This window comes from Fundulus heteroclitus, chromosome 10, assembly GCF_011125445.2.
Source record: "Fundulus heteroclitus isolate FHET01 chromosome 10, MU-UCD_Fhet_4.1, whole genome shotgun sequence".
Taxonomy (NCBI): domain Eukaryota; kingdom Metazoa; phylum Chordata; class Actinopteri; order Cyprinodontiformes; family Fundulidae; genus Fundulus; species Fundulus heteroclitus.
In genome coordinates, this window is record NC_046370.1 from 15,828,323 (window position 1) to 15,900,411 (window position 72,089).

A 72,089-nucleotide genomic window follows, 5' to 3' on the forward strand; every position below is an offset into this window, starting at 1 on the left:
TGTCTAACTAACGGACATTTGAAAACATCCCATAGTATTCCTATTTACCACATATTGGAATTGGGCTCTCCACACTGCCATGAAAAAGACGTACAGGGTCCCATATGGGCAACAAGATTGGATTGAGGTCATGTTTGTCTGCTGTGTGAATGTAGCCTTAGTCTACAGCAAGTATTAAATCATCACCTGCCTTTCTGAGTGCTGTTTCTATGGAAAGATTTATCCAAAAGACAGACTGTAATATTTCAAGTCAGTAGTTTTCAGAGGATCTAAAATCTGGGCTAAGACAGACTTTTACACCCCAACAAAACCAAGACACAAAAAGATGAAGCACGTTAAAAGATCGGTCAAAAGGTTAAAGTGAAAGAGGTATAAGAATTTGTCACTGTAGACCAGATATGAGTAGGGGTTGTTGGTAGAGGAAATACTATAATATATCTAATTCCCCTTGTCAGCAAGGAAACACTGAAGAGCTTAATATGTAGCAGGATACAAATTCACACTACAGCTTAAGACTAAGAATAAAAAAATGTAAGCCAGCTCAGAGCACTTTCATTTCATTAGTAAATATTTAATTTAGCTTCAATAATAGGCAAGATTTTACAGCTATTGATTTATGATTGCTTGTAAAAACTTTATTCTGGTTCTGTTTCAATAGTTGTTGACATAAGAAGTGTTCTTGAGACATCTCGTGTTTCTTGTCTAATTAAAAAGTAATGAATCCATAATATTTTATTTCATAAGGCTGTTTAATAAGCTGCATCTGGAAGGAGTAATACTGAGTCTCCGTCTGAAGTAGAATTTTCTCTCGGAGTTGATTCTTAATTAAAGAGTTACACCTAAACGCAAAGAGGAAATGTGTAGTAGTTTGTAACTAAAGTGTCACCAGAATGAGTAGGGAAAATGACCTTGAAGGTGTCAGCCTCTTATTCTGTGCCAGTAAAAAAGAGAGAACTTTAACAGGATTGTGTTTTTGCAAGCTCCTCATTTCTGCCGCTGTATTTCAAGAAGGATCAAAACTCGGTTTGGTTTTTATATTATTCAAATGGGACATATCATGCAAAATCCAATTGTTTAGCCTTTAAATAGGAATGCAGAAAAAATTCAGTTTTCTATGTTCTCTATTACGTTTTTTGAGCAACTATGTCACACTGTTTGCTGCATAGCTGCTAAACAAGGTCATGGACGTCTGGCTAGCCAGTTTGTGATTCCTCTATTTTTATTTCTCAGAGGGATTTTGTAGTCTAAGCTCAAGGATGCCAAAGCCACAAGTGGACAAGTAAAAAAGTTCACTTGTTGGTTGCACAGTGAGTGAAATGCTCTGCGACCTGGAGGGGGGGGCCGGGTGTGAAGTGCCTCATTTTTATTTAAAGAGACAGCACCAAAACGAGTTGCTCTCAAACGCACCTCAGAGCTTGGGCATAAGAGGGGCTGTGGGGCAACAGTAATGAGGAATTCAGACCAAAGCATTGCAGTTCCACTTTGTATAGACCACAACTAAATGACCTAAATGTGAAAAAGAAGAACTTAAAAGCATGATATGTCCCCTTTAAATCACAAGCTATTGGGATATTTATTCATAATTGTGTTATTTTGTCTTTCAATACAACCGCCTGCTGTAACAGCAGCAGTGGAGGCATTCAGGTGGGATCTGGGCCTGGAGAAATGTAGACTTCCAGTAAATATCTTTGTAGCAAGCTTCTGTGTACCATTTGTAGTGTCTCAAATGTTTATATTGAAAGTTTCAGCTGCTTAGAAATTACTATGGCAATGATCCGAAAGACAAAAGCCCAAGTCTTTTGTCTTGGTTAATTATCATAAAGTAGATTCCTTAAAGCCTTTTATTTGGGGCTGAACTAATTCACATTTAATTTTGCTCTCACAAATTTGACACAGGGCTTTTAAGTTTTCCATTCAGATCAGGCTTAAATAAAGAATTTAAATACCCGTTGAAATGAGTCCTATTGGAGTTCATTTTCCAGATTGTTTCAAAACTAAAAGCCATAGAAAAAGATAAGGAGAGCTACAGACTGACCTAATACTTTCTAATGAAACCACCTCTAGTGTATAAGAGATCATTCCCAACCACAATACCTTTGAAAATTAGCTTTGGCATTAAAGCCAAGTTTAGGTGTCTTATCTTTTATAAGCTGCTGAGTCCCGAAAAACTGACTTGGCAGAATGAAAAAAATAGCAGAGCTTTTATCCAAAGCCAATCCCACTGAAGTGTCATTTCCACGAGCTCTGTCTCGAGCTGCTTGTAACTCCGAAGTGGGTCAGAGAAATATGAAAAAGTAATAGCAGTGCTTTCTGAGAAAAGCCTTAAAGACTCATGTGATGACAGTCCATGTAATACAGAGCTCCTTTAGGTTTATATGTAGCGCTGAACATTTATAGTAATTTAGTTTAATGTTACATTAATCCACATTTCTGGGTTTTCAGACCCTTCAGGCAATAATCATAATCAGCTCCCTTTTTTCAGGTAATTTATACTCAGGATTTCATATAGCTTCCAACTCAGATGCATCTCACAAGATCATCGAGGGCTACCTACATATTTTTTTTTTATTCCAGAATTATGAGAGAGATTATTGTTTTTGTATGCAGAAGTTCACATATATTTCCTTATTTGGTTGCATTGTCTTTTAAACCATATGTCTTGCATCAGACATGTTGAGTACTCTTCCACATGCTCCTCAGGATAGTTTGCTAGAATATTGACCCCTTCCTCCTGAGGAAACTAGTGTTTTAGATCGTTTTAAGTTGTTTTGCTTTGGAGCTGGTGTTCTCAGGCTTGTAAGCAGCCCTCTTTTCTCCAAACAAAACAGCGGTAAGTCATCTGTAGTCATTCCAGACGACAGGATAGGTCTTCAACAATTAAACAGTTAGTTCAAACAGTTATCTCTGTTAATAATTGCATTAACAGGAGTAGAACAATATATATCACCACAAGCTTGTTGAAAATGAAACCCAATCCTTAAATATTGAGTTGTGTTGGGAGGTTAACAAGCTAATCTCATGTACAGCAAGAATGTTGGCTGACTAGTAATTCAAAACAACTCATGCCACAAATGTTTGTGTTAGTGTGCGATACAAAGTCATGTTTCAGCATTTAGGTTCAGTGAATTCATAACAAGTAAATGTTTCTTTAACTGGGCTGAAAATATGGCATAGGTACCCGTTGCAACGTAAATATATCTTTGAAGTGGTGGAACGCTAAGATCCTACTTAGGGGCATATTATTATGTTCTCTACTGTTTGATCCCTGTTCCTATGTCAAATTACAAAATTTCACAAAAGTGAGTACACCCCTTAAATTTTTCTAAACATTTTGACACATTGTAAAGTAGTCAGTGTACAGCTTGTGCAAAAGTGTAAATTTGCTGTCCTCTTGAAATAACGCAACACACACCCATTAATGTTCACATTGCTGGGAACAAAAGGGAGTAAAATCTGAAGTGAGAATGTTCAAATTGTGCCAAGTATCATTTTTTTCTGTGGCCACCATTATTTTCCATCACTGCCTTAAGTCTCGGGGGCACGGCGTTCACTAGACCTTCACAGGTTTCCTCTCTTCTACACCTCCATGACGGCATCATGAAGCTGGTGGATGTTAGAGACCTTGTGCTCCGCCACCTTCCGTCTGCAGAGATTAGGTTTTTGAGACATGCTTGTCCAGTCCAGCGGCTTTTGCCGCAGCGTTTTAAGCAAGGCAGAGGATGTGTTGGAGGTGTGTTTGGAGTTGTTATCATGTTTGAGCTGCCGAGTTTCCAAAGAGAGGAGATCATGCTCTGCTGCAGTATGTCGCAGAGTATGTTACCACTCGTGTTTCCCTCAATGTCCTGTAGCTCCGCACAACTGCCGCCACACAGGTACCCATAAAATGATGGCACTCCCACCACTGTGCCTGTCGACAAGAAAAACTTGTCCTTGTGCTGGTGAAGATTCTCAGTCATCCAGGTCATGGTCATTCCAAAAAAACAAAGCAACTGGACTTTTCTACATTTTCCGTAGTTGAAGACGTTTCGCTTCCTCTCCAGGAAGCTTTCTCAAATAAAAAAGTCTGGAGTAATGTGCAGTACCAAGCTTTATACTACTTCCTAACAAAGGCCTTGTAATGGTTTAGACAACATGACGCATGGCTTAACACAGGAGAGCTACCTCCTCAGGACAAGACTCTGCTGTCCACCTACACCTTAAGGACAAAGGACACTCTTTTGAGGACCAAAATGTCCAGATTTTGGACAAAGAAGACAGATGGGTTGAAAGGGGTGTGAAGGAAGCCATCTACGTTAAGAGAGAAAATCCAACCTTAAACAGAGGAGGAGGCCTTAGGTTCAACTCTCAAAAACTTACAATACAGCTATAGGATTAATTCCGGCCAATCATCACCTTAGTTCTCACCCTCATATGGGTGATCAAAACATCGTTCCTTTAAGCCAAGCCAATAACGACCCTAACGACTCCTCGTTACAGAGGAGTGGACCAGTTTTGGTTCAATCTGCTGGCTTAATGGCTTTAACGACCGCCCATTACTAAGGGGTGGACCTGTTTCTGTTGAATTTGCATGTTATCTAAGCCATTACAAGGCCTTTGTTAGGCAGCAGTATTTTGATTTGAGAAAGCTTCCTGGAGAGGAAGCGAAACGTCTTCAACTACGGAAAACAAGTCCAGTTGCTTTGTTTTTTACTTTTTTTGGAAAAACTTGTCCTTGTGCTCCTCACCTGGTTGCCCCCCCCCCCCCCCCACCAACCTCTGCAGCAATGCTGGCATATTTCTATTTTCAAAAGAAAACGTCAACCACGTGCTCTCAACTGATTGGGTTGATCATAGCGAGGCCTGTTCTAAGTGAATCCTATCCTGTTAAAACTTTGTTTAGTCTTGGCCACCATTCTGGCTGTTGTCACTCTATTTCGAACCTCACCTTCCTGACATTTGACACTCGGCCTGGATCTGAAAGCCTAAAAAGAGGCTTCAAGCTGACTTGAACGCATCCCTCCAACCACTCTGCATCCCTCTGTCACTCTTCCACAGAGGCGGGTGAATAATTCAACACGTTGCCATAAAGATAAAGCTTCTTTCCCCCCCTTACACAATATACTTGGGGGGCACTTAGTTGCAAAGAAAAAGAAGACCGATTCTGTAAAAATACTGCTGACAAATTTATAAGAACACACGGCAAAGCTAACTATAAATGTTTTATGAAATCACGTGGTCGTTCCTCTACGGAAAGAAATAAAAGAAAAGCCTCAAAGGCCAATGGACGGACACATTTCCATCTTGCAAATGTGTTTTAATCGGCTTAATAGAATGATTTATCACTGTGCATGATAACATAGTATTACATCATCCAATGCCCAGTAATCACTTGACTTGAGGTATTTCTGTCTTCCAAGTCTTAATTTTTACGTTATTTAGATTTAAGTGAAATACTGAAAAACAAAATATAAACTTTCTAAATGGAGCCACACTCTTACTACGTTAAATGAAACTGGGACAGGATACTATATATGTATTTTTAGACCTGAGTGTGAAGGCTATTAAAAAAAAGTACAGCTAATTTTACATTACCAATTTTTTTTTTAAATCTTAGCTCAACAGAGGATGGAATATGTCAGCTTATTAATGCTTTCAAGCTTTTTCAAACCAGTCACCTCACCTTGTTATCGTTTTTTATTTTCCATTTTCAGCCAAATTTCCTGTTTTCCCCCCAATCAGAACGCCTACATGAAACCCATTCATATCTTTTTTGACTCATTTGAAACATAACAACTCATCAGTCTGACAGCACATTTCCTGTAGTTTGAAAGCTGCCATTTTTATTTACTGCTACAATCTTATCGCAAACAGTCCCCTGCGCTGATCTGGGTTGCCATTTCCTAGAGGAAAAGAGTCCACCATGTCCTCCTACTTAAACTCTTATCTGCAGAGTCAGAATTGTGTACCAACTCCCTACATTTCCCACAAGCCATGTTTTATTTCTGTTGGAGCCTAATGAATAATTTTCCACACCACACATTTTAGAATCATTGTGCTGTATAGTTTATAAAATTAAAACATCAGGCTGGGCGCCAGAGTTTTAATACTGAGTTTTAAGGCTTGAATGGGAGTGTTAAACTTGCCAATTTGATGAAATGGTGAAACTGTGAAATAAATATCAGTTGCGTAATTGAGGCTGTTATTTATATTAATTGCAGTTCCCTAAACAGATATTTTCTTTTTTTTTCTTTTTTTTTTTAAATGTCAGGAGTTAGAGTTTTGTGAAACTCCAACAACTGTTGTATTACCATTTATGAAGTCATGTCGGGTATAAATGCAGGCTTATAGCTGAACATATGGATCTTTTCTAATCATGCCAGCCTTTTAAAATGCTTTTACACTAGAGCCTCCTTCATCCAGTCTAAATTGCAATGCACATAAAGTTGTTATTTAGGGTTAGAGCCATTGTCCAAGGAAAATAGAACAGAGGTGAATTTTACCAGAAGTGTCCGACATACCAAAATCACTCCAAGTCTGCATCAACGACTCATTCAGGAGGTCACCAAAGAACCCAGAACACCATCTAAAGCACTGCAGACTTCACTTGCCTGTTCATGATTAACAATAAGAAACGACCTCCATAGGAGCGATTTAAGGAGATAATCACTCCTTACCAAAAAAAGAAAACAAGGGCCCTTCTCGCATTTTGCAAAGAACACCCCGGCATCAGTTTGTGACCTTAAGTTCAAGTGCGTTTGGGCGATGCAGTAGTAGGACATTAATCCAAAGCACGCCAGCATCTCGGCCTCTGATTAACTCATAAACAAGGTTTAGGAGTAGTCTAGTAAAAGTCGGGACTGATTGAGATGCCTTTCCGTGACTTGAAACAAGTCGTTCATGCTTGAAATCCTTCAATGTAGCTGAAATAAAACTAATTTCCGAAGCTAAGTTGGCCAACATTCTTCCACAGTGATGTAAAAGCCTCACTGCCAGTTACGCTAAACGGCAGTTGCGGCCTCTAAGGGTGACGCAACCAGATATCACATTTTAGGGGCAATTAGTTTTTTCACACAGAGCCAGGTTGGTTTTGGTTGCTTTTTACTCTTTCTAAATGAAATTGCTTGATACTAGATTTAGATGTTCTGAACCATCAAATGTCACTATAAAAAAACACGACAAAAAAAGAAACCGCAAAGGGGCAGACCGTTTTTCTTTTACGGCGTTGCCGATTTTCTTTTGAGCAGCTTTATGTGTGGCAGCGCGGTCGATGTTTACAGCTCGCGCGGCAGGTGAGGCGCAGCGTTTCCACGCAAGGCTGAGAAAGCGCCGGGGCTCCAAGCTGAAACGAGCGGGCTTCCCCCACCAACCGCACATCGCTCGTTACTCTAAATCATCCCCTGCATCCTCCTCCTCCTCCTTTCGCCCGTTGACCTCCGCTTGCATCCGTTGACCTGGAAAAATGTCTGGCGAGTCCGAGCCACCGAGAGCAGCGCCGCGCCTTCCATCTCCTGAAAGCAGCAGAAATATTGAGCCAATTACAAGATTATTATCTGGTGGCGATGGCAGGGCCACACCGTGGGAGTGTTTTTATGCCTGCCAGGCCTCCCCGCTGGAAGAAGAAAAATGAACCAAAGATTGGGGGGGGGGGGGGGTTGTAGCCAGCCCTCATGCCCACTTGCCTCTATGTTGTTACAACTCCTTTCACTTGACAGACGTTGGCTAAGATCCAAACTGCTCACTAAAAGGTCAAAGCCAACAAGAACGGGAGACCAGTTGGAGCTGATGCGGTTTTGCTCAGTGCTAATTCATTAAATGCCGCTGTTTTATGCATGCACATGGTTTTCAGTTTCAGAAAAAAAACAAAAAAAAAAAAACGTCATCCTGCAACGCTTTTGTTCATTCCGCGGCGAGACATGAGTCACAGGCTGTCCGTGGCTGCAGAGGGAGTTAGTTTGCAAGTAAAAGTCGTTGGTTCGGAAAAGCAACGATGCGTCAGAGCCTTTATTTCAAGGTGCTTACTTTATAGACAAGCTTACAAAGGATGCATTGAGTGATGTAGTGCCTGTTGCTTTTGGAATAGGGAATAAAGCTGCTGGGGAAGTGTCTTGGCATTCAAATAGCTGGTTATATAAAAAGGAGCGATGTATAATTAAAGCTTGTAATGTTCTTTCAGGTACACAAATTATTTACTCCATCTAAACATCTGAGGCACTCTTAATATTTGCCTTTTTTTTCACTTCAGCTTTTACACCTCTGCCAAAGCAATAAAAGTGATTTAAATCAAAGACTGCTACGTTTCAGTTCGGGGCCTCGAGTCTCGTGTCTCGAACAGATCCCGCCGCCTATGTTTCCTGCGTCAGCGGGCTTTGGGAGTTGTATTTTAGCAGCGCTGTAAAGACATCAAAAGCAGACTCTGGAGCTGCAGTAAATCTTGGGCGCTTGGACATGTTGTCATCTGTTACATCACCTACAGCACTAAAGCCGCTGAGGTTTTCTTCAGAATGGGCCGCTCGCTGCTGCTGCTGCTGCATAGTGGAAAGAAAGACTCAAGTTTAATTCACTTTCAGCAAAACAAAAACAGAAGTGTCCTTTGCTCCTCTTTTAAAGCGCAACACTGAAGCGTTGGACATGCATCAGAGATGTACCTACTGTTCAATTTTACGTGTACGGATTATTTTAGAAGACCTGATGCAGCATTACTAAAAAATTATATATCAACAATATTGATAGTTCTTAAGGCTTTCTGAATGTTGTCACTTTCCAACAACAAATTTAAGTGTATATTATTTGGAGTTTATGTGATAGACCCACACAAAGTAGTGCTTTTACAAGAAAATAAAGATAAAATGCCAACCGTGGTGGGCATCATTTGTGTTCTACCCCTGAGGCCAAATTGTGAACCACCTTTGGCTGCAATTATAGCTTCTAGGGTACGTCTGTGTCATCTTTGCGCATTACTCAGTCAGACTGCAAGGGGAGCATCTGTTAAGAGTTTTTTTTAAGTGATTTTTATTTGACTTTGGTCTGTACTTTGGTTGGACACTGCAACACTTTTTATCTATAGCATTCCAGTAGCTCTGGCTGCATTTCTAGGGTTGACCTGATGTATGTTTTCGTCCTGGGTCATCCCATTTTCAGGGTGTCCAACCCTCTTTGCCATCAACTGCGCTCAGCCTTCCTGTCCCTGCTGAAGAAAGATATCCCCACAGCATCATACTGCTACTACCGTGTCACTGTGGGGATCAATACAGGATGCTTTGGTTAAAAACCAAAAAGTTAGAAGACAAAAAAAGGAAATAAAAGTAAAATAAAATAAAATAAAATGTGTTTCCTCTCCCCCAATGAATCATCTGTCCCCTCTAAGATGTGTGGCAAACTGCTTCTAATAAATTTCTCTCCAGAATGGCTTTCTTCTCATCACTTTTCCATAAATATTAGGGTTTTTGGCAAAGTTAGTGGTTGGGACAAAAGGTTTTTTAGGGGTGTGAATATCTTTGAGTAACGCTGCATGCTCAGTCTTCAAGACAAACAAGTTGTGTTTCAGCCGATTTCTCCCATGACTGTAGCTACTCCAGAACTGCACGACTCTCCCCCCAAATCTATAAAACTTACATCAAGCGGAATACACGAGTAGTTTACGACTTCCACACTCGGACATCCAACAAGGCTGTCTTCGTGTTGTGTTGATCACAACATACCACATACTTTCTGATCCTAAGAATCCCTCCCGAGTCCCCCAGCTCCACTACACCAACCGATGGGAGAGCGTGAACCGCGGAGCCAGCTGGACGCACGCCATCAAATATGGATGCTTCCTTTTGGACAGGCTCATATCTTTTTTATAACACAATAATGTTCTTTTTTTCATTGCAGTTTTACTTTTTCTCAATGTTTTGGAACTCGAGTCGCTCCCAAATCAGCATGATTACAATATAAGCAGGAAGACATTCAGACATGTCGGCGTCTGCGAGTCCCAGTTTATCAATAATTAGTCTCCCCCGCTCTTTATCGTCGGCTTAGCAGCTTAGTAGCCATTGAAGTCCCAGGTGACGTTGGTTTTGTTTTAAAGCACCATCGTGCTGTGCTCTGCTAGTGCGATGAGGCAGAGCTAATGTGAGAGGGGAAGGAGCCGTGTCTCTCTGGCTTTTTTACACAGCTGTAAGAGACGTCCCAGATACCGAGAGGGCTCCCGAGGTCGGGAGACGGTCAGCGTTGCAGGCTGATGTCGAGACATCGGTGCGCCCTCGACGACGCTGTTGCTCTTATCGACCACTTCCTTCCTGTTCCCCTTCTGCTGATCTCGTGAGCGGCTCCTTAAAGAGAAGACCGACTCAGCACGCTGAGCCACAAGGACCGGCCGTGTTGTGATATCGACGCCTGGCTTTTAGATACGTTTTGCCTCAAAGGAAGCGTTCCTTTCATTTCAGCGCCTGTGAATGCGGAGCGCTTCTGGTTTAAGCAGCTGTGTTATATCTTTACTCCATGATACTTCCCTGTGCACGTCCAAAATATTTTGGACGCTTTCTATTGGTTTTATGCTTCTTCACAAGTCCTTGGTTGTAGTTGCCAGTTTTCATTGTGGAATTCAGTTAATTTCTGAAACAGACGATAAAAGGCCTTTGCTGACTTTTTTTTTCCTGCACGTTGCATCACTTTTGCATCATTTTGAGGAGGTAGAACAAGGTATATCACCTAAAATGGTCTCTATATCCTCAAAATACTAGGCAGTTCAACCTCCCTAATAAAATGTCTGCAAACATTACAATTCACTTATCAGCTCCCAGTGGAATTAGCCCTTGTCCACATAAAATACACTATGAACTTTTTCAGCTGTTTATCTGTCACACAGGTGTAAATGCACTTTATATTTAAAAATTGTGAAGAAACTTTAAAGCATTTTATGTATCATTTTGGCCACGGCACATGACAAGTTGAGGAAAACAACGCTGTGCTTAGCGCTTGGTGTATTGAGCAATAACTAACTACGTGATATCACTACGTGACATAGAACAGCTGCTGTGTTGTTACAGCTTCGTTTATCCAGATGTTGCTGCCAGGTTAATATGAATCGTATCATAGGAATAAGGCCCAATATCATTATTTTTCCAAATATATGTCCAGCATATTACACATGTCCGAATTATACTATTTAATATAATTAAATTATTCAAATACAAGAGATGCACTCAGAGAAGGTTTTTACTGGCTGATATGAACTGTCAATTGAAGTTTTCTCTGCAAAGACTAAACCTCATAAACTCATTCGGTTGAACCTATTGTCATGATAATGTAACAAAATGCACAGCAGTTGGAAATTGAATGGCCAAATTAGTCATTACAATATTATCCCCCCTACTATGCTTCGAAGCTGATGTCACTAACCAGAATTGTAAATTACAATTTTGCTCCCCAGCTCCAAAAACATTTCCACTATCACTTACAAGCACAATTTTGTGCAGTATTGTGTCATGGTATAAATATGTAAACACAAATTAAATATTCATCACATTTATTGAAAAAAAATCTTGTGTTTATTTATGTTTAATTCATTCTAAAAGAGCTGTACTGTAAATAAAAATGCAACAAACTATCATGCATCTGTAAATAAACATACAAAGAGTGCTCAATTAGCTTCATTATGAGGCCGTGCCCTCATTAGGAGAAGGTCTTTTGTTTTTCAAGCCATTATTGCTTTTGTTTTTCACGACTGAAGATATATTTAAGCAGTACACTTTGTATTTTTTAATAAGCAAAGGAAGCCAGCTGACTTGCAGTGCCCAGCAGTAACTATGGGAGTGAAGGACAATGTTACTCTATACTTAAAACAACTAGAAACTTACTCTTGACATCTCATAAAATGACTTTAAACCACATGACCAGAAAGAATGAGATTTATTTTGCGGCTTTTCAAAAGGCTTAATGTAACCTGATCCAGGTAATCAGCCAACGCCTACACAGTATGAAGCAAAACTACAGTCAAAGATAAAAACAAAACCGGGATGAGAAAGGCAGAAACAAGCTTGAATGTACTTAAATTAGTTGTTTTTTTTTTTATCTTAAGAGAACAGTACCACGTTAAATCAGCTTCAGAAAGTTATGTTTGGTACAACGCTGCCGTAGAGCATCTCAGATGAAGAGAAAGTGTGTATGCGTCAGCCCCGGGGGGGGGGGGGGGAGTAATTACAAACAGTATCCGAGCGGAGCCTTAAGCAGAACCAGGCGTCACATTCACCATGACAGTTAACGTCTTTGTTTGTGCAAAGCTCAGCCACAGCAAACATCTCATTGGCCTCCGCCTCATTTTCCTCCATGTATGTTAAACGGAGCATGATTGTAGCCGCCTCAGAACAACAGGAAAGAACTGCGCCTGTCATCCTGACTGGCAGGCACAAGCTGTCCTTTGATCATTGGCTGATCCTATAAACAACCCGCTGAAGTGTTGTGTAATCTGCCGAATTTCCACACGTCCTCCTCTGTCTTGTGATCTCTGCAGTTGTTTCACAGGTGTGCAAACTTTTTCATTTAACCCAGGAGCGGCCTGAGCCACTTAGCCGCTGCCCGTCCTCACTTCAAGCAACACCGGGCAAGCAGATGAATAATTGACGCTTGCATTCTGTACTTTGGTGAATTTTAAAGCTGTATTCTGCAGAGACTCTAAATGGTAGAGGGGGAGGCACGTTAATCATTCATGGGCTGCTTTTACTCGCTTTGCTTAAGGTCACTGTCCTTACGGCCGCCGCGCAGAGGGAATGTGGTGAAAGAAAAACAGTAGAGGAGAGTTGGGGCAAAAAGAAATGTGCTAAATTTCTCAAAATGTATGCATGCTCACATTTTGTTTTATCCAAAAGACTTTCTTTTACTGAATCATCTGTGTCCTGTAAATATAATGAGACATTCATCCTCTGTAATGACTCTTTTTGCAATGAACCTCATTTAGAACATTTTAGAGTAATTACTCTGTGAGTGTTTAAAAAAAGTATTAAATAAGGATGCAAGATATTGATTAATGAGTTAATCTAATGTTGATTGATCTTACTGATTGACTAGCGATTAATTAATAAGCAGCGTTTAACTTAAAACCTGAGTGTTCTCTTGTATCAAGAGGGTCTATCCATAACATGAAGGGCTAAAATTTAAAAAAGTTCAAATCATTAAATTTTAACAATTTATTGTGCCACTTGTGTTAAATACTGACTGAATAAACAACACATTTTGGTTTTCTCACATATTATTAAACTTAGACATTATAAAATCTAAAGAAACAGAAACCTATTAGGGCACCGTATAGAGAAAAAAAAAATATGTGAAACGCTTATAATCCTCTCCATAAAACGTGTTTATTGACATGTCTTTTTTTTATATCATATTCCAGTTTTTTTTCCACTTAATTCCCTTAACTTTTCTGTCATGACATCATCGCCTTCCAAGCACATCAACAAGTTTTGGTTGAGAAGTTGACTCTGCTCCGCCATGCAGCACAGCTGAATGGGTGCTATTTAGGTGATAATCCAAAGAGCTTGTTGAGTGTTTGCATTTAAAAACAGAACTGCGTGAAATGTATTTTTGGCATTCTTGTCGTCATTAAACAGTGTAAAATAATCCAATACCAGACTTTGCTTTAATTGTTTCACATTCCTGTGCTGGCATGCCTGCACCATGATAATTACTCTTACAACTATCACATTTTCTTTCTTGTTATATATTCTGGCATACTAAAATACATGTTATGGAAGTCTAAAAGGGAGACTATTAAGCAATATTCTGTGTCACATCAAATCCTGTCACGAGTATGTGTTTTCTTGGTGCATGCCCAATTTGAATAGTGGATATGAACGGGGGATCAAGGGTGTGGAATTAACAGAGTGGGATTGCATCAGGATAAGATACGTTACCTCTGCTGTGACGTCACCATCTCACTTTATTTTTTTCCAGAGTTAAATATCAAATCATCTAGGAATGAAACAGCAATGCCATATAAGTACCACCAAGTGGTCAGCCATAGGGCTGGGGCGATATAGAAAAAAAAGAATATCGATAAAATAGAAATCATATTGATCGATTTTATCAAAAAAATTCAAGATATACATTTTAAGTGCAGCCCTGACTATTTTATGCTGTTGCTTGATGACTTATTTTTAGATAAATGGATTCAAACACAACCCTTTATTCAAACAACTTTTTACAAAAACTGTAAAAACTGTAAAAATGAAAAAAAGAACACGTGCAGCCCTAGTCGGCCAAATTAATCAGAATGTAGATCATGCATTTGTTAATTATTTGTACTACACGTTATGTCACATGTGTGAGGAAAACAAGGTTTTGATAACATTTTGAAACATAGGCCAAAAATATTCCTGATTTGACATTTTAACCAGTTTGTAGCATGTTTTATTATTTATTAGCACAGGCAACATTTGTAGCATTCTCTGTGTTTATATTCAAGATAATGTAGATCATTCCTAACTCTAAAGTCTCTCAACATTTCCAAACGGAGGTTATCCCAGCAAACTTTAAAACTTTGTTTTGTAATTTCGGTATCAGAATTGGTCTATGCTACTCATGATACAGTGGTACACAGTTGATGGAAAAAGATGAATACATAAGGTGATCAAAGTGATTTTACCTCAGTTCTGTTTTGTTTTTTTATGACTAAGTATGATAGGACCATTTTGAGGCCGATGCCTTCTTTTTTAGTTGTACTTAATATCAACCACCCTCCTTGGCCAATATGCGTTTGACTGGCTCTGACTGCTAATTGAAAGGTCAAACAGTGAAAAATATGTGTTTTAGTTCATCAAATGCTTAGTTTTGTTGTGCTATAAACGTATCAACAGCAAGTTTGGATTCAAAACTATCACCTTTATACATTAATCTTCTGCAGCTCAAACTAATAACATATTCATTCTTTTGCCTTCTATTAGGGATCTGATGCCAAAAACCCTGGAGGGCCAGATCACCATGGAGAAAACACCCAGCTACTTCGTGACCAGAGAGGCTCCGGCGAGGATATCCGCCATGTCCAGGGACACCAAACTGATCGTGGTAGTGAGGGACCCTGTGACCAGAGCTATCTCAGACTACACGCAGACTCTGTCTAAGAAGCCTGACATCCCCTCCTTTGAGAGCCTCACCTTCAAAAACAGGACTACTGGGCTCATTGACACCTCATGGAGCGCGATCCAGATCGGCATCTACGCCAAGCACCTGGACAACTGGCTGCAGTACTTCCCCATGGACCAGATCCTCTTTGTTAGCGGCGAGCGACTGATCAGCGACCCGGCCGGAGAGCTGGGCCGCGTGCAGGACTTCTTGGGCCTCAAGAGGATCATCACGGACAAACACTTTTACTTCAACCAGACCAAGGGGTTTCCGTGCCTCAAGAAGGCGGAGGGCAGCAGCAAGCCCCACTGCCTGGGAAAAACCAAAGGGAGAACCCATCCGAACATCGACCCCGAGGTGGTGCAGAGGCTACGGGACTTCTACAGGCCCTTTAACATGAAGTTCTACCAGATGACGGGACGTTTTTTTGGCTGGGATAACTGAATGTCTTTTTGTGTTTTATAAGGTGGAGTGACAGAAATCCAGTTTGGGGTGTTAGACATAAACTTGATGGTATGAGAATTTGACACTTTGTGATTGAAGTTGGATCGCAGTGAGGGTAAACGTATAACTAAATTTAGTTTTGTCTCCTTATTAAAAAGTTGTTTTTAAAAATTGAAATTTACTTTGATATTAAAGTTTTTTTTATTCCCCCAAAATTTAAATATAGATACACTTGTGTTGTACATACAGTATACATAGCTGAATCCCAACGTTGAACTTTACATACAGTATAAAAAATACGTATTTTTTTCTTTCTCACTGTATGACGTTAAATCAGACTAAACTTTTCCTTTTGTGGGTGATTTAGAATAAAAAAAAGTGTTCCAATTTCTTCAGAACTAAAAGAAAAAATTATCTGAATTCAGAAATATACATACATTTCTTGAATACTTAGTGGAATTGCTCTTTAAACTTGGGTCAGAGAGTTTGGGTATTTTTCCATCTAGTTTCTCACAATAGCTTGCTAGAATTTTGACCCATTTTACCCGACAGATCTGACGTAACCGTGTCAGGTTTGCAGGTTGCCTTACTCTTCTCTGTCCACAAATGTTCTGTGGGACTGAGATCAGAGCTTTATGATGGCCACTCCAAAACATATAACTTGTTGCCCTTGAGTCACTTCGTAATTGATTTAGAGGTATGCTTCAGATCATTGTCCCTTTGGAGGAGACGTCTGCACCCGATCTTTAACTTTCAGGCTGATATCTTGAGATGTTCTTTCAGAATTTCCTCACTATGTTCTTTCCCTATGATGGTTTTTTTTTGAGAAGTGTGCCAGTCCCTCCTGCAGCAAAACATTCACAAAACCTGATGCTGCGAGCCCCATTCATATGTTACTGTTTACAGTCCTATTTTTTCCTCCATATATAAGGTTATCACACTATTTGACACATTACCATAATTAAAATGTTTTTCAATGAGTGAATTTGTTAAATATGGTTTTGATTTTGATTTTGTTGAAGCTTCGAGCTTGTTCGTACAGAAAAGACTGTTTAACCAGCCTCAACCAGCGCCATTCCTTTTCCTCAAGGGTTAAGATGCACATTTCTACACAAGGAAGCAGGGTGAGAATGAAGTGTTGCCTTTAGATAAATCTACAGGTGTGCCCCCAGTTAAATACTTTGTGAATTTACCATTACATCATCATCTTGGCTTTCATAGGTTATTCAACACAAATTTTTTTGTACGGAGACATGTGAAATTGGAAAAGTCACATACTATATACACACACATATATATATATATATATATATATATATATATATATATATATATATATATATATATATATAAACTGCATTCTCTAGGTGTCATTCTCCTACCATCAGGGCTCCTGTCACTCGTCAATCAGCACTAACATTAAGCAATATGCAACAGCTACGGATGAAAAAAAAAAACAATATGCAATGTTCCATCATCAGAAATTCTTCTGACCTATTCTTGCATGTTTTTGTTGTTGTTCAAAGATTCCAGTCCCGTCGCTCCATTTCATCTGCAGAAATGTTTGAAAGCCCAGTGGAAGTGAGGCAGAGATGATGAGTATTAGTATATGCAGTTCTTCTAAACGATTGAAATCAGGGGTGAAGTTATGAGTTCCTGTTGTTGTTGTTTTTTTCTTTAAATATTAAAGCTTTTACAGTTTGCTTTGTTCTTAGTGGGAATAATAAGAACAGATAAAGATATGTATTTGTATTTTTGAAATGTATTTATTCAGAAAGTGTATACGCGGTATCTATATGTTTTGATTAACTCAGCAACTGTTTTCTCTGATTATTAAGCCTCTCCATTGGAGTTTTGCTATATGTTTTTTTTTTTTTTTTGTATTTTCTTCAACACCTCACTTCCAGGTTATTCATTTTTGTATGTTTTTGAATGATATACGGAGATGAATGTGTTGCGGGAACACTTTGCTTCGTGCTCGGTTCCAGAGCGGCGACTTTGTTATTTCAAGGGCCGTTTCCCCGTCCTCAGTTAATGAAGCCACAGGCAAAGAGAGCATTCAGTGTTACTTAACCAACACCGACTCCAATGGGGGGGGGGGGGGGGGGAGAAGACCTCCGAAAAAGGCCTTTCAAAACTGTGACTCGGGTTTCTTCAACATGCCTCCTGGTGAAGTGAACGCGCTCGATGCCACCAGTTGTCTTTTACTTTGAACCGGGCTCGTGTGGAGGTCTGTTTTAATAAACCATTGAACAAGAGAACAAGGGGCTCAGTTGTGTTCCTGATTTCTAACTAGCCGCAATATGAGACCCCTGAAGTTGCGATATGCCTGAAAATACACACAATCAGTATGTTTTTGGGGTGAGTGTCAGAAAATAGTAAGGGAAAGGTTAAAAAGGGATGTACCCATCTAAAATGTGCTGCTTGGGTCTGTCGCGTTCTTTTAAACAACATTTGGGTTATTAAGGCACCGCTTGAATAAAAGACGTGATATGAAAATACTGGCGTGTGTCTACTCTGTTTTCTGTCCACCTCAGGAAGCGTGGGATTTATTAGGACACCAGGTCGGCAACATTAAAGACCAAACATTAAAGCTATTGCAGTGCTGCTCACGCATATAACCGGCTCGGCTGTCGGCAGAATCGTAACAGTGCCTGGCTGCTCCCCTCATATCTCCTCTCATACACCTTGACATATTGTCTCTGCTTATCTTTGTCCAGCCTCCAAGGCAGAGTGGCAAAGGAAGGAAGCAAGGATTTCTTTTTGTGATTATTGTTCTGGGTGTGCTGGAAGCTATTTTTGCATCATGGAAACCCAGGAACACACTTTTTAGGGAACCAGTATCAAGTAATTTGAAGTGGCAGTGGATTAAATGATGTATTTAGGATGGGTTGGTTGTTGCTGTAAACATTATATATATATATACATACATACATACATACATACATAAATATATATATATATATGTATGTGATATATATAATATAGTATGTATCTTATGATAGATATATGTATATGATATATATATATCTATATCTATATATATGTACTTAGTTGATATATGATCTATCTCTATGTATGTATGTATGTATCATACTATCTATTATCTAGTCTTCATATCCTAGTCTGTCTGTCTCTATCTATGATGTATATCTCCTCTATATGTCTCTCTCTATTTCTTCTGTCGCTATATCTCTGTCTATCTCCTCTCCTATCTTCTTTCTATCTCTTCTCTATCTCTCCCTTATCTCATCTCTCTCTTGTTTGTTTTTTTTACCTCGCCGCTTCCCTTCTGTGAATGCAAAATGCAATTTTGAAATGATGATTTAATTTGTTACTGGAGCAAAGCAACCTGAAAAAGTAACTGGTTTTGACACCCTTGATGGCAGCAACTCCCATGAAAGGTTTGCAATAACTGGCAATGGTTCTTATGCATCACTCTGGAGGTATTTTGGCCCACTCTTCATTGCAGAACTTTATTTCAGCCATACTGGAGGGTTTAAGGAGCATGAACAGGCCGTTTGAGGTCGTGCCGCTAGATTAAACGCGCAATACTATTTGCCAATTCTGCAGTTCATTACAAAATGCGCAGCAGACAACAAACTTCATCTGATCCACCCATCTGCCACAAGATAACCTTGATTAGTATTTGACAGCCAACTCCTAATGGTTTCTAAATTCTTTTGGGCTAAATTTTTAAGAAAAAAGTGCCTTAAGCAGAGCTGATTCACAGTGACTCAACAAGCTTCCAGACAGCTAAAGCCGTTGAAGTGCTGACAAACATGTAAATTATACACCATGTTGATGTGCAGCCTGACAAACAAGCAATTTGGTCTTTTGAAATAGTAAAAAAGGTGTGACGCTTGTGCTGACTGACAACGTGCTGAAACGATCTCGAGACACGCATGGAGCCGAGGGAGCAGGGGGGAAGCCGAGGTTGATGTCCATTTGTTGACTCGTTCAATTTGCTTGTTATTCCTTCCTGGAGTGGGTCAGGACAGCGTCGTCTTTGACGGTTCTTCAAAGTAATAAACACAGACAGTTTTCCTCCTTGCATTTAAACCTCTGAAGGGCAGCTCGGTGTAAAAGAGAAAATGGAATGGCAACATCTGCTGGGAGAGGATCCACAGACCACCCCTGTCAGAGTGAATTCAGCTCAGTATCAATGGCACAGTCCTGGGGAGAGTTTGGAGCTTGAAAGCACTGACCGCATAGTCATGTTTTTTTCAACCTCTTTTTTTTTTGAGAGAGAGGGAGAGACTGGTGCAGAAAGACAGGCATTTCTTTGAGAGTCGCAAAGCTCTTTCATCCAATATTCCTAAATCCCTCCCATTTCCTTTGTTTACTCTTTTTCTCATTTTACGCTTTTCTGTGTGGCGCAGCACCTGTGTGGGGTCACCTCTGCACAATTAAGCCTCTAAGGCCTCCTGGTGTTAAGGTTGCTTTAATTGTGACCTTCAGCTCTTCTCCATTCTTGGCTCCATCTCTCTTCTTCCTCTTGACAATACGCTGCAGATTCAACATGGCGTTTAGGTACAGAAAGTCTGCCGGCCAATCAAGCACATTGGAACCAGCAGGTATTGGTGCCTTTGGCAGTACTCTCACACTCACTATTTTATGGCTCAGTGAGAGTGTGTGGCACAGATGTCAAGCCAGTAGTATTTACCATCATTGTGTATTAAAGCTGTTTATAAAGACTTTTATAATCTTCTGAATCTAATGAATCTATAGGTCTATAATGTATGAATTTTACTGTTTGAACTTAATAGGACCAATGGCTTTTTCAGAATATTCTACTTACAGGAGATAACAACAAATTTAACTCCTCCCAGCCAGTAGGTGGCACACTCGCGCTTGCCCGGTCTTGTTCCAACCTTCAACTGTATGTTTTCTAGCAAGCCGCAAGGTCCGGAAGCATAAGAATAATGTTTTTTATTACCAAACATTTATCCTACCTGTCCAGAAGGAAAAACTTGAACCTCATAAATGGAACGTCGAGAAGAAGCCATTTCTCAGCGCTATCAGCTCTAGCGCACGTTACTTCAACCTGCTATTCCAACCGGTGCAGAATGTTTTTGTGTCAATGTTGTCATCGTAACCAGACATAAATATTTATATATTTTTGAACCCGTCAAAATTAGGAAAACAGTTATTTGTATAGCATACATTTCTTTTTCAGTCAAATGAATACTTTTATTCTGCACCACTGCAGACGTTGTGTGGATGTATTATTTTGTGAAAAATGCATCGTTTTGATGAAAACGTTGTAGCTGTGACCTTTAAAAGAAATGCACCTGTGCATGAATTGTATGACTGCAACCTCTCTGCGTAAATATGTGCGCGTGAGTTTACGTGTGTGTGTGTGTTTCTGTGCATGCGACATGCGCCTATTGCCTCATGCCCCGTGCAAAATGATGAAGTAATGGGATTAGACAGAGATTGCTTTGAAGAGGAGAGCGGTAGTGAAAAATTATATGCACACCCAGCATACATTGTGCGTTTATCCCAACACTGCCGCAAATGTGGCTTCACATTGTATCATAAGGAACAGACACACAGTGACCCTTTGGTTTGGTGTATGGTCACCAACCACTTCTGGCTTGTGGAGGGACATGTGAGGGATCAAACCTCTGTTTTCTGTGATTCCTCCGAGAGAAACTCTTAATCCTTGGCCTTGCCTGAGCAAAAAGCACCTCTAGTCACTTTCCAGACAGAGTCCTAATCAAAACCGCCTTAGTCAACCCTTTAGGTTCAAGTTGAGCTTCATCTATCACAGGCTTCGATCTTCAAATACAGATGATTTTTACATTCTCTGTTTAACCGTGTTATGCTCTCAGGTCACGATGATTCATTTTCCATATCTCAAATTGGCAAATATATATAAAAAAGACATGGCCGATGACAGCCGAGCATCAAACTGCTGGGAATGCAGCTGAAAGATGCTGAAGTGTGATGATGTTTGGAATGCCAAACTCAGGCCAAAGGAGTAATCACAATAGTAGCAAAGTCTGTAGCTTTAAATTTGAGTTGATGAAGTAAATATTTATACAAGGAGGAGAATAAGCTTGGAGACACAACAAACTGGCACCCTGTAGATGGATTTAAGAGTGCTGTGTTGCATACGGTGTGCCTGGAATTGCCCACAGTGGTGCTTGATCGTTGATTGTTGATCATTGATGACACAAACTGTAATTTGAAGCTCTAACAATCTGGCAGCATTTATGCAGACGTGATCATTTGTGCTCCAGTTCAGGTCAGCATTGCTTCTTCAATGCATAACTTCAAGCTCATTTCTGCAGAAAACTGTATAACCAGAATAGCCCACTTTGTATGATTGCAGGGATGTTACAAGTCCCACTTTTTTTTAACATAATCAGGCATGTATCAGCACTTAAACACTATCAGCCCATCGTTTGTTTTCTTACAAAATATCATTTAGCACTAAAAGGTTCCTTAAACCTATTGCTACACATTTGGTGGATGTCATTTAAAATACAGACAAACACTGAGGCAGCAGCTGCACTAAAAGCCTACATTCACACACACACACACACACACACATATATATATATATATATATATATATATATATATATATATATATATATATATGTGTGTATATATATAAAAAGGAAACCCATATCCGACTTTTTCATGGCGGTGTGAACGGCACATTTCCGATAATTTTACCAAAAACAAAATCTGTTTTTTGCAAATTCCATATATGGTGCTAAATCAGACCATTCACTAGTTTTCAAAGCAGCTGCCGTTTTAATGGTCATGTCGCATTTCATCCAACTTTTACGTCACTGTCCTGGATCTCATGTAGTGCACTACACAGTCACACAGACTTCTCTATAGCAGTAGCAGTCAAGGTTTCATGAAAGGCCATTGCAAATATCTTTGCTTTTGTATTTCTTACCTTTCTTTGCATTCTTATGATGTGATCTTAAAACTGTTGGCTCCCATTCATAATAACGCATGCCCCGGGATCCACTATATATTTTTTTTTCTTTTTGAACAAAACTGTATTGAATGCCTCTGGTAACAATTACAATTATTCCATAAACAGCACACTGCTGTGTGACGTCCAGTTTGTCCCTCTGCGCATGCGGGTCGCTTTGAGCTCGCGAACAAGACAGAAGTCTGACGACGGTCGCATTAAAATAGTAGTATGAGTGACCACGCCAAATAAAAACAAATAAAATCAGCTTTCAGCAAGAAATCGCAATTGAGCCCTTTTAAACTTTTTAAACTTAACGTTGACAACCAATAGTCAGGGCTGGGCTGTTGTGTCTAATTGAGCAATCTGTCTTTGCTGTGGCATGAACTTTGTTGTGTCGTCAACCTTCAGCTTTTGGGTCGTCCTGTTGCATAAATCCAAGATTCTAAGTGTCTCATAATCTTTGGGCTAAAAGGGTTTGCTGTGGAGCGACACAGAGCTCACCCACATTTCCTTCATAGATGATTGTTGAAGCAAAAGTGCTCACTACATGCTTTTAATGTGTTGCCAGAAAGCAACCACACATCTATTGAACAGATTCCCATTAAAAGTTTTCTTTTTGTCAAGAAAACAGTCCGTTTCCCGTTTACACCCAGGCGTCACGACAGTGACATTTCGGTCACCATGTCATTATCCAAATATGGAAGTATATTTCAGGTTTTGAGGGGGTGACTCCAAAGTCTCTTCTTGTGTCAAAAAAGTGTCTTTTAAAGTTATTTATCTACTTTGAAAAGCAACGAAAAGCCAGAGTTCGATTTTTTTTCTAGTGGGATTTCAGGTTTTCTCCTTCTAAATACAGTATTATCTTTGGCTGTTAAAGCAGAATAGTAACTCCAAAGCAGTATTTTTTTCCAAGACCTCGATGTTTTATTCTATAAATCATATATATTTTGACATGCAGAGCACTTTTCATCCTCTGAGACCTTTGGTTTGTGTACTTTCCTATGGACCATCTTCCATATTTTCTCTCTGTGACAGAATGAGGGATTGCGGTTTGCTGAAAACAGAGTGAAATGTTACAGGGAAATTGTTGGTTTTAACTTTGAAAACCTTGTCATGAAAAAGGCCGATCGTCCATGATGGAAAGGCCTTTGGTTAAAAGTTTTGTAGTAAATACAAAAGAGCAAAGCTGTTTCCCAGAAGTGCATTTTGACATAGAAGTTTTCATGTAGTCTTAAAAAAAGAGCTGCATCTCTTCAAAGGGCATTGATTAATCTTGACATATTATCAGAGATGTGTTCATTATGAGCTAAACTTTTTCAAGATTTAAGGGAAAAAGAGCAGTCTGACAGAACTGTAAACAAGATGGCCAATTTCCCTGCACAGAATACAGTCAGTTCTCATGGGAAGGGAAGTTTATCATTCTCATCATCATTATTATTATTATTGCAGGCTGTTAGCCCTGACTGTAAGTGCGGGAACATTAAGGTTAAGGTGTCACAGAGTATGTTTAAGGCCCAGATGTTTATTGACTATTATTCATACAAGAAAGTTCAGTTAAAATTATAAATTAGCAGGTGCAGTGTCTTGCGAAAGTGTTACGTTTATTTATTTATTTAGTTTCAATGTGGTCACACTACAACCACAAACATCATTTAATTATCTTAGGATTTCAAGTAACACATCCAACAGTGGTGCAAAATTGTGCGGTGAACGGAAAATAATACATGGTTTTTAAAATCTTCAGCAAATACAAATCTGCGTGGCATGCCTTTGTAATCAACCCACAAGCGTCAGTACTTTGTAAAACATCATTCTGCTGCGTTTGCAGTCACACATACAGAGAATGGAATGTGCAGGTAAATCAAAACAAACTTCAGTATCATATATTTTATTTTGTCACTCACTTCAAAAAGTGAAACTCATGTTACATACAGATTCTTTAGAATATTGATGATCATGGCTAACAGCAATGGAAAACCCAAAATCCGGTGTCTCAGAAAATTTGAATATTGCATAAAATTAAATAAATAAAAAGGGATATTTCAAACAGAAATGTCAGGCTTCTGAAAAGTATGTTCATTTCTATGCAATCCATCCTTGGTATATGGAGCTCAAACAGTGACAGCTTACAGCCACATTGAAAAGAGGTTTGGCATTGCAAAATCAAACATTGAAAAGTCAAACATTGTTAGAAAGTGAAAACTTATGATGATATTCTCATTTTATGCAGCAGCTTTTTTCAGTGAGAGATGTTTTCAGTGCCGCTGCAGAGTTCCTTTTAGCTACGATGTCACTACAAGCTGGCACTGTTTTCCTGTCGGGAGCGGCGCTATATTGAAAATTTTGGTCTGATCTCACCAGAGCACCTTCTTTCAGAGGTTTGCAGTGTGCCCTACGTGGGTTGTGGAGAAGTCTGTGTACATGTGTAGTAACAGCCCGGACAGAGACGTAAACGGTGGATGAACATGTTGTGATAATTGTTATCATACTTACAGGTATCAAAACCCAATAAAGTGGACGTCAACCGGTCCACAAACTGTTTCTAAACTTAGCAGGTGCAAATGTGCACTACTTTGTGTCGCCTCAACAAGAGAATTGAAGACTGTAGTCGTAACATGACAAAATGTCAAAGGTTTCAGCACTTTATCTATCGGGAATCCAACACAGACCCAACATAATTTGAGGTAATGAAAGAAAGAGACGCCGAAAGGAAAGCAAAATGTGAATAAATTCACTGACCTGAAGGCTCCACACTTAAATGTACGTCATTGTTTTTAAAGTAATTTGAATTTGGAAACAATTTTTAGGAGAACCAGTACAATTCAACTAATTTTCCACCGAATCCAGAGCCAAATAAACTATATCCTCCTGCTTTGTTATTCCCTTCCACATTTCTCCTTCGGCTGTGTTAACTGGCCTCTTGGGTTGCTTTGCAACCATATAAAATTAACTGCACATAATTGTTCACAAATTGTTCAGCTTGTTATTTTAGGACCGTTAAATAAAAAAACTGAATAATGTGGGATGGGATGGAAACAATCGGACAAGGAGACCCGGCTGAAGGGGAAAATTAGCCTTTGTGGCCCGAAACAAATAGCTTTAAATAAATCATCACGCGCTTATTCCCATTCAGCGCACAGTTTCTGTTTGCCTTATGAATAAATGAGAAGTCGACCCTGTTTACCTCCCACTCATTACAGATGATGGCCCTTCACACTTGGAGGTCGCCACGTACAAAACAACACACGCAGCCTGCATTTTTTGCTGCTAAAACACGTAGCTCCTAACAACTTTTCAAACCATATTTCCGTTTGTTTTTCAGAAATTACTCAGACGCTCAACTTTTCACACAGTGACCAAACGGAGAGACACTCAAACACAACGTCAGACCAGATTTATAGATGCTGCTTTAACTTTTTTCCTTTTTCTGAACAGTTGTGGACATGGAGCCAACAAAAAGAAAAGCTAAATAGGCAGAAGCAAAAGGAGCTTGTTAATTATTAAAACTTCCAGAGTGCCACGGTGCACAGAGAGGGGACAGCATGCAAACACTACAGGAGAGAAGTCAAGGTTCTGCTAAGTAATTATTTATCACCCAAGGCTAGAGCTCTGGAGACAAAGTGTGACTTGAGGGGGGCAACATGATGAACTAGCCTGGTTTAGAACCCTATGAGGTGTTACAGACAGATTCAGCATTAGCCCTCCGACTGTATATTTTGAACACGGCCTGCATTGGGGGTGATGCAGAGACGTAGCCCAGGCGATGGGAAACCCGAGCTGCAGCAAATGAGGCAAATTTGTCTTTTTGATCGCCTTAAACGGGTTAACAATTGTTCGTCAGCTAAAGCGTAAAGCAACACATAACACCAGCGCGTGTTTTTCTAGCATTTATCCTCCTTCTGTCACTCAACTCGGAGGGTTTCTCCACTCCCACAATTCGCCCTTTATTTAAGGTAGGGCTCATTCTGATGAATGAGCGTGCCACGATGGTCTTTGTGTAAGGTATAGGGGTCTAGTCCAAACACAGCTGCTTACACTCACAAATATGACAGCGGCAGCAGTTTGTCACTCCTTTCCAAAGACCTTTGTTGCCGCGGAGGTTTGGGCGGAGTCAGGTGATGGATCTGCTTCTGCCGATACCATAACAAGCAACGAGGTCGAATGGATGTTCATTTACACGTGCTGTCAACTATTTTGCCCCGCGCCGACTGATGCAATGTGTGACGCCAACACTCGGCACAATGCCACCCTGCCATTAAAAAGGAGTTAAATGAACAGTGGATCTCAAGAAATGTTTACGGCCTCGGACACAGGGTTGCACAAATGCACTCCTTAATGCGGCAAAGGTCCTGTAGAAAAGAAACAAATCCGTGGGGTGGTTTAAATGTATAACGTAAAAATCCCAGTGACCTGATTGGATAAGTGTGTTAAACTCATTCTTTGCAGAAGTGCCTTTTCAACATTGGGATAAAGTTTCCCTCGTTAGAAATCCGTCACTGTCCATCATCTTGACTCGGTTATTTTTACCTACCTCTCCGTGCAAAATCGTTCTAAATCTATTGCTCGTGAGGACATCTCTTGCCCACAGCCTAGTTTTCTGTCCTGCTTGGCCTTTCCACAAACTTTAATTTCTATCTGATAAACTCTCTCTCTTCTTTGGATTCAACGTTGTGCTGAAACATAAAATACTGCTCGGCGTGTCCAGGTCTGACAAAGATCAGGAGGTGTTGTATTAAAACCGATCTTTGAGAACCATTTATGATGTCACCCACCTTGACCAAAACTCAAAGTCCATTCAAAGAAAAGCCGCCAGCCACACCATGATGCTGCCACCACCATTCTGTCCTGTGAGGATGATGTTCTATCAGTGAAGTTTGGCGTTGTTCTTGTTCCAAAGTCAACGTTTTGTGGCCTGAAATTACGCCACGTCTGTCCTCTGTCCTCAATTCACTCCTCAGTCCAGAATTGCGGAGGATACAGGAGATTGTCATCGCATTATGAGCACAAGCGGTACCGTATGTCCCAGAAATTCCTGCAGCTCTGTCAGTGTTGCTGTGGGGCATCTCAGCCCACCTGACAAGTTTGGAGAAATCGTTTGTAATATTGCCGTTCTCCCATTTTTTTTTCCTGATGGTCATCATTGATTATGTGGGCTCTCCCCACTGAATAAATGTACTCAGATCACATTTTAGAATTGTTTTATCAGTGCGAGATTATGCTAGGACTATAAAAGATGGATTCACTTCAAGATTTGTTTTTCTTCCCCTGGGGTGCCATTGGATGTGGATTGCACCGTTTCTCTGGCCGTTCAGAACATCACAGGTCCCAAAAGTAAATATAGTGAAGCGGGTTAAAAGAATTCTTCACTCGGTGTGTGTGTTTCTTTCATTGTCTGATGCCATCTTGAAGACATTTGAGGTTTTCAACAGTCTCCAGTGAGAACTGCTTTGAGTTAATCTTGAATTCTCCATTTCAGGATAGACACTTTGATTGATTCCAGAACTTTTTTTTTTACTTAGCACAAAGGAATTGCTCCTAACTATACAGTTGCATGAGTGGCAAAGTGATACTGTACCATTGGCATTTGTACCTGTGTGTGTGTGTGTGTGTGTGTGTGTGTGTGTGTGTGTGTGTGTGTGTGTGTGTGTGTGTGTGTGTGTGTATGCGGTCAACACAAAGCAAGTGTTTGCCAGGTAAGCGATCCAGGTGGATGGCAGCAGAGGGGCTCCGGTGTCCCGTTTCAGGCAGCAGCTGGACAGCGAGACCCTGGCCGAGGTCACCGTCGGCCGGGACCGCGCTCCCTCTCGTCGCCTTCCCCGCATTCGGCCCTGTCATCGTCACCCGATCCCATCCAGTGCGTACGTGGGAACAGCGGCTTCTCCGCACCACAAAGGGAGCTCTTTTAATTATCAGGGACAGTGGCCTCGGTCGACTGATGACAGCTAAAATGTATTCGTCGTCAAGAGACAAGCAGCTCATGCATTCAGGCACGGAGCTTTACAGGCACGGTGATAATTGATCACATTGTGGAGCCGTGGCACGCTGCACAAAGGCCATGTATGAGGATGCAGAGAGCCGCAAGGTAACGTCCATGCTGACTGTGCTGCCTGCCTAAAATAATACAGCATGTAGAGTCTAGCCGCTTTAAAAAATATATATATTTTCATTTTGGTCACGTTACAACCAGGAACCTCAATGTGTTTTATTGGGATTTTTTGTGATAAAAAGTAGAGCAGATCCATCCATCTTCCCATTATCTCTGACCAGCTTCCTGGTCCTTCTCTCAAATGAATCCCCCACCTGAGTTGTGGCTCTCTGCAGCTCCTCCAGAGTCACCGTGGGCTTCTTGGCTGCTTGTCTAACCAGTTCTCTAAGGACCTTCTTTCAAACAATAGCTGTATCTACAGAGATTAACCCTTGAGTTCTAGGTTTTCAGCCAGTATTAGTTGTTTTTTAATTTAATACAATTAGACAATTTTCCATTAAAACTGTATGTTCACTTTATCTCCAAATGCTGAGTAGACCACATTCATTAATCAAAGACCTTGTTTTTTTTTTTTTAGGTAGTCTGCCATGCGGACTGGTCTTCTTCTGGGTCCTTCCAGAACATTCAATTTAACGATTTACAATGTTTTTATATCAATAATAGCTGTTATTTGACTTATGCTGGTTGAGCCTTTAGATCATCTCCGTGTCCAAACTGACTGATGGTCATCCTGATCCTATTCTTCAAACTCACCATATTACTCCATTTTTTTCCTTCATACACCTTGTCCGCAGCATCCTCATCAGAAGGTTTTCTCTTCTCCAAAGTCATTTCCGAGGCTCCCTTGGCACAGAATCTTTTGGCCATCCAGAAATGTTCTGATAAGTAATGCCACTGCCAAAGCTAGACTTATTTTGTCCAGCCCTGTATTTGCTGATAGGATAGAAAGTGAGGAAAAATAAGGACAGGTTCCTTGTGAGACGGCGGGTAAAACTACTCACATCAGCAAAACGTGATAACTGTTGGTGTCGCCGCTTTCATTTTGCACTGATATTGGAACTTTGAGCAGAAGTGGCACGAGAAGACCCCCCCAAAACTCAAACGTAGACTAACACACCAGTGCACACACTAAACACACGCCCAAATTGGAGGAAGACTGAGCCCCTACAACTCCTACACTAGGTCCAAGCAACCTGTACGTAACCTACAGATGACGGTTGTCATGAATTATTTTCCTAATTTTAATTATGTTCAAATTTCTTAGTTAGTTTTGGCCATTTGGGTTTGCTGTATTAGTTGATGTTCACTGTTGTCAGGTGTTTTTGTTGTTTTAGCTTCCTTGTTTTCTTGTGTGTTTCATAGTTTTGCCATTTGGATTTTATCATTGTTTTCTTATTTATTTATTTATTCTGTACTATTGAATAGCTTCCGTTAGTTTCTTCCCTGCATTCCTCCCTGTCTGTTTTTATTCTCCCTCTACCAGAGCTACCAGTTAATTAGCCAGTCATGTTCATCTACCTCTCCTCTTCACCTAGCTTGTGCTTCTATTCTCCATTATTCAAGCCTTCAGTTTGGCTTTGTTTGTCACCGGGTTCCCGTGTTTCCCTCCTGCCGCCATGTCTGGTTTCCACTTTGTAAATGTATCATTATTTCTTCATTAAATCTTTCAAATCACAATGCTGCTTCCAAGCGTCTTGGTCCGGAATACCACTCCATGACGTAGGGAGTGTGTATACCCTGTAATGGGTTTTGAAGCGTGTTCTCCATGACAAAATTAGCCAAAGCTCATGAGTTTGGAATATCATTAGATTCTGTTATAAGGTATTATATATACATGTTAAATTACATACATGTAGAGCTTGCTTATGAGTAAGGTGACTAGTGCAGACCGTGGCTTGCGCTGGTTTTTATACAGGGCTATGAGATAATTTTAAAATACATTTTTGAAACCTTGCATATTTTTTCTTCCAGTTTACAGTTACGTGCCGCATTTAATCCAAATGAGATTCGTTGAAGTTGGTGACTGTAATGGGACAAACTCTTAAAGATGTTAACGGACGTGAACGCTTTTACGAGACCCTGTGAATAGAGAGCGCACTCACATTGTATAAGATACCAAGGGAACATTATTTAGTTGATGGAGCAAAAAAAAAAAAAAAAAAGAGAAAAAAAAGGTTAATTTGTTTGGCCTCGTTTCCTTTGGTGACAATTTGCTGCCGTAAAGATAACAGCATAAAGACAGGGCGAACACAGAAGCATGAAAGCAGACAGAAGTGGTATTATTATAGTTACATAAGGTCGAGCAGTTTTTAAACTCATGCTTCATCTCCGGGAAGAGGGGGAGGTTCGGGAGGATGCCGTATGTGGGACAAATTAAACAGGCTTTATGCTCTGGGTTTTTAAAGCGCAGCCTCTTCAGCTCACCAAGGAAATTGAGTTTGTGACCGAAAAAATGCACTTTCCTCTTAACCCCCCTGACCGGCCGTCACAGACACACAAACTTTCTCTTTGAAGGCTAAACGGGCAGAAACGAGGGAGGATTGGCTGTACGGCGGAGTTATGGAAGCCCTGATCCTATTACCCACCACCCCCTGAAAAATGTGTCTGCAGGCCCCAGGAGCTTTTAACCTTTCGCTGCTCCGCGCTTTGATTCATGGGGACCGGCGGCGCTCTCATGTCAGTGTTGGCCCGCTGAAAAATGTGGAGCCAGTGTTTTCTGGCCTCAAGGTAAGTCCAAGTCCTGCCACGCAGTAAACAGAGAGGGATTCCTTGTGTCCAGGAAAACCGAAATAAAAAGGAGATTTTCCGCTGGGAGAACGCATTAATTAAAAAAAAGGCAATCTCTCACAGCGGATGATAGAGATATTGTATGTTTTTGTATAACTGGCTTCAGGCAGCTGCAGAAGGTATCGTTGATCAATTTAAAGCCACACATGCAGGCTTTCTGCAAGATTTGAAGAGGAAGTATTATTTTTTTTAGAGTATAGACCCACTCACCGAGGTACCTTTGTTTTAGTTTGTTGGTATTTTTTACAATGAAAGGCTAGGCAAGGCAAATTTATTTATATAGCACAATTCAGTACAGAGACAATGCAAAGTGCTTTACATGATTAAAATATAGGAAAATAAAACAGAATAAAAGCAAGTAGGGATAGTGTAGAAACAAAAAAAGAACATTTGAAAACAGTAAAACATTTTAACTTGAACATTCAAAGGCAATTTTAAACAAATGTGTTTTTAATCTCTATTTAAAGGAACTCAGGCTTTCAGCACTTTTACAGTTTTCTGGAAGTTTGTTCCAGATAAGTGGAGCATAGGAACTAAATGCTGCTTCTCCGTGAAAGATCGAAACAAAGCTGCACATCATTTTGCTGTAGAAAAAAAATTGAAAAATTATCAATGTTGATCATCATCGCATTGCAGGAAAGTGAATCATCCACCTCAGACTGATGGCCGCTAAGAGTTTTTTAAATTTTTTTGGGGTTATGAACCACAACAACGCTGATAACTGGTGCTCACAACAAAGTATCCAGGTGAGCATAAGGGGCTCGGACACTGCAGGACTCATTTTAGAGACTCAAGGAAATCAGGATCAGAAAACGGCTCGCAAGAAACCTTAAAGTATAATTTTGTGTCATCCTTTTCTTTCACCTTCCCTGAACCGGTTCAGAGATGGCGTCATTGATATTTTACTGCTGAAAGAAGTGCAAACCTCATAAAACCTGTCACCGAAGTGACCTGATTGGAGGACCTACTTCCTTTTCTCTATTTGCCAACAGATCTTTTCCTCTTTCCTCTGAAATCTTTATCTTTTTGACTCTTTTATTTATTTTTTTGTGGACCATGTGTTTGTTGAGTGTTTTTTATACGTTGTCATCCATTGTACCTATTTGATGATGGCTTTTTTTAGTCTGTGATGGAACAAACTGTATTCATATTCATATCCACACGAGCCTCTAGCATTTTATCATTGCTACGATTCATTTTTGGATCTTAAATTTCAATTCTGACTGCATGTGCGCTGCGCTTTTTGCTGTAACTTTTAAATGTCTCTGCGTTTCCTTGCTCGCTTGGGACCGTTTCACAAGGATCGCACTGTACGTGTTTTATTCATGTGATCGATCGTGCTTCCGTACGGCACAACACGAGGCAGCGCTTGGTCCCGGCTGTTCAACTGCCTATCTTTTGTTAGAATCGCCCGGGTTTTTTAGCTCCATCTCCATCTTTCCATCAACTCTGACCAGTTTTTTTTTTTTCCTGTCCCTCCTAAAGAACGTCCCCTCTGCATAATGTGGCCACCGCCACCAATATTCACTGTAACGATGATGTGCAGTGCTAGTTTTCTGCAACATATTGCACTATGAAAGCATTTCATATCTGGTCTCATTGGACCAGAGCGCCTTCTTCCACATGTTTGCTGTGTCCCTCACGTCACTTATAGGAAACACCAGAAAGGGGCTACCACTAGCTTTCAATCGCCAGTGCCTGTTTTCTCGCTCCTCTTCTATGAAGCCAACATTTGTGGGGTGCATAGCTCTTAAATGTCCTTTTCATGGATTTGTTCCAAGCAGTGGATCTCTGCAGCTCCTCCCGAGTTACCAGGGGCCTCTTGGCTGCTTCTCTAATTCAATGCCGTCCGTATCCAGTGTCTTAGTGTGGGTCGGCCCGGTCTTGGTAGGTTTGGCCGTTGTCCCGCACCCTCTCCATTTTCAGATGAGGCATAAGACCCTGCTCTGTGAGATGTTCAATGCTTTGGGGCACTGTTTTCCAAACCAACCCTGCTGTATGTATATCCACGACGGGAGAGGAACCTAACATGTTTGATCGGCCAGAAATCTGGAAGCGAAATACAAAAAAAACCCCACTTCCAGGCATTTTATTAAAATCAACTGAAACAGAGAAATCCAAAGACAAATTAGTTCCTAAATAAGCATAAACGTTTGCTAATGGGGACCCGCAATTCGTTCCTTTTTTTTTTTTTTTTCCAAGATTAGATTTATCATTCAATAAAAAGTGGATTTATTGATCTCATTTGTGATGCTGAGCTTTAGACCGTTTAGTTCCACATCATAGGTCTCCATATGAGTTACTGCCAAGAGCCCGGGCAGTAAAAGAGCTGACAAAAGAGGGTCTGAGCCCCCCCCCCTACAAAACTCAGCCGTTTTCGTTGCTTTGTTGCCAGCCCACAAAGAGGAGCCTTCAGGGGGTTTGCAAGAAACTCTCGACAATCGCCTAAGTCACAATATCTACTTGTGTGGCGGGCCGTAACTTGCCATGCACCTCAGCTAACGTGTTGGTTTAAATACCACGGAGGAGCTCGGAAAACAGGCATTAAAGTCGCCCAAATCCCCCTCGAGTGGCTGTGTGCTTAGCATGGTCTGTGAAAGGTATCCAGCCGTTTATGTGAAACCCAAGCACTTCTTGATCAAAGGCTTTCAGGAGACTGCGAGGTGAATGAGGAGCCTTGTACAATTCTCTGTTGATTACGTTTTTTTTTTTTCTTCTTAAGTCAGCGCAAGCGTGTGTGTGTGTGTGCGTGTTCGTGTGCGAGCGCGTGTGTCTAATGTCTCTAAAGGCAGGAATCTTTCACCGGGGGAGAACGGATTATCACATCAAATCCGGCCCTTCAATCAATTGGGAGGTAATGGAGCGAAATGGGGAAACACACACGCGGCACATTGCCTGCACGCACAGCAGATTAAAGAAGCTTTCTCTGCCGCACGACTTAATGAACACTTGTATCCAGAATTTACCGAAACAAAACTTTTCATGCAGGAAAATTGAAGGAAGGGGGGGGAAGTGATGCTTCGGTAAACTGAACAGGATCTTAAAGATATTTACAGCGGCTGCCACTGATTATATAAAACACAAACAAGCACACTAACTTTCACTTCTTCCTCTGATCATGGAGCGAGAGGCAGCATGGCTTCTGACAGAAGCTGCGGCCCACTTTGTGTTTGCGTTTGGACAAACTTGACCCTCAACCTCCTGCTGTGGGCCCATGACCCCTCTAACTGACCCGTCAACATACTAATTTGTCAACCCCCCACCCTCACTTCCAGGGTTTGTCCATGGTCCGTTTTACTCGTCTGCTCTGGCCTCTGCAGACACATCTCTGCTCACAATCAATACGGCAACTGTGTGAAAAGTTAAATTAGAGAGAGCGAGCCGAGTGTGTAGTGCAGAGCCATAAATATTAATGCGCGCGCTGCTTTTGTTTTATACATGTTTGGATCCAAGAGCAAATGTGGCGTTTAACAATAAGTCGGTTGCTGCATTCAGCACTTTCTGCAGCTTTTTATGGCACTTTGGTGCATTCAAAGCACCTATTTGTCTATTTTTACATGACATCAGTAGCTGGAATTTTGTGAAGACAAGCTGTTTTGCCAGCCGTCTATTGTTAACTAGTATCTTACAGCAAACTGTGGTGCTGGTGACTTATATGGCTTTGATCAGAAGTTTACATACACTCATTTGATTTATAACTTATTTCAAATCTAATTTATGCTGTAAATTTTAATCTGTTCTCCATTGTTTTTAATTATCACAGGGTTACAGTTCTGCAAACAGGACCACATACATGCAGAGGCCACTAATACATTGCCTGTCCAAAAATAAATTTCTCCACTTTTGACTGTTACTCCACAGATGATTATGTCTTCTTTTTTTTTTCTTTTTTTTTATATACAACCATGTCGGAAAGTGGGAAACCGTCATCGTTCTTAAATTATCCTCATTGCTGATCATTTAAATCTTTAAATAAAATAAAAAAAGTGAAGCAGAACTCAGTTGACGTGAAGTCATGCACCCATTGTGCCTGCTGCCTGCTGAACAAGCCTACAGGAGGAGTCCAATGGTCCGGTATTGCTGCAGGTTCAGCAATCTTACGTGCCAAAAAGCATGAGGTGAGCTGACTATCCGAAATAATCAGGTTATTCCATCAACGAATGGTCATATTCCAATATGCCAATACCAGAACAGTGCATGTGTAGTAAAAAAGAGCATGAGATGTTCTTTCACGCATGTTCAGGCCTGAACTCCACTGAGAATCTTTGGGATGCGCCGGAGAAGAATTTGTGAAGCAGTCTGCCTCTCTAATAATTTATTTAAGGTCTTCACAAAAAAACGAATGCAACTTTGCACATAATAAATGTGACGTTGCAAAAGCTTACCAAAACAGTGCCACACTAAATGTGTAGCGTAATCGAAGCGCAAGGCAGTCCTAGGGAATATTAGACAGACTTTTTTTTCATGGGTGATTGTTTTTGTTTTATTTTATTTATTTTTTTGATGAACATGCCACTGTACGTTTCATGTAAATTTTGGAGCAGGCACTGCTAATAAGTGTTTCAGGTGTTTAAAGTTGAAGCTGGTGTTCCAGGTGTTCTAGTTCAAGGCAGCTTTGAGCTTTGGTGGTTCCTGAACATCCTCGCCAAGTACTTTTTATCTCTGGATCTCTCTGGTTAAATTAGATCTGATTTAACAGCGAAAAAAAGGCCGTAAACAGGATCAGTTTTCTCTCACGAACGATCCGGTGAAAGTGTGCAACTTCCCCAGTGCATCTTTGACATGTGTCACAATGCATTCAACAACAAATGGAGAGTGCCTGCGCTAACTCTGATGGCACAGCGCGATCCTCCTGGGCATCCTTCCACCCGTTTCCTGGTGTTTATGCGCAACGAAAAAAGCAGAAATTCAAAAACACTGAAGTTGCAGAGGGGACTGTGTGGGAAATGTGATAAGACAAAAACCGCTCCGCTAAGCACCACTGCACGAAGGAGATTCTGAAAGGTGAACAAAAGGTTTGATGCAAAGCCAGGGAATCACGAAAGGTGGGGGAAACATAGTATTTACAACCCCCCCCCACCCCCCATAATTTATAACTACAAACTTCAATATACTTTATTAAGGATTGCACATGAGAGAGAGCGACAAAAAGAGCAGAACTGTGGAGGGGAAATTATTCATGGTTTCCAAATGCGTTAGAAATAAAATTCTGCAAGTTCACAAGTTGACTTATCAGTCGCTATTAACTGGTTGAGGACTTTTAATGTTCTGTATTTGTGTTCGCTTTCCTCGGTTTGCACTTTGCATTGTTAGTTTGCCTTCATAGAGTCGTTCCCCAATTTGGTCAAGTACCCTTTTGGTAAAGTGCTCTTTGAATAAACCTTCAGAGGATTTCAGATCTCTTTAACTTAGTTTCTCTTTTTGATTTTGTGGCACAAGTGGCCTTTATTTGACAATAGGCTGACAGAACATCGGGTCGAGCGAGAAAGAGGGGAGACATACGGCAAAGGTCCATGGTGCCGGGAGTCAAAACTAGGACTAAGGCCCCTGAACATGAATGAAATATCATTGTAAATCTGCGTTAACTGTGACAGCTTTTTAACGAACATTAGTCAGTAAGCAGCATCGTTAGGTCTAATGAAGACCGCAGAAAGGTCTGGGATACAGGTGGAGGTTTGACGCCGGGTTAGATTATAAAACAGTATCTCACAGTCAAATTATAACTTAGGGGGAGCTGCAGTGATGCAGCGCTCAGGTGGGGAATCTGTCCACAGGACAATAATTAGTCACGCACAACCGAAAATTGGCCTCTATGGAAGAAAGTAATACGTTTAGTTAAAGCTTATCACAGATGGACACAGACAGTGGAATGCATTGTCTCTATTCCTAGGGAGATTGACCTCTGGATATTTTTAAAAAGCCTTTGGTTGGTTGCATTTATGATTGTTTGTTTGTTTTGTTTTTTCTCTATTGCATATCGGTGTGTATTTTGTTTGGTTTTCCCTTCTCGGGAAGCACTTTGTGACACCTGAAAATGTTGCCAGATAAATAAACTTTTACATACGTACTTACTTTATAGGCAATCTTGGTGACACAGCAAACATTTGAGAGAAGGTTGTCGGGTCACCTGAGACCAAAACTAATATTTCTGACCACAGTGGATATAAAACAAAAACACTTTTTACATCTGCTTGAACACACCGTCTGCAGAGTGAATGTTCTTTGGGGATTGTTTCCCTTTGCAGGGACAGCCTTTCCACCCAATCTGACGAGCTTGAGCCACTTTGCAAAGAAGGATGGGCAACAATCTCAGTTTCTAGACATGCAAAGCTGGTAGAGACATACTGCAAAAGTATGTTGGGCTGTTGACATTTTTACTCAGGTGGTCTGAATGCAAATGGAAACTAGACTTTCCAGATTTTTATTTTCAAAATATCTTCCTTAAAGATCCCCGTTATACAGTACTATGTGTTGTCTGTCATAAAATTACCATACCATACCATACCATACCAGCTTTATTTATAAAGCACTTTAAAACAACCACAGTTGATAAAAAGTGCTGTACAATCCAAAAACACAACAAAATAAAAATAATTATAATTAAAAGTAGTTTAAAAACAAAGACATACACTTTAAACTAGATCTCGAAAATTCAATAAAATCCAATAATAAAGGTGGTGGTAACAAGATAACATGTGAAAAAGAATGTGAATATTTGTGCAAGACGCTGCATCTGACTGCATCAATGCTCCCCTCGGGTCTGTCGATGAAAGTGTGCTCAGATAAAATTGTGCCTCACGTTAAAACGGAGATGTCCTCTTAGACCCAGACACTGGCTGAGTACTAAACTGCTTAAAAGTTCTCAGAGTGAACATATGGCGTAAAAGGAAGGCATAGACAAGCATTAAGAGATGTAAGAGGTGCAGAAGAGCCAGAGCAGCCAGAGAGGCAGAGCCCTGGCACCGCCACATAATCCATTTGTTCATGGCAAAGGCGTTAATGTCTGAGCAGCTCCGAGCCAAAAGACATAAGGGAGTGCTTTAATCAAAACTTGCATGAATTACGGCCGTGAGACCTCAGCAGACGTCCGAACGGGTTCTGGAGGTGAGCAAGTGTCACTTTGGACTCCTGAGCTCCGGGACAGTGGAGGTGAAACCCTTCCTGTGTGTGCGGCTCGTGTCAGGAGGAAACGAGGAACGCGTGCGGCGTCAGCACGGTGGCGGGCTAGAACGCGGCGGCAGGATTAGGACTGTCAATAGACCCCAGTGTGGCTGAATCCCTTCAGGGGTTAAAGACCAGGAAATCACTCTCTAAGACTTCACAGACATAAAGCTGTACGAGCGTAAGCTCACGCCGCCTTGCCTCTGGCGGCTGATGAGGTGTCTTAGCTGATTAATGCCGCGCAGAACTTTGGAGGTCGTTTCCAGGACTTTAATTAGGCCAGGCACTAACTAAATCACACTTAGACAATTGAGTTCTCAGTTATCTTCAATTAGGCTCAGCTGAAGGCCACCAAACCTGATTACCGTGTTTACACGAGGAGCAGTCCCCAATTTAAAGGTCAATAGAAGGGGAGGATAATAGAACATTGGTTACCTAGTGTAGATATTGGACAAAATGAAAAGTTATGCGGGCTTTCATGGCAGTTGGAACTGCTGGGGTTGTTCAGGAGACTCCCGCTGAAGCTAGACAAGCCCAAATCAGATTAACAAGCCAAATTTAAGTGATTTAACGATCTCCGTGGAGAGGTTAATCCCATTACAACAATGACCTCCTCCTCCCTAAAGCCAACAGGAACCAGCTTTTTTTTTTATTGGTCTCTAATTAATTGGCTCTCAAATCTGCCCACAAGCCCACCGCCTGCGACAAGTTATCTCAGCAGCTGATTCACTGGTTTTCTTAGCGGCAGAGTTTTTAATTAAACGTTGCGTCGTGATCGCATTAAACGTGGACCCGTTGCAGGTATCAGGGTACAAGGAAGTTTAGCAAAAGGTTACTTTAATTTTTCCGCTCGTTTTGGTTTCCAGCTGAGGTCTGCGGCTGAACTTTTGATGAAATACGGAGCGAATGCAGCGGAGTGGCTGAGTTTTCCCGGCGGCTGTTGCTGCACACTGCTGGCGAACTGGTTGCAAGACATCTACTGACATTTGCCTCTAGCTGCAAATATTAGCCAAACATGGTAAAAAAAAATTAACCCCTCCCATTTTTTTAAAATTACTTATTTTCTTTAAAATCTGGTTGTTCCGCCCTGGGTGGCAGCAGTTCTCATGGATGGCATTGACTCTTTTACGTCTTTACAGAGGATCTGTGGCTCACTCTGCTTTGCAGAATTGGAAAGTGTCTGAATTTAATTCAGACTCTTTGGAAAGCTGCGTGCACACTGGACCTAAGCATGTGTGAGAAAACTTGAAGAAGTTAAAATAATCACTAAACGTCTTTATTTGTCATTGCAGTGTGCATTCGAGTGAAATTTGTCCTCTGCATTTAACCCGTCCCTTTTGGGGAGCAGGGAACTGGGACAAAGGTTGTTGCTCAGGGATCCAGAGCAATTTTTTAGTGGGATTCAAACCTGGGAACTTGAAGCCTTTCCAGGATGCTAAGTCTGTACACTAGCCACTAAGCCACCATTCCTCCAAGAGTGTGAATACTTTTGTGAGGCAATGCGTTTCACAGTTCTCTCTTAAAGAAATGTGTCTTCTTGAGTTACTTTGTTCCACCTTTACAATAAAGTGTAGCGGCTCTTTCTGATTTGTCTTTGTGCTTCTCTACAGGCACAAACAAGTTCTTTCCACCATCACAACTTATTACTTTGATGTTTATGAAACAAAAGCTGAACTAATACGTCTCTTAAACTTACAGCCTTCTAGTTCCCCCCACCAAAAAAAAAAAAAAAAAAACTGGAAAAAACTTCAAAAAAGAAAGCCAATTAGTTTCATAATCCCCTCCCCGTTGGCCCCTGAAGTAAAGCCGGGACCACCATCCGACGCACTGGATTACACGTTGTGGTTGATGAATTAGACCAATGTCCTTCTCGGTCCTTCCTGTCTTTCTTTGTCTCCATCCAAACACCCACACAGCAAAGTTCATTAAGTCCCATCAAATCCCTGTGCGGTCGGCAGGAACATGTTTTCTTTCCCGCTTTCACCGTTTTTATGAGCGACCGCAGAGAATTTCCCAAGTCTAATCCCGGTGTCACTCCACCGTCCCTCCTTTTTCCTGTTCCCCTCCTTCGCTTTATCCTCCCTCACCGCTGATGGGCCCCTGCTCCAAGAGTCTGGCTAATGTTTGAAATACCCAGTTTGAAATACACACTTTTGGTTAAAGCTGTTGCACTAAGAGAGAAGGTATTTTCAGCCGGTGGAAATAGAGATGCTATAAACAAGCAGCAGAAGAAGCATACAGCCATAAACATTTTGTTATTTTGAGCCAGATTGGGTCCTGGAGGGCTGCACACAAATACCGCAAGAATTCAACATGCAGGAAAGATTACTGCGGTCCGACGTGTTTCAAAGATACCTGCTTGGACACGCCTCATCTCCATAATTGCGTGATTAGCAGGCTCACACCTGAGTCAGGTGTGTTGAGGCAGAAAGGCGTCTGAACCTAGCAGCGCACCAGCCCTTGGGGGGTGAAGTTTCCTTCTGGTCTTTTTTGACTGAAATTAATGGGAAAAAAAAAAACAATTTAACCTTATTACCATGAACTAAATTAGGTTTTATTGGGATTGTATGTGACAGGCCAACATGAATTACCACATACATGTGTAGTGGAGTTAAAAGTTAAAACAAAAATCTACAAACCGTAGTGTGCATTTGTGGTTAGTGTCCAGAGCCAATACTTTGTAGAACCACCTTTCTTTCTCTTTTTTTTCTTTTTTTTCTCTTTTTTTCCTTTTTTTCTTTCCTTTTTTTTTTTTTTTTTTTTTTTTTAGAACCACCTTTCTTTTATTGCTGCAAGTCTCTTGGGGCATGTCTTCATCAACTTCACAGCTGGAGACTGTAATTTTGGCTCCTTCTTTGCAAAGAAGTGTCAGTCTTTCACGAGGGACTTTGACTAGGCCAGAATGACACATTAATACGCTTCAATCCATACCATCCACTTGCAGATCTGGCTGAATGTTCAGTGTCTTTGTCTTGGTGGAAGATTCATTTCTGCTCCGGTCTCAATTGTTTAACGGCCTATAACAGGGCATCTTTAAGGACTGGCCTGTATTTAGCTCCACCCTTCTTCCCGTAAACTTCAACCAGCCTCTCTGTACCTGCTAAAGAAAAAGGATCTCAACAGCATGATGCTGCCACCACCTTTTTTTTTTTCCCCGGTAGGGATGTTGCTTTGAGTTTTGTCTGCCCTTAAACTTGGTCTCAGAGCATCAAATTGGAAATATATTTGTGCACAAATAAGTGCAAAAGCACAGGATAAGAGGTGCACAATAACACTGAATACCTGTAATAGCAGGTCATGTTTGAACCAAACAGAACAAGTCAAGAGAAAAAAAAAAAAACACACCTCGCTACATTCTGCTTGTAAATGTTCCAACCCTGAATGGGTAACGTCGACACACCTATCCTGCGCTTGTCTGTTTTGTTTCCTATGATTCTAATAGACACGGCCGGCTTTTTGCCCGCTCTGTGAGGTTTTGCGTTTGGACAGAAAAAGGGGGGGAGGACCCGCTGAGATCTCTTCCACTAACAGATGGGAACTTGCGGGTCCATTAGGCTGTGAGGCACGCTTCGATGCCTTCCGTCGAGAACGCCGCCGAATCTATTGATTCTTCGGTGAGAAGAAAATTACAAACCAGACGTCTAGTTTACAATTCTTTGGCGCTCGCTGGAAAGGACACCCTGCACGTGTGATTGACTGCAGAAAACTTTTAACAATGAGGAAATACGCCGCGTGCTTGGAGAGCAGGCAAATGATGGATGTGTTTCATTTCTACCACCTGTGCTTCCACTGACAAGATGATGCTGCTCTGGTTGCACATTAAAACTGCATCCACTGAAAACAGATGGTTGATTTCTGGGGCTCCGCTCTGCCATCTTTTGCTTTTGTTAATTCAGTTTGACCCTAGCAGCCAGCAGAGGACTAACAAGTCCTTCAATTTGTTTTGTATTTGAGGGCATTGTGTTAACAGGAGTCCGAATCGTTCTTTAGACATCCGACCTGTTTGGTGTTACCTCTACCTCTTGACTGTGTGCATCCAGATAGTCCTTAATTTAAAGACAGGGAGGGGTTGCACTAAATTGGGGATTCTTCAAGTTTTCAGATGTTACCTAAAGTCATTTATAAACCTTTTTCAGAGCCTAAGATGTTGCCAAAGTTGGTCTCTTTCACTAAGCAAATAGTATGAATAACTAGCAGACTTAAATACTCCCCTCAACTCATCGAAATGTGCTCTCTAGTGTGATTTCTGCCTTAAACACAACAGGCACAAGAGTGAGATGGATAGAGCAAACTGTTTCCTCCTCAAAACTGCAAGAACAACATAGGTCCGGGTTCTTTGGCCAGTCCTTAGTTCCTACACATTTTTCATGCCAAATTTCTTTTTTACAGATTGACGTTTTAAGAGATCTCAGCATATTTCTGAATGACAAGTTTTCACAATGAATATATGCATTTATTTTCTGTTTTTTATATAAAGGTCAGGCCTTAAATACGGATGCAAGGATGGAAATAGAAGCATCTTTTCCCATAATATATATATTTTTTAATACATTTCCTGCCAGAAGAAAGCACACAATGACAGTGTTTATATGCTGCCGCTGCAATTAGGGCGACGATACCTTTGTCCTTCCTCCAGGCTCTGTGTCCGTTTCTGGTGATGCAGACAGGCTCACTTCTGAAGCTGGAGGGGGGCAGATGAGTTAGAGGGAGGGATGAAAAAATTAGAAACAGGCTACAGAACAAAGTGATGCTGCAGTCGCAGTTGGTAGGCACTGTTGACTGCCATGTTTTGTAGCAGCGGTGGAGTTGTTGGTTTAAACCTGTATGCAGATAAGGTATTTGTCTGAGTTTGCCTGTATTGGTCAAAGCCACACATGTGAAGTCTAAGCACTATGGACCACATAATAATTTAGTGATTATAATGTAATTTAAGACATCCAGTATTGATAGCCCACCAGTAACATACATAGTACTCATATCAACCACACTGCGTATCCCATAATGCATTGCTACAGTTACTTGTTGCGGCCCGCTGTGATCCCCAGACACACACCAAAGTAAATAAAAAATCTGGAGCTGTTTTGTAATAATTTTGCTATTGAGCAGGAGAGAGCACCTGTGCACATCTAAAAGTGGTTTATTTAGCTGCAGTCCTGTCAGAGTGTCCAACACAGTTTTCCCCGTTCAGCCACAAAATGTTCCTCCAGTTCGGCCTTTAAGTTTGGTAACGACTGGACTTGTAGCAAGCAACAGTTCACTGTAGTGAAATAGAACAAAACAGCCCCTAGACGCTGTCTTGCCGATCCACACCGCAAACGTATTCAAAGAGTGTTCACAGAACTTCCTCAGGATTCAGCACCAAGCAATAAAGAGCTTGTTTCCAAGAAATGATGTCAGTCGTGCTCTTCGGACAACCTTTTTTCCTATTTTGTTAAATAGCAACCTTTAGTCTGATTGTTTTTAATGTTATTGTATGTGATGGATTTGTACAAAATAGACTAAGTTAGCAAAAGGAAATAAGAAATATATATATTTAGAATATTTGGGAAGAAAATTGGCAAGTGTATATTTATCCACCCCTTTTGTATGAAGCCCCCTAAAATGTTCTGGTGCTGCCAGTTACCTTCAAAAGTCACATCATTTGTGAATTGAAGTCCAACTGTGTGCAATCTGAATGGCACACGATCTGCGAGTCAGGCTGCAACACCGTGAAGCAAGAAGCATCGCACCATGGAGGCCAAGGAGCTTTCCAAACAAGTCAGGGACAGAGTTGGTGAAAAGTACAAGTCAGGTTGAGGTTAGAAAAAATTATCCAAATCTTTGATGTTCCCCCATAATCACCATCAAAGCCATCATCTTCAAATGAAAAGCATACGGTACCCCAACAAACCTGCGAAGAGAGGGCCGCCCACCAAAACTCATAGACCAGGGAAGGAGGACATTAATCAGATGGTTAGCATGGGGACCAAAAGGAGCTGAACAGCTCCACAGCAGAGATTGGAGGATCTCTTCATAGGACCACAGTAAGTCATAAACGCCACAGAATGGCCAGAAAAAAGCCTTAACTTAGTGTTCAAAATAAAAAGGCAGGTTTTGAGTTTGCCATAAGCCATGTTGGTGACTCCTTAAATATATGGAGGAAAAGACAAGCATTAGATTAGCAACAGAGTTAACTAAGTAAATCTTTGACCAGACTTTTTTCATACATTAGCAAACATGTAGAAAGATTTATTTGTTTCTATTCATAATAAGAAATAAGCCAAGAACACCATCCCCACAGTAAAACATGGTGGTGGCAGCATCATGTTGTGGGCGTGTTTTTAAGCAGCAGAGGCTGGGAAACTGGGCCGAGTTGAGGGAAAGATGGATGGTGCTAAATACAGGAATATTCATGAGCAGAACCTGTCAGTCTGCCTGTGATTTGAGACTGGGACAGAGGTTCACCTTCCAGCAGGACAATGATCCTAAGATAGGCATCTCCAAAGTGCAGCCTGGTGGCTATTTGCAGCCCCTGTACTGATTTTGATGGAGATTGCTGATGCGGATGGAAACTTTTTATTTTTATTAGAGAAGAATTATTTCAGACAAGGTAAGATCTTACAACTGAAAAGTTTAGGTACAATACAATGTATTCATCTTTTAATGACCACACTTTTTACATTCTCTTTAATTTCATAGTAGATATATAGGAGCACATCTATCTGAGGTCTTTAACTCAATTTTAAACTTTTTGTGCATTAAAAACCTATTTTGAATTCATTTATTAGAATTAGCTAAACAGAGCAAGTGTTTTCAAATAAAAGTTTCAAAAATATTTGTTCTTTTTTTCGATTAAGTCTGACATAATTTGGAAATTGAGGGATAATTGTTTTTGATAAAACAAATGAGCAAGACCAATTTTTTTAACTTTGGATCGACAGTGATTTAACATCCTTTTCCTTGAGAAAATATGACTATTCTCAAGGACATATTCTTCACAACATATTCTTCTATCATTTTTATCTACTTTTCGTCGTGTTGGGATGGCCAAGTCAAAGTCCAGATCTCAATCCAATTGGGAATCTTTGGTCGCACATGAAAATCACTGTTCACAAGTGAAAATCTTCCAAGATGAAGGAGCTGGAGCAGTTTTGTCTTGAGAAATGGGCAGAAATCCCAGTGGCACCATGAGAGGCTTGAAAGGTCCAAAGCCACTTGAAGCTGTAACTCCTGCAAAAAAAGTGTCTCTACTGACTTTAGAGGGGTGAACAGTTATGCTTGGTGAAGTTTGCTGAGTTTTTTTTTTTTTGGTCCTAATTGTGTTTGTACATCTTCAAAGTTGTAGGCATGTTCTGTAAATAAAATGTTGCAAACTCCCAAATAATCCACTTTAATTCCATGTTGTGAGGCAACAAAACAAGAAATGGAGGGGTGAATACTTTTGCAAGGTACTGTATTTATAATTCCCCTGCTGTGACCGATTATGAGAATCCCGGTCTGAGCAGTAACTACCCAGCACGTCAGTTTCTTTCCAGCCCACCTCCTCTTATGAACACACATCGTTGTGGTTACGCTGCAGCCTTCTGAAAGGTACTGGCTGCACCAAAAGGATGTAAACCATTATTTAAATGCTCATTGGAGACGTACTTAACAACTTGCAAAACAAATGATCATCTGATAATTACCCAATGGCAAAACTTTAGGAAACGGTTTAATACTAGGTAATCTAGACTCATTTTCATCATTTGTTGGCATATTTTACGTTGTTCCCGACAAAGTTATATAACTCTTCACAAGCAATTCAGCTTCTGTCACGTGTGTGCGGTGCGAGCAAGGTTAGTTCACAACAGTTGATTTAGATATCCCTTTTGTTTTTAACAGTTAATCTTTGACATGTTTACCGATTTATATCAGGTGCTGTAGTCTATGGTTTCTGCTTCGACGAGTTTATTTCATTTTTATTTTATTATTTTCATTTCTTATCTCAGTTTTAACCAGAAAACGTTGGACCACCTTTGTCCCGTCTGTGACTGGGCCCTCTTTTGCCAAATTACATGATATAAGCTAATAAAATGTCTCCCTACAATAATGTGCCACTGACCAATATATTTACTGCTGGTAAAATATTTACTCCTCAAGATTTCTCCAAACCTGAATTATAAAAGGACTTGGCATTGGGCGTGGATTTGTCGAGGGCCAGCTCATAGCATACCTGTGGTGTATCTCACTGACAATGCTGGGTGGTGCAGATGGTCAAAAACACGGAGAGGTTAAAACCGGCTGGAGTCCAAAGCTTATGGGCTAACTCTCACTCTGGCACCGAGCTTTGGACTTCTGCTACAGCATGTGGAAGTGCTTTTGGCTTGGAAGGGATCTGACTGGGCTGGGAAGAGAAGGAGAAAAAGCCGGGGGAAGGAAAGACAAAAAAAAAAAAAAGAGGAAAAACAGTGGCGAAAAAGCAACGTCTGCACACGGACAAAGGAGCTGGGACAAAGCACATTACTCTTCATTTTTTGTCCCATCCAACTTCCCAGCAGCCGTACAGCGGCAAAACAAGCCACTGAATTGTGATGAATGCAGTTAAAAGAGGAAAGCGGCTGCTAACAGAAAGTATATGGAGGATTCTTCCATTTAGTACCTCACAATGGAGCAGAGCGTTCCATGAGGTGAAGTCACTGCTGTTACCAAGTTGATTACATTTTATTTTTGCACAGTTTTCATCTCTTATCAGTCTTCGTGAGCTGACTTTAAGACCAGAATACCCTCTACTGGGCTCCCCCCCCCCCCCCCCCCCCTGACACAGCCAGCCCTCTGCTCTATGACAGGGTTTTAGCAGGGTTATCATCAAGCCTATCCAGCGGTCTCAGGGCTAATATCAATGTCTCAAGGGTGTGCAGATAACCATCATCGTTCTCCCTTTAAACCCCATTGTTGGTCCCCTGAGTGGAGGCTCAGCTGCCTCCTAAAGCCTGTTTTTACTTCAGCCCTGTGCTGTTGTCACAACATTTTCATTACACCGCAGCCCGATGACCCCCTTCTAAAACTGAACACGGGGTCAAACAGGGTGGTGTCCAGACAACGAGCTGCGCAAGTGGCTTTTGGTTATAGCTAAGCTTTGTTGGCCTCCGAGCCCATAACACCAATATCGATGTCAGATGTTCAACGCTGAAAAGCCGACATTGAATCATGGTCATTATAATGACACTGTATTTTGAGGGTAGGGTGGGGGGGGGGGGACACCGATAAAAATGCAGAAATGTATGTGACTTTTTAAAAAAGAATGTTGATTAATTAAGAACTCATAGTGTAGTTTAGTTTGTTGATTTAGTTCATGTCTATGAGAGAACATAAGAGCATGGAAACAGGTTTCAGAAAGCAAAACGTACACTTAGCCGTTTATAACCACTTAGTTACCGTACCTTTTCATAATTCCATTAATATTAAATATTATCCCTTCAGATGAGAGTTTTGTAGATGCACCTCCGGCTGAGAGGGTATGTCTCAGGTCTCCACATGTGGGGACTGCAGTTTTTCTCCCAAAGCAGCTAAAGCTCTCTCAGATTGAGCCGGACAGTACTATTCAAGTCCTCTCCCTAATCCTCAATTGAACTGAGGTGTTGACTTTACCTCGCCACTTCAATTCACCATCTCCTCCCAAGTCGCACTCGTCTCTATTCTCTATAGGTCGAGTCATATTGTCGTAAAGGATTTGGTGATAATTTTCCGCACTCAAGTCCCTCTTTATCTTCCCGGTGCTTCCCGGGTTTGTTGCGGAGAAGCATCCCCAGAGCAGTGAGGCTACCACCGACATACTTCACAGTGGAGATGGTCTGGAGGGGCAGCGTCAGCGTCTAGTCGAGCGAGCAAAGTTCAATTTTGTGTCTCATCAGACAATATATGTTTTTGTCCAATTTACCTTTGAGTCTCCCTGAATGCCTTTTCAGAAATCCCAGGAGTGATTTCACATGAGCTGCTTTTAACAGCGGCTTTCTAAAGACTGCTTTTCTATACGGGGTTAACGTTGTCCAATGAGTTGGACGTCATTTTGTAGCTGTCTCCTCACTTTTACATTCGAGTGGTCTTTTCTCTGAGCTTCTTGACGCGCTCCTTTGTCTTCAAGTTGTATTTTCACTAACTGGAACATTGCTGGCATCAGTTGGCTGGATGTCTGTGGAGTTGGATTGGTCTGCATTAAAGAGTGGAATAGTAAAGTAAACACATAAATTACACTGTAAGGTTGATGCCACATATGCAAAAAAGCTGTTTAAAAGGACATGTTTTTCCATCGTTGTGTGATTAAACACAAATGTAATCCTTAGATTAGATTCATTGTCCAAAACATTAGTTTTGAATACAAACATTGGCTGTTAAATAGATAAAGAAATCCATAAATTGTCATAGTTTGAGTTCCTGCCTTTGTTTTAATTTCTGTTTTTAGGTTCTTGTTTTCTATTTTAGCTTGTGTCCTGTGTCAGTCTTGGTTTGAGTTCCATTTTAGGTTGGGCCTTGTGATTTATTTTGTGTTTTAGATCGGTTGTTTTTTAGTTTAACCTGTTTTCACATGTCAATAGTTCAGTTCCACCTCCAGCCACTTCCCTGATCAGCTCCTCCTAGTCTAATTAGTTTGATTCCATTCACCTGCTCACTCCCCTACTTATGCCTGCCTCTGTTCCTTGCACTCGGCCCGATCATTGTGTTTGTGTTTTTTCCTGCCTGGGGTAAATCTGATCCTGTTTTGCCTGTCTGCCTGTACCCAACCTGATTCTGTTAGTTTTTACCTGGATTATTTGACCTGTTCTGCTCTTTTTGTTAATAGACCAGCCTGACTTCTGACCAGTTTATTTTAGGTTGTTGGCTGTGGACTGTTTAAGTTTTTTGGACACTGCCTCTTTGCTTTTTGGCTTGGTGCCCTCTTTTGTTTTTTTTGCTTTGTTAATAAATCACCTTTTTATTTCAACTTTTGCTTGTCTGGCTGAATTCAGGGTCCTCTGTTTCTGACTCATGACATAAATATCACAAATCATTCACACTTACATCAACTTTCTCTCACAGCATTTTGCACGATGTCCGAACACTAACATCATAATACAGAAATACATAGTAAATACAGTTTAAACTCTGTTTGGCCATTCCCTGTACATTTTACGGTTAAGGCTTTGAAGAGAGGAACAAATGAGTTCTTGTAGCGGTTCAGCCTGAATCCGACGGAAGAAGCTGATGCGCTAAAGAATGGATGCGAGTGGGGTCAGAGTTAATTTTTCTGCTGAAGTTGCAACACTAATGTGTATTTCTAATTGCTAAATTTCAGAATATTGAGGAAAATATTTTTTACAGCTCTCTTAAAATCCGGAGCTTTAAAAAATTTTTGTTTTTCAAACATTTTGGCGTTCCTCCCGCAATGTTCTAACAGCTTGCTGGTGTTTTGGTCCATTTGTCCAGACAGGAAACAGAGTCGGGATAGTAGACCTGCAGGGTAAGAGGCAAACAACAGCCCAGTATGGAGCTGAGGCAAGGCAAGGCAAATTTTTGTATAGCACATTTCAGTACAGAGATAATGCAAAGTGCTTAACATGATTAAAATACAGGGGGGAGGGCAGAATAAAAGCAAGTAGGAATAAAATGTAGAAACAAAATCGAACATGGGAGAATAGAAACTAAAAGCAAACATTAAAAACAGTTGGACTACAAAGTTGAACTAATGATGTTTCAGTAAAACAGTTTAACTAGAACAATTGAAGGCAATCCTAAACAAATGCATTTTTTATCTTGATTTAAAGGAACTCAGGCTTTTTGCACTTTTACAGTTTTCTGGGAGTTTGTTCCAGATAAGCGGAGCATTGGAACTAAATGCTGCTTCTTCGTGTTCAGTTCTGGTTCTATGTATGCAGAGCAGGCTGGAGCCAGAAGACCTGAGTGGTCTGGAGGGTTTATACACTGATAACAAGTCTGTGATGTATTTAGGTGCTAAGCCATTCAGTGATTTATAGACTAACAGAAGTATTTTAAAGTCTATTCTATGAGATACAGGGAGCCAGTGTAAGGACTTTAGAACTGGGGTGATGTGCTTTACTTTCTTGGTCTGATATCAGGTGTTTGTGACACCCGCTCCAAAAGACTGACCGTTTTGTCCTTGAGCCACTTAAATAATCTGGCTCTATGCTTAGAATCCTTGTGCATTTGTAAAACCAATTTGTATCCAATGTTTAATTTGCAGGCTGATGCCATGATGCCATCTTTTCTATTGCACCAGTCCTTCTTGAATCAAAATATTCCCACAACATGATTCTGACACCACCATACTTCCAAGTTGGGATTATGTTCAAAGGCTTACAAACGTACCTTTTTTTTCCTTAATATATAACAATTGGCATTAAAGCCGCATGCTCTACTTTTAATTTCACCAGAGCACAAAACAGGCCCTCAAAAATGAAGGTCTGTGTTTAACTTCCCGGGACCTCTTTGTTTAATTTCATGACTGGGAACTTGGAAATTTGGGCTTTTGATTAGAAATGGAAAGCACAGTCGATCAATCACCCATGCAGCGCCACTGAATGAGAATGGAATGGAATTAATTTTCTTTTTTGACTTTATGGAAAGAAAGAGGTAATGCTTGGATACATTAGTATTTACTGAGGTTGGATTTAGTATAAAGAGTTAGAGATCCTCTGATTTAGACACTAGAGGGGGAAAAGAAGTAAAAACGGTGGGTTCTGGGAGAGTTTGGATTTTGCGCTGTTACATAAACACACACCGCCTTCTGAAATGCTTGCTGGCGCACGTTACCAGATGGCTACAGCAAAAGCATGGGCAGCATGTCCATTAGTGTTAAAAACAAAGTCCAGGATGCTAAAGCAAAGTGTAAATAATGCAGAAACGGAGCATGATACCAAAAAAACACTCAAAAGTTATTCCTTTCAGAGAGCACATTCAAACACACACGGTGGGTTTTAAAAGTAATGTTTCAGAGTTTTGTTAAATAAACGGTGACTGTGTCAGCCTTTGTGACCCTTTTGGCCAAAACCATGCAGCGCTTGGATGCAAGTGCCTCCTGGAGAATAGGTTGAGGAAAAAATTACTAAGTCTATCCAGATCTGAGACAATGATATACTGTACGGAGTAGTGTGCAAATGTCTTTATGTTTCATGTCTGAGGAGCCAGTCTCTTTATGAGGTTCTTTGGGATTTCGGAAGGTCTTCTCGGACCTTGTTGGAATTGTTCACTAATTTTTAAGCTGAATCTATAAGATCTTTTTGCTGAAGACTCCTCATACAGTAGATGATGTATCCTGCATCTTGTCCTTCTTTAGATTGTTTATAAAGTAGGTACTACTTTAGATACTGCACAGAAGATCCTATAGAGTGCCTTGAGGCAAAGCCTGCCAGGTAGTTCAGGAAGTCAACTCTAGTTGTGCTGCTGCTTCACACGTGACATTTATCACACTTTGGGGAGTTTATCAGGCGTACCCTAAAGATCTGAGTGGTCGGTTTAAACTGAAAACCTCCAGCTGCAGTCTACATTTCATGCCCTGCTCCTACCTGTCTGTCTGTCTGCCTACTGCTGCTGCTGTGATGAGATCGGGGTTTAGAAAACCACCTAACATTTATACATTTATGATATATTGGCTGATGACTAACCTTAACCCTCCCCCTGGTGATTCTTTTGTAAAAGTCTGGGAAGAAGGTTCACCTTCTAGCAGGAAAATGTCCCAAAAGATACAGCCTCTGCAAAAAGGAGACGGTTTACATCAACGCGTGTTTGCAAATCAAATTGCTAATCTGTGGCAAGACTTAAAAATGGCTGTTCACAGATCCTCTCCATCAAATCTGATGTCGCTAGAGCTATTTTGCAAAGAACAAGAGGCTTACGTTTCAGGTTCCAGGTGTGTGGAGCTGGTAGAGACATAACCCAAAAGACTTGAAGCTACAAGGTAGTGACTCAGAGGGAGCGAATACAAACACGCACCGCACTTTCATATTTTGAAAGAACCATGTATCATTTTTTTTCCACTTAACTAGATAAAGATAAAACTAGATAAAAAAATTATATATGTATATATATATATATATATATATATATATATATATATATTTTTTAATATACAATACAGTGATGTCCTGGTACAAGAACTTAACAACTGAACAGGTAGAAATGCTGCTAGAGTCCAAAAGCCGGGAGAATTATTCCAGCAAGAATAAAGGAATAGACTGTGTTCTTGGGGGGGTGGGGGGTATTTTTATCTTATTTTATTATGATTTGTTTTAGCATGTCAACAAGTAATATTCTACAACTAAATTGTGTCATATGGGGATGGCAATGCAATGGTTAGGAGTATTAAGACTTTGTACTTAGAAGGCTGTCTCAATATCTTAACAAAGTTTCAGAAAAATATATTAAAGCTTCACATAGCAGAGCAAGAACATGTATTTCAAGCTGCTTGTTTAGATTACAACTTTCCTTAAACTCCTCTATAGATTTGAAAGACCCAGCAAATTTATTTTGCCTTTATGATCACATTAACTTATATAGACAAATTGAACATGTCTGATCAGCCTTCCCCTGATTAGATCCTCAAGTATTATTATTATTATTATTATTATTATTATTATTATTATTATTATTATTATTATTATTATTATTATATTATTATTATTATTATTATTATTATTATTATTATTAATATACAAAGAACTGTCCATTTTCTTCCTGATGTCTTGGTGAATGTGGTTGGAAGGCATTTGTTGCCTGCTGGCTCCATCTCCTAGTGTCAGTGTGTTTCCTGCGCCCGTTCAACTAACTCTGCTACCGGTGTCATTGCCAGCCCTCTGGTGCTACTGTAAGTTCAGCGCAGGCACCGGCTCACCGAGCCCAGAGTCGGTGTGATTCTTCTGTGTTTTCTTGGTTTTCCGCCAAAGTCCAAATGAAATGATTAATGGCTCTGAAAGCCCAGTGAAGGGCCGTGGCTTGTTTAGCAGCCTAGAGGCTTCGCAGTCTGATTGAGTTGTTTGCGCAGACTAAACGGGAATGGGTGTAGGCCAACGCAGTGACGAAGAGCCTGGAAAGGAGAACTGCTGAACAAAAAGTGTCCTTATTAATGTGGAGTTCAGTCTTATATAACATTGAAAGCAAACTTGGAACTTGTCTTAGTCGAGATTTTTTCCCCCCCTTTTTTTTGCCTTTTATTCCACAGAGATGCTCAGATTTCTTCTCTTTCTTTCTTGCATACATTGACAGCAAAATAAAAAAAATGGAATTGCTCTGTCGCATATGAACATCATCAAACAATAAAGATGACGTTTAAGCTTTATTGTTAGGTGGCTTTGTATAACGGCAGATTGGACTTTATAGGAAGCCTGGTGGATGTGCAGATGGAATCGACAAATGCCCGCGCAACCCAATCAAATATTTTATTGCTCCATATTTCAACAGCTAGTGTGTCAAATTTCAGGTCGGCTGGTGCTTCTCTCTAACGCCCCCCCTGATTCAAAAATACAACTTAGGATGCACAAAAAGATGCAAACGTTTCCCCCAGCGACTATACTCCCAAGCAAGCTGCATTTAAAGTTTGCATTTATTTTAAAATGTATTCTTACATTTATTTATCTATCTAGTATTGTTAAATCTTTTGGAGTTTAGAAAATATTAGACTGCAAGTGAACATTTTGTCCTCAAAGCTGATTTGTTAGAAGCAGGAAAAACAAGCAAGTTTGACAATACCCGGCCAGTTGTGATGGCATGACAGCCTCGACCGTGAGTGTTGCTTACCCGGGGAACCAAATACACCAGGATGCACTATAATGGGATGACAGTAAGGCAGCAGAATGGAAGCAGAGTTCCTTGAAGCTTTTGGCCTCTTTCAAAAGTACAATACTCTCTGCCACCATGGAAAATGGTTCAGGAATAGTTTACAAAACACAGTGAGTATGAGGTGATGACTTGGCATCCAAATCCCCAAGAACTCAATCTTGACAATCTTTGGGGTGTGCTGGACAAACAAGTCCAAGCGTTTGAGGTCTCACTTTCCAGCTTGCAGGACTTGAAGGACCTCCTGCTAACAAAGTAGAACAGACCTTCGGGCTCTGATAAGGTCCATGTCTTTACAGGTCATGACTGTTTTAGGGGAAAATGCAGGTGGCCATAATGTTATGCCTGATCTGTGCATTGGTATGTATAATCAAAATCAAACTAGTAAAATAACATTTTTGTCAATTAAAATATTTTAAGGCAAGGCAAGGCAGGGCAAATTTATTTATATAGCACAATTCAGTACAAAGACAATTCAAAGTGCTTTACATGATTAAAATATAGCAAAATAAAAGCAAGTAGGAATAAAATGTAGATAGAATATAGAATAAAAGCAAGTAGGGATAGAATGTAGAAACAAAGAAGAACATTAAAAACAGTAAAACAGTTTAACTAGAACAGTCAAAGGCAATTTTAAACAAATGTGTTTTTAATCTTGATTTAAAGGAACTCAGGCTTTCCGCACTTTTACAGTTTTCTGTAAGTTTGTTCCAGATAAGCGGAGCATAGGAACTGAATGCTGCTTCTCCTTCTTTAGTTTTAGCATTATAGCTATTAACATATGTAGTTTGATGTAAATAGGTTTCACAATATTTTCACTTCTTCTCATCAAGCAAAAAAAAAAAAGGAAAATGGGGGTTGTACTCAACTTATCAACAACTCGGTATGTATAAAGAAATGTCAGGGGTGATCCTACTTTGGTCTTAAAAGAGCAGAATTCCCACACACACCCTCTGATTTACACTTCTGAAAACTGAAAAGCCAAACTAACATTGGAGTGAGTTGTTTTATGCATGCAGATGACACCGTGTGGTTGTTGTTTTTTTTTTTAGTCCATGAAGTGCTGGTCTTTAACATCTGTTGAGCAAATGCACTGTGTATAGTGTAGGGCAAATACAATGCCTGTGAGAGTGCTGACATGAACTAAAGAGGATAACTATTTTAAAATGTATTTATTCAAACTATAATATAATGTAGTTGGTGTCATTTCATTACAGAAGACCTGACAGATGATGATATGTTATGTAAATGGCAGTGGCGTGTGGTACGCTCAGGCAAACGTTCTCTCACGCAAATTCAATTTGTCCTCTGATGGGGTAAAAATCTGTGTTTCTTTTTAAACATATTGCACGGCACTTGCTTTGAGAGTTCTTCTGGAAAAATTGAGATGGTGCCGTGCAAGTGAAATGTTTGTGGCAGCTGGAGTCAGCACTCTGCAGACTGCAGGAACCTCATGAATACGTTTACATATCTATCTATCTATCTATCTATCTATCTATCTATCTATCTATCTATCTATCTATCTATCTATCTATCTATCTATCTATCTATCTATCTATCTATCTATCTATCTATCTATCTATCTATCTATCTATCTATCTATCTATCTCAATGTTTTAAAGCTTTTCTGATCCACTACTGGTTGATGAGAAATACCTCTAAGCACCTGCTTTGAGAGAGAAAGGGAAAAAAAAAAAACATCTTGTGAATGGGCTTTAGTACCTGCTAATGTCGCCCTCCCTCCTCCCGTCCTCAGCCGCAATTAGCTCACCTTTCAGTATGAAAGTCCTCCTAAGCCTGGCGGTCCAGTCAGCAGATGTTGCGCTGGCCCGTTCGGGCCGACAGGCTTGATCCAAGATGATTGGCTGTAATTATAGGCTGTAAGCTGATAGCGAGAGAAGAGGGAGCCTATTGAGATGCGAGTCCTCCTGGTGTTTCTGAATGCATTCAGCCACTATCACGTATTGCAGCCTGAACAGCATGCAGCCTTACAGAGTCAGGGGAGGCAAGTGATTTTAATAGGAGCACCTGGAGAAGTCAAGTGGGTTAAACAGTGACAGGTTTGTGGTCGTGGGTCAGTGTAGGGTGGGGACACTGTAACAGCACATATCTGTTGCATTAGAACTAGTAGGCTTTGTTAAAGGCTTTGTTAAAAATGGATTGATAAGCTCTCCTTCAATATACATATTACTGCTTTGGTCAAGAAACTTGTTTTTTGTTTCAGAAACAAATCTTGTTTTACTTTTAGTGCTAAGAAGAAACTTGTGAAAGCTACTTTTCTGTCTGTAATCGTACAATGCGTGCCGCATCTTCCTTCTTGCGTCATGTTGATTCAGTTTATCATGCATCGCTACTATTCATAATACAAAGTCACACACACATCACTGCGTTATTTATGATTTAGTTGGTTGGACATCACTTAAAATTTGTAGACAACAGCACTGGTATATCTTTATCTATAAAGCTATACTTGTTAAACTTCCACTGTACCTCTGTGACCTCCTCTCTGTTTGCTCTGGTGCCTATCAGCTATGCTCCTCAAAGTGATCGCTTTTAAATGTGCTACGAGTTGCAACCGAATTGGGGAAAACTACCTTTTCTTATTCAGCACCTTGGGGGTGGAATCATCTACAGAAAGAGCTAAAGTTAGAAACCCTCATGTCCATTGATGAATTTAAAACTACTGTAAGGAATGTTGTGATGGAGACATGTTCTTGTCTCACTGTGTTTTTAACATTTTGTATTTCTTTTACCATGAAAATGTAACTTGGTGTTTATTATGTTTGCATTTGTTGTGATTTGGTTGCTACCTTGGCCAGGTGTCTCTTGTTAAAGAGATTCTGAATCTCAGCGGGACTTCTTGGTTAAATAAAGGTTAAATAAAAAAAATAAAAAAAGTATATTCATGCATCAAGGTTTGTCACTCTCATTAGATATTCTATCAACCTCATAACCTTTTAGGTATCCAACTGAAGGGTAAATTCTGCTTTTCAGGTAGCTATCCCAGAGTATAATTTAAAGGAGCAATGATGAGATTTTATTGGTGCAAGTCAATAACCAATAACAACCCTGTCACGTGGCCTTTAGCGGTTGGAGTATGTGAGGTAAAAAAGGAAGGATGCAGAGGCAGAAAATGGTATGGTCCAGAAATTTTTTTTATTTTTATATTATCTATTTACAAAGTGCAGAAGTGCAACAGCAGTTGGGGGAGCAGTGTGTCTTCTCTAGCAGAAGAACAGCAAGTGGTGAAACAGGCGCCTTAAATACTGTCTCACTAACTGCCTAAAACCATTAAAACTCTCTCAGGGGTGTACATATTTAGATGAGTACATAAAACTATCTAAAACCCTCCACAAACCATGGCCACCACCATAAACCATATAAAACCCCAAGATATATACTATAATAACCCTTATATTTATATTTATTTATTTACAATCCTAAAATTAAATCCTATTAATAATCCTAAACCAAACACCAAAGATAAATAGAAACCTCATAAAACACTAAAAGCTCAACTAGGCTCCCCTATACATTTCCCTACCTTGGTCCAGCCTGGAACCTTCTTAAGGCACTCGTTTCTGCCCAGGCCTCTTTTAGGTGACAGACCCGGACACAAGGACAAAGTAAGTACAAAAACAAAACATATTTCACTAAAACAATTTAAGATGCAATAAAACACAAACGCTAAGGACTAAATGGAAATAGAGTACAAATATTGACTTTGTTGGTTCTATCATTTCTGTCACCCTTCTTCTCCAGGGTGCAACCACTCTATTAAAGTGCTGCAGTGCCACTGGATTGAAAACCAGGAAAAAGGAAAGGCAATCAATAAACACTTATAAAATCAGCTGTGTGCAATTATTTCTAAAAAGTGCAAATATGCTTCCTTAAAGTGCTGCATGGTATCTAAAGTGAAAAGTTAAAGGTGTTCAATCTTAGACGTGACAAACGCTTGTTTGTTACAAACCACAAACCTGGGAATAAAAACTGGTGCTGATCCCACCTACTTCAACTACAACTACTTCCGTCCCATTTCTCAGCTGCCCTTCATTTTCAAAATCCTTGAGAATAGTTATTTATTTATTTATTTATTTTTAGGATCACTTTTTTTATTGTGTTGTTTTTAACCAATGTATGGTCACCTTGAGTGTCCAGAAAGGTGCCTATAAATAAAACGTATTAACAGAAACAACCGCAAGCCTATTTTTAACCATCCTAATGTGATTTCCAATTATTTAATTTAATACAGGAACAAAATGCAAGACATATGAACTAACAGCATAATGAGAGACACTTCTATGAAGAACTGAAATTCAGGCTATCACCTGGCCCAGTCGAATGGAAGGAGGAACGTATTTTTGTCATGCAGCAATTTATACAGAAATGGTTGAAGGTAGAAAAAAGTTTTGCTGGAGTGTGGGTCCGCTTGAGATGTTTGTTTGGGTTATGGTGGTCTGAAATTTTGCCGTCACACCTGGACACAATCATCTAATCCATCCCTCAGTATTTAAGAAGTTGTTTGACAGCCACTTGTCGCCTCAGTTGGTGGTACCTTAGATTTGCCAGTTCTATCTGAGCCACATTCTGGACAAGAAACGCCTGAGTTCTACACTTATTCTCCATAGCTCCCTAATCTCCAAGTCCTCTGCCAGGCTGCTCTCCCACTCACCTGCCACTAAGTAATACCAATACCCTTGGAAAGCTTGCAGCACCTCACCTCCAAGCCAGACTGGAAGCTCTCCCCGGCACACACAGTAAGCTTGAGATCACCCTCTTATCCAAACATCCCCTTCAGTCATGACTCTTTACAACTAACTCACACTATCGTGCCAAAAGAGAAAATCATTGACTCCTCAATAAAAATTTGAAAATTGTTTTCCTGCATGTGGGTCAAAAATTCTTTCCTGAGCATGACAACCACTTTGTGGAAAATTGTGGGATTTCCCGTCAGGATTTTCCAAATGTGAATGGAGAATAAAGTATTGGATATTTTTTGTTTTTCCAGGCTTTTTTTTAATTGTTTTTTTGTTTTTGTTTTTTTGTGCTCTTTGATTACATCCTTGTGTTCTTCCTTGTCCTCTTGTCTTTCATTGGGTCATCTGTTCTTCTATTTGTGTCTGCCTCTTTCCTTCCTCGTGCTATTTTCCTTTCTTGTGTACCTTCCTTCCATTCTCTTATTTTGGTAAAGTGCAGACTTTATCAAAGTTTTATCAGCCTTCTTTTGTAGCAGAAACAATTGTTTATAAATCTATTTATCAACCCAGTGTAACCTAATAGGAAAGTTCCATCTTCACTTGAGAGTGGTCTTATTGAAATATTGTACCGTCCTGCTATTGCTACTGGGGCTGTACAATATTAGGAAATTACGTGCATGCAATATAACAGCTTAATATTGCAACAGCTATCTGTCCATCCAATTCTCATGCAGATTTTGAACAAAATCTTAAAATATCTCTAAAAATAAAAGTGAATTAGGCATGTTTTCTTCCACTGGTTTAGAACCAATTAAACATGCTACGCAAAGCGTGATTTCATCAGAAGTTGACGTTACGATTGGCTGTGAAAAACAGGAAGGGGAAGTTGCAAACTAGCGTTAACCACACATCCAAGTTACATGGAGAGAGGTTTTCAGGAATGTGTCGCTATCAGCCAAGTTGTAATTGTTCTGTCATGTCCACTAGTAGTGGCGACGTTACATGCTGTCTGGAGAGGTAGGGGGGAAAAAAAAGTATTTCTATGTGTATTACAGGAATATCCAGAAAGACGCCAAGAGTGGAAGCAGCTGGTGAGTTATGTGAGGGAAATGTTCGCTACGTCAGAAGTTACTCGGCAGATATGTTTCCATCTCCTGTTTTGCATATTAGTTTTTTTTCGGAAAAGATGAGAACCACCTCAACCCAGTGTAAAAACTTTTTTTTTGCGAAATTGAGGACGTTATTTTGAAATGTTCATTTAGAAAACATCGATTGGAACACAGCTAAAGACACTATTGGTTGAGATTAAACTATGTTTGACTCAATCTTCAACTCGGATGCCCCCACCACTCTTAGAGGTTTTGCAACCTGGAATGAAAGGCAGGGAAACGTCACACACACAGTCAAATATAAATTTCAGCGTGTGAAAACAGAGCTTCTGTAATGGATCGATTAATCAGATATTGTATCTAAACGGTTTCTTGTGAGTACACGTTTTCACATTAATAATGCAACGATAATTACAGTTTAACAGATTGTATTATGGAGCTCTAGCTGCAACGATGTAGCATCAGGCTCCCTGGATTTACAACCAGAAGTCTGAGACATGACTTCTCACATCATGACCCAGGGAAGGATGTCAGTGTGTCTCCCCAAAAGAGTGGCATTATGTGCCCTCTCCCCTCACCACCAAAATGCAAATACAGTGGTCATTTCTAGTAAAGGGAAAAACATCTTCAGTCAATCTTCTTTACAACAAACATTTGTTTGTATAGTAACGAGACAATTCATTTCATCCTGCTAGAGCGGCCCTGTGTTCTTTTTTCTTACGGAAAACACAGTGGGGTAATTAACATATGTGTTGTGTCAAGAGCTTGTCAAATAAAAAACAAAAAATTAACTGGGAACAGGGCAGACAGGTATAGAAATGTGGAAGCACCATACTGGATGAAGTGAGCTTGTTAGAGTTGTTTTGAAGACAGACTGACACAAATACAGGGCAGTTCAGGAAGAAACACCCTTTGGCGCAGTTCCATTGGCCCACCAGTTTTTGCCCGCCTGACTCGGTTCCTCCCCCGATCCGATTATCTCCGTCCGCTTTAATGATTCGGCTGGCCTAGAAAGGCCTGGAAGAGAGCCTCCTGGGTGCCCCCTTCCCCCCGTGCCCCTGCCCTGTTAGCGACTTTGCCATTTTAAAGAAATCTGCGAAAGATGGTTAATGATAAAAAATACATAATTATAAATAAAACATAAAAGAAAAAAAACACAAATAGTGTTTCTATAACAGTATTTGCAGGATTGTCCTGAATATTATTAAGGAGTAATCCACCAGGATAAACATCTGGATCACACATCTAATAATAAAATAAGGCAGAGGCTGTCTGCTGTCTGCTTTGGAACTGTGTAGAGAGAGGGAAGCAGATAGGCGGAGCTTGCAAATATTGGGTCTCTCAGCGGAGGGAACTTCCAGGGTCTTCCTGGTGTCCGAGCTCCATATAGCAACCACGGATGCCAAACTACACCGAGAGTTTTTTATATGAGATAGTTTCCCTCAGCAAGGGCGGGGGCGAGAAGAACACGGTAATGAAAATGATTCTTAACCACAGTAAAATATTTTTTTACGGTACAACCGCTGCCTTGTACCGCAACAGGTGGATGGATGGACACTTCAGAGACAAAACTTAACAGCTTTCATTGTAAAATGAGAAAAAGCCTCAATAAATACAGCTCATCTGGGAATCGAAAGCTGAAGTGTCCCTTTTTCTTTTTTTTCCCTTCAGGTGTGGTTCAAAGTTTGAAAATAATAATGTTTCAGGTTAATCCTCTCTGTTAATAATGATCCTTGATATTAATATCATCACTCTTCAGTTTTTCTGAACTTCCTCAGAAAAAAAAAGCCTTCTCATTTCTCCTCGCCCTGTGGCCTATCACCAAAAAGAGGGGTGTTCGCTCAAAACTCCTCTCAAATCAACACAGTTTGACACTCTGAAACACTAGTAAGTGAACGGATCCATGCAGTGTGCGGCCAATATGAGTCAGTGGAACTGGGCCTAATGACTTCAGACTGAGAAGGGGGTTCACCTTCCAGCAAGACAAGGACCCCAAACATCCGGCCAGAGCTGCAATGGAATGGTTGGACTGAAGCAGATGCATGTGACAGAATGATCTAAAATCTGGATTGACTCTCTTTCAGAATCTGCGGCAAGATTAGAAAAGTGTTGCTTACCAATGTTTTGCATCCAATCTGACTGTGTTTAAGTTTTTTTTCCAACAAAACATGGACAAAAAATGTGCAGAGGTGGACAAATGAAAGCTACAATTTTTAGATATGTATTTGAATAAATGTTGGAAAGCAGGTATCACTTTCTTTTGGCACTTCTTTGTATGAAACCCGCAAGAAATTTGAATAAAATAGTGAGATGTTTTTTTTTGGTTGAAACTTGACAATATGTGATAAAAATTTGAGGGGCACTGTATGCATCACTCTCATCAGCTGACTTTGTTCTTACGCAAATAAATATCATTTGGATAGTTTTCATAAATCTTTGGTGGCCAGAGTAAAGGTAGTTACAAGACTGGACGACAAAGATTCCAGTTTGGATTTATAGACTTAACAGTCTCAGTTTAGACAGAGGACATGTCCTTCTATTGCAAGCATTGACAATGTTTCTGAAACACACAAACATCACAAAAGTCTTGAGTCTCAGCTTGCAAAACCCTAATTCTTCGTCTTTTCAGTGCTGTAACTCACTTGATTCCATCATTGAATCAGCAGAAAGACAATTACCAAAAATATCCAGGTTGTTAATAACAACTATCTATGCTAATACGATTTAAGGCGATCCAAAAATGAAAATGCAGGACTTTTATGGCTTAATCTTACACTGAATGTTGGGTTTCAGGAATTAGGTTTTACTTTTTAAACATCTTTTTTGAACAGGTATTTATCTTCTCTGACAGAACAGGGGAAATGAATATATACCGCCCAATCTTGAAATTGTCTTAAACTTCTTACATTCATTTTATGAAACATTTTAATTGAGTAAAAAAACAATCTCTGTTGGGTGCAGCACCACACGGTCAAGAGTTTATTGTACTTCATACTCCATATACGTCAGATTTGCCGCTGGTGCAAATTAATCACTGTCTTTTTAAACTCCAAAGAAAACACTGCTTTCCAAAATGACTTTACTGACTGGTAACAGTGTGGATGAAGAGAGAATCAGGGAAGCAAGGGGAAAATGAGGAAGCAATAATGTTGGAAACATGCAGAAAAAAAATCTGAGAGGCCTGGCTGTATGTTGGAAGGCACCTAATTGTCTACTGCAGCATGTAATGACAAGCTCACTTTACATCAATCTTTCATTATTAGGAGCTATTTTTGTCTAGATGCACGAGGCAAACAGATTCATCCTCTGCGTGGTCCTAAATGAGGAGGGAGACGGCGGTCTCTTCACCGACAGAACCGGAAGAAGAGGAGATAAAAGTGATTTAATGGAAACCATTGCCACAAAATTAAGTTGGACTGCATATGGAGGTTATATATATAAGTTTACATTTGTAACTTTATTTCAATTCATTTCCCTGCAATATCTAATCACAGAGATATCAAAATGTCCCCCATGTTAGGCTTGAGGATAGATTTTTTGTGGTAATACCTCTTTGCATTTAAATCTATACAAGTCTCTTTAACTGGTTTGATTATTTTTACACATCAAACGTTAAAAAATTGACTTATTGAGTGTATTTGCTGGTTTGCCTGACAGTTTTCCTTTGAGAACACTGCCCCCTATCCGTCAACAACGTCTAGTAACTCAGTGATCTGAGGCTTCAAAACATAATATGTAACAGAATAAAGACATTTGAGTGAACCTTTTTAATTAAAGCCCATGGTGTCTTTTCTTTTTGCTTTGCATTTTGCACCGGCCCATAAATGAGCTGTTAGCATAAATCAATGAAACTGAAATTCCTGTGAATGGCTGAGAATGAGAGACCGGGGCTCTGTGCCAAGGATCAGGACTGGGGAAATACAGAGAGAGAGACAGAGAGAAAGAGAGAGAAGAGAGGCGTCTGTGTGGATTTGACTCATCTCTGTGCTCCTAATAACCCCACTGGATAAAATATGCGTTGAGTGGAGATGATTACCTCTTTATCGCTGCTCTCTATACTTATCCCCACTCCCACCCACAGTCTTTCTCTCTACAGGTTGTATCTCCTCTCCGGCTCTCATCCTCTCTGCACTCTTGAACGTAAACCTCAGTCTCAGTGATCCCGTTCGCTTCTCAACAGTCTTGAAGGGATTAGCTCTGAGAGCTTGTGCAGTTTCGCTTAAACACTTTCTTAACTTTTAATGGCAAAGTACATCAGATGCCACGAAAGTTTGCATTGAAGAGAGCGAGACAGCCAAAGTAGAACTCAAACTTGGAACTAGCTTTTTGATCTATTCACGAAATTTGAGACCCTGATGCCTACATTTCAGGAGTGTTGACAGTCCTTGGCTTCTTTCACATTTTCCAATGTAACAACCACAAACTAGAATGTATGTTAGCCAATACAGTGTAGAACATTGTTAAGTTACCTTACCTTACCTTACCTTACCTTACCTTACCTTACCTTACCTTACCTTACCTTATCTTACCTTACCTTACTTTAACTTACCTTACCTTACTTTACGTTACCTTACCTTACCTTACTTTAACTTACCTTACTTTACCTTACCTTACCTTACCTTACCTTACTTTACCTTACCTTACCTACTTTACGTTACCTTACCTTACCTTATCTTACCTTACCTTACTTTAACTTACCTTACTTTACCTTACCTTACCTTACTTTAACTTACCTTACCTTACTTTACGTTACCTTACCTTTCCTTACCTTATCTTATCTTACCTTACCTTACCTTACTTTAACTTACCTTACCTTACTTTACCTTACCTTACCTTACCTTACTTTACCTTATCTTACCTTACCTTACCTTACCTTACCTTACTTTACCTTACCTTACCTTACTTTAACTTACCTTACTTTACCTTACCTTACCTTACTTTAACTTACCTTACCTTACTTTACGTTACCTTACCTTTCCTTACCTTATCTTATCTTACCTTACCTTACCTTACTTTAACTTACCTTACCTTACTTTACCTTACCTTACCTTACCTTACTTTACCTTATCTTATCTTACCTTACCTTACCTTACTTTAACTTACCTTACTTTATCTTACCTTACTTTACGTTACCTTACCTTTCCTTACTTTGCATTATCTTACCTTACCTTACCTTACTTTACCTTACCTTACCTTACCTTACCTTATCTTACCTTAACTTACCTTACCATACTATTCCATACCTTACTTTATCTTATAACTGATAATGACTCTTTTACATTGATGCAGTATTTTGGACCACTCTTCTTTGCAGGATCTTTTTAAATTCAGCCACATCTAAAACTATGATTGATAATCCTGTTCAGAAACACTTTTTGTGATATTAGGTAAATTGATCCTTCCAGTTTGAGAGTAGTCAATATGCATTCAGAAAAAATTAGACCTCTGTGAAAGCTACAGGCCTGTAAAAACTAGGTCAGTGGATTGATTCTGCCCAAACCCCCCTCAAGTTCTGGGGGTATCACCTTATCTATTGGTTGTCCCACATGGCAATCATTCTGACATGCTCACATACACCAATGTGCGTGTGTGTTCCTTGTTAGTTTCCATTTGCTGGCTTCGCATGTGCATTTCTACTGTTAATGTGTCCGGTTAGCATTGGTGTTAGCAGTTCATTGCAGCTCCACTGCTCTCACTGTATACTTTAAAAATGGCTGAGAGTTGCAAGAAGCAAACCGTGTACAGGTTTTGCGAGAAGAGGAAGGCCTCAGTAGAAAGAATTTAGACCAGAGTGGATTTGGGATATTTTTTCACGCGATCCCCCTGAGGAGCAGAAGAGCAGATAAGATGGTCCTGTGCATGAACAGTTATTACCGGAAAAATCACAGACTCTACCATTATGGGTTTTCAAGGATTAACAATCTGTGATGCTACAGTATCTCAAACAGATTTAAGTCCCAACATGTATTTGGCTCCTGCAAAAGAGGTTCAGATAGTAGTTGCATACCCCAATTGTCCTTGAGCTTAAGGCCAAGAACTGATGTTTGGACCTTCTCCTTCAAGATCCTATGCTAGATGTCAGAATTCACTGTTCCATCAATTATGGCAAGTTTTGCTGAAGCACAAACAAAGGTCCCAACTCTTACACTACCACTGACACTGGATGTAAGGGACGTTGTAGCCCTTTCCAAACTGGAAGGTAGTCTTTCTTTCTGATCTGTTTTTGAATTTATTTAGCTTGGGGCATGACGCTTTGCTTTCTCAGATCTTTTAGCTTACTTTATGGTGTATGGGTCTTGCAATGTGTGGATGCACAGGCAAATGTCACAAAAAGATGCAAATGGAAGAGTCAGACTATAACATCAACAACAACGCATGAGAGAATAGGCCGGCAAATAAAGATTCAGTCATTTATATTTGCAAAATAATCATTTCATGATGCTTTTGGTTGAAGAAGAGTTTACCTGTGTAGTTTAATCTCAGTATAAATGCCTCAGTTCTATCAAGGCCTTCAAGGTTTATTAGGAAACAAAAGTGAAATGCAGCATCATGAAGACCAAGGAACACAGCAGATAATTCATAGAAATAAAGAGGAACGAACACGCACACTGGCGTTACGTGGGCGCCTCAGAATGACTGGCATGTGGGACAGCCAACAGGTAAGATGGTACTCCTGGAAATTGAGGGAGAGAGGGGGGCTTGGGCAGGACCACTTCACTGACCAATCCCTGCCATTTGGACTGAAAGGCGAGGATTATATTTTATACCTGCAGCTTTCACAGAGATCAGAGATGTGTTTAGCATGGAAGGACCATTTTACCCAATTAACAAAAAAAATTCTGAACAGGATTACCAACTATATAGCTTTAATAAAATAAATCTAGTTTTTGTTAATATAATTTACACAGAAGCACTCTAAGAGCTATATTTCAGGTTTAGCCTCAGAAGGGATGAGGATACGCAGACATTTCTGGTATCTATTAATATAACCCACTTTAACAAAAACAACCCTGTTTTTATAAACAATCCCGGGTTGTTGTTGTTTTTTTAACTACTGTAAAGCATCACGCAGGCGAGCCGTGATGTCCCTGCTGCATGTGCAGATCATCGGGGGCAGAGACTGTTTTCCCAGCTGTCTCCGGCACGCCAGGCATGAGGGAACGACCAAGGAGTGACGGATCTGTATCCCCGAGGATTAGCATGCCGAAGACATCCTGGTGTTGAGCAGGAGCGGATTTAAAAAGCACTTTGCTGATAATGATGCTGCTCTTTAAGTCTGCAAACTACAGAGGGAGAAAGGCAGCAACCAGAGTTCGTCTGCGAAGGAAAAAGAAAACACAACCTAAACGCTGCTCCCTTTGAACTAGAAACCACCTGCTCCCTCCTAAAACAACTCCTCCGGCTTTTTTTTTATTATTTCTCTGCTCGCTGCTCTGACATATGCTCGACTCAGGAACTTTCTGTTCTTTTGCCGCAGTTATATTGTATTTTTTTTTTGTGAATCTAACATCTTGCTTTCCGTTTCCCTTTATTTTACTCCAAGTCAGTATTGGAAGCACACGGCAGTTCTTGTCTAGACATCTCAATCAGTAACGACACGCAGGTTGCCAGCGAGAGAGAGAGAGAGAGAGAGAGATGTTCATCTGTTACATTTATCTCAGCAGGCATCAAAGGGCCCCCGACAGAAGCCTCCGTCACGCCACAGGTGGAGGATATGCTGTTAAAATAGCACCATTGTCAACCCTTCGTACCATCTGCTTCACTTTCTCCAGTGCCGTCCCCCCCCCCCCCCCCCTCCCTTCTCTGCTGCAAAGGCCCTTCACTTTATTATGAACCCTGAGGGTGTGAGGCACTGAATTAAAGTTCTGTTGGTGCTACGATGACGAGAGACTGCAGGAATGATGGCAGCGTGTTGTGGTGCGTGTTCTCCACACTTAACCAGCTCTGTGTAAGCATGGAGAAAGAGAACAGAGCGTGGGACAACTATTTGAATATTCTACACATTATTGTGTGTCCCACTGGTTAAATGTTGTAGTTCCTTCCTCCCTTTCCATGCAGGGGGTCCTTCCTAACTGCAATGTGTCCCTCTTTCCTTGTGTCCTTAACTTGGGGTTATGGACACATTCCTTTTGCTATAAAGGAAAGGGTCAAAATTATGTTTTATATATATAAAAAAATCTTTATTCAAACTCAAAAACAAACTTTTATTTCATTTCTATTTATTCAAAACATATGGTTTTGAGACCTTAAGATGAAAGGTTGACATTCAATTTTAAGATTTTTTTTTTTTTTCAGTTTCAACAAGTTTTTTTCAAAAATGGAATTTGGACCCTTTCTTAGCTCCATATTTTGTCCCTTGTGTCCTGCCTTCTTTTTGCCTGTTCAAGGGCAGACAGTAAAAATTTCCTCACGGTTCCAGGGGGCAAAGTACAGACGCTGGAGTGACCGACCTTTATTCCGAGGCCACACCTCAACCACGGAATCAGCTTCCATTTGATCTTTGATCTATAACTAACCTCGGCCTTTTCAAAATCAAAGCTCAAGGCTTTTTTCATTCATATTCAGGAATGGTTTTAACACTGAAATGTGGTGGCACATGTTACTCTTTTTATCTATTTTTGTTTTATTTACCCTGTTTTTAACCTGCTTTTTATGTTTTCCTTTGTCTCCATGTGCTCACCATTATTATGGATGTGGAAATGGCTATACAAATAAATGATTGGTTGACTGATCTTCCTTCCTTCCTTCCTTCCTTCCTTCCTTCCTTCCTTCCTTCCTTCCTTCCTTCCTTCCTTCCTTCCTTCCTTCCTTCCTGCCTGCCTGCCTTTGTGTCCTTCCTTTCCTTCTTTGATGGGTCCTTCCTTCCCCCCTTTCGCTGTACATTAACACCATTACTTCCTTGTGTACTTTCTTCTGCCCTTCTTTCCTTTACCTTTCTCTTTATTTGAGTCCTTCCTTTCTTATACTAGTCCTTATGAACTCTCTTCGTAATGCATTTCTGTCTTTCCATCTTTCATTTTCTACTATAAATGCATTGTAAAGTTTTATATTTTACATTATAAAAAATGGTATCTGAAAAATTGAGTATTAAAAAAGTTTGTAAATATGACAAGAAAAACATGCAGAGGTGATGGTGAGTAAACTTTGCAGGGAGAGTGCTCTGCAACAGATTGTTGTTTGGCTCCTTCCAGTCACTAATTGTCTCCTGGATCCCGTCGATGAGTGTTTTCTGAAAAGCGAAGCGAAGGTTTAATATTCTGCACCACTGGAGTGGATAATGAAAACATCAATAACAGTGTCTTTTTTTAAAAAAAACATACAGGTATACCGTTTTCAGGCACGCAGGAACCTTTTGTGGTGATGGGAAGAAGAACATGACTTCTGTTCTGGATGACTGTGCCGGCTCTTGCGGCCCAAAGCCGCCCCGTGTTTCGCGCTCTCTCAGTTCGAGCTCTTTGTGAGAATGCGCCGTTCAGCGTTGAAGCCGGAGCAATTGTGTCCGCCCGTGTCTCATGGCTCTTTTCATCTCTCCATGCTGCCATTACTGCGGGTCACAGGGGTGAAGGGCACATAGGGGCAAAGCATGCTGGGATACATGCACTGTGACTCGCTCTCCCCACTGGCGCTCCCGAGCCCTTGAGGTTTCGGTGGTACGTGGTTGCTAGGGTATGCTGGCAGCTGCCTCAGCTCTGCATAGTAACTAACGTAAAGGAGAATTAGTTCTGGTCACACCCATGTAGGATGTTTATCACATCTTGGCATTGTAATTCTTCATCTGTATTCACATAGATGGTTCCTGGGGGGGGAATAATTTAAACACAGTTGGAATTTATTTTTAGAAAGAAAAGCTTGAAACATGGATGTCCTGAATTAAATCATGGATTGCTCTGAGAAGGTACTCACTGGTCAATGTTCATTCAAAATGTTTTAACCTGCTTAGGATTTCTTTTGGATTTGATTCCTGTGGTGTTAGACTTTCATTTAAAGGAGATATATCAGGCAAAATCCACTTTTTAGCCCATAAATACATTTGTGTATGCTTGGAGTCTCTAGAGTGCAAAAAAGTTGAGTGTAAGTTTCTCCGGGTCCTGAGTAGATATCTCTACTTTCAAGCTGTTCAGTTTTCTCTGTTTTCTATCGTGTTTTTTGAGCAGTTACATCACAGTATTTACTTCGGAACTGCTAAATGGGAATATGGATTACCCGCTTACCAATTTTGTGAATCTGCCATTTTAGCTATTTCGCCACGATTTTGTAGTCCAAGATCAAGGGAAGCTGACAGCGGATAAGTGAAGATATGCAGTTCTTGTTGTAGTAACCAGCCAAAATTCATTACACACATCCCCCAGTATACCACAGAACACGACCGATCGGGGTGGAGTGTAACACTCTGCAAAAAAGGAGGGGGGGGGGGGGGTCGGGGGGGGTGTGAAGTGTCTCTTTTAGATTTACAGAGACCACACTGCAAAAAGGGAACTAAAAGTCAGTAAATTTTTCTTGAACTTAGTGAATTTGTCGTTGATTTGAGCACCTAAATAAACCCCAAAAATAATATTATTAGATATACTGCACTTGAAACAAGATGATGACGATGAGTTGGTCTTATATTAAGCACAACATTCCATTGGCAGATCATTTAAACTTGCCTGCTCAAATCAAGGTTAAATACACTCAGTGTCATTTCCACAAAATTTTACTTACTTTTAGGTTCCCTTTTTGTAGTGCTGAAGCGAGTTACTCTCAAACAAACAGGGGAAAAAAGACGGGCTGTGGTGCAACAAAAACGAGGAATTCAAACCAAAGGATTGCAGTTCCACTTTATATAGCCCACGACTGAATGATTTAAATGTGAAAAGGAAGGATTTAAAAGCATGATATGTTCACTTTGATCTTTTAAAGTGATTATGGTTTGCTGTCCTTTTCATCACCTTTATATTACCCTGTTAAATGCATGGTTACAAAAATTGAGGAATATGGACCGGGCCCAGCACCATTAAGGACTGTTGAGTGTTGGGAGTGTAATAGTAGGCAAACACATTGTAGTACTTCATTATGAAAAAAAATTATTTGTAGTTTAAAAAAGAAAAGTCTTAAAAGTTTGGCATCGATGTTTACGGTCCCTTAAATCCAGCGGAACAGATTATTTTCAGAAGTCACCAAATTAGCAAATAAAGCCTTTGAGCATGTAATTACATTCCAGTGATTAGTAATTACATTCTGTATAGGCCTTGTTGGTCTATTAGAGAATATTAATGAAAGACAGCATTTAACACAAAAGCAAACAAACTCTGGAGGAGCTGTACAGATCCACAGCTCACCTGGAGGAATTTGTTGACAATACATCCAATCCACACATCAGGCATTTATGGGAAACTGGGAAGATGGGTAAATTGTTGATAGAAAGCCAAGTTCTATGTTGACACGAGTTATCCTCACTTAGCACATTCCACCGTGTTTAATCTTGCACATCTGCCAGCTTTTCAGCACCATCTCCCACGCTGTTCTGTGAAAAATACCATTTTAATTATTGCAGCAGCTGACGTTCTAACAGTGCAAGAACAAACTCAACTCTTTTTATTTATTTTTTTTGTCCAGAAAATAAAATATTTCACAAAAACTCTATAATAGCAACAACAAAAAAATGTTAAAACCAAATACCCAAAATGGGTTGCTTTTGGACTAACCTTTGAGGCCACAAAGTGATTGTGTCTCAACGACAACCAAGGTTACGCTGTGAACGAGGCTGTGAAAAATACACAAAATGGAGCATCGTCTACCACACTACCCAGCTCATCAGGCACGCGGTCTCAGCTTGCATGGAGGCAATACGAAACACATAACCCTTCCGATATTAACGACTCTGTCGAGCTGAAAGCCTCTGATGCTATTCGGAGATAGGCGTTAAATGTCCCTGAGTACTGAGAACACAACATTATGTGCATTCATATAAATATCCTCTCATCTCCGCGCAGACGGCCTGTCCTTGAGTTCCCATGAAAATAATAAGAGGTGGGCCTCCTGTAACTCAATACCCAGATATTGCTTGCACTGGTGGCGCCGAGAGATGAAATGAAATCAGAACAAGGTGATGACAATGATGC

The 72,089-nt window shown here is 40.4% G+C and overlaps 1 protein-coding gene across 1 annotated transcript; it reads left to right on the plus strand.

Annotated features, from left to right (window-relative positions):
- The first annotated feature begins 10,201 nt into the window (after positions 1-10,201).
- Positions 10,202-17,621, plus strand: LOC118564420 (heparan sulfate glucosamine 3-O-sulfotransferase 3B1-like). The gene is made up of 2 exons (XM_036142582.1): positions 10,202-10,281; positions 14,901-17,621. Exons 1-2 carry the CDS (start codon positions 10,202-10,204, stop codon positions 15,520-15,522), a joined length of 702 nt encoding a protein of 233 aa, XP_035998475.1. The 3' UTR covers positions 15,523-17,621.
- Positions 17,622-72,089: the final 54,468 nt, after the last annotated feature.

Bases quoted from the DNA above. Each gene is read 5' to 3' on its own strand.
- LOC118564420 (XM_036142582.1), top strand. From the start codon at position 10,202: ATGTCGAGACATCGGTGCGCCCTCGACGACGCTGTTGCTCTTATCGAC. The intron at 10,282-14,900 runs GTGAGCGGCTCC...GCCTTCTATTAG, and splicing joins GTTCCCCTTCTGCTGATCTC to GGATCTGATGCCAAAAACCC.